Source organism: Arachis hypogaea, chromosome 12, assembly GCF_003086295.3.
Source record: "Arachis hypogaea cultivar Tifrunner chromosome 12, arahy.Tifrunner.gnm2.J5K5, whole genome shotgun sequence".
NCBI lineage: Eukaryota > Viridiplantae > Streptophyta > Magnoliopsida > Fabales > Fabaceae > Arachis > Arachis hypogaea.
Window position 1 is genome coordinate 96,358,395 of NC_092047.1, and position 72,089 is coordinate 96,430,483.

Sequence of the window (72,089 nt, forward strand, 5' to 3'; positions counted from 1 at the left end):
GAATTTTCATTAAAATACTATTTTAGTAAAATAATGAGTATTTTTTAGAAAGTTACAATATTTTTTGATAAAATTATTTTTTAATTACTTTTTATGCAAAATAAAATATTAATCGGGTGAAGGATACGCATGATAACTTTTTTTATTTAATTAAAAAATTTAAATTTTATAAATTTTAAAGAATATATAGTTTAATGAGAGTGATTGGCATATGTTCAAAGAATTTATAATATTTTTTATTAATCAAAAAATATTTTTTATATTGATTTCGGGATAAATATTAAATTATTTTGATGAGAAGAAAGTGTTAGGAAATTTTTTTGTTTCAATAATGAAAAATTATTTGTTCAATGATCTTTTGTCAAAATAATATTTTAGAAGAGTGATATGTTGTCATTTAGAAAGTTGAATTTTTTTTCTCTTTAACAAAAATTATTTTTTAATTTATGTTGGTGCAAACTTTTATTCTAATCGGGTGAAGGGAATGTGCTATCATTTTTTTTCTTATTTTAGCATTGGCAAAATTATTTTATATCTGAATTCTGGACAAAACATAATTCAAGTAGAGTGATAGGTATCTTTTAGAAATTTGTAATGTTTTTCTTTTATATAAAAATGTTTTTTTATATCAATTTTGACATAAAATATTTTTTTAAATGGGTCAATTGAATGAGTTAGAATTGTTTTATTTTTTGCTCAATGCAATTTTTTTATCAATTTTAACGTATATTTTCAAGAGAGTGATGGATGTAATAAGAGATTTTTTACATTTTAAAATAATAATAACATACCACTATTAGTTAATTTTACCCCAGCAGATCCTGCCGTATTCTTCTATAATCCCTTTTTGCCTGCATTTTTTTAAGATAGAGTAAGATGGTAACAATGATTCTTGGATATAGTAACAGATGGAAGACATGGCACATCATTCATTCACCATACAAATTTATTTTTTTTCTAACAAATATACCTTTGCTAGTATTCAGCTTCCTTCTATCATTGCTAGGTACTTCTTTTATTTGAGATACTAATAAATGAACAACAAAAAATCAGACTTGCAAGAGATTTTAAGTGTAGAAATTGGTGTAAAAAATTTGCACAATTGATTGTTTCCATCCTCACTGGAGACACTTGAACTGGTGTTGTTCTGCTTTGCCCCATTCAGAATGAGTCTCTGCTTTGTTCTAGCTTCCTTTGCTTGACCTGTATTATAACATAAAACCTCTTCTACAATCTTTTAATTACATATGAACATAAAATACTTGCACGATGTATAAAATACTCCTTATATAATAATTACCATGGGCAGTGTTGGTGGTCCCGGAATGACTGGCGACAAAGAAATCCCGCTTGAGGTCCCATTGGGGTCTATCTTTATAGTTCATAAGATCTCCAATTATGACATCGATTTGACCTGCGTCATGGAATTCACTCTCGGGTAAACTTTCAAGTCTGGCAAAAGATCATTGACACACAAACCTAATAAAACATATCAAGCCTATTCTAATAACATTTGATGCCGATTAATTTATACCTTTATAGCGTCCAATTATAGTTGCTTTCCTATTAAAACCAAGGGTCATCATCTGGTCTTTCGTGGCCTTCTTTTGGCGATTTGTGTTGTGAAGCATTTTACAACTTAGTACTTGAATGGTAGTTACTATCAATTAATCATATCATATGCTTTATGAAAATTGTATACTTTTGTACTCAGTGCTGAAATTTATCTATGCAAATCTCTGATTGTCTTGAATTGTTAACCTCATAATCATCAACTATAAGAGAATTTGACCTCAATGAAGTTGAGGTTGAATATGATTTCATGACTGATTCCATATGAATTGTGTCTAAATGGGCTGCATTGAATGTATGTTTCTATTAAATAATTGTACAACACATTAAAAGCATTCCTTTAACTATACATAATGTATACACTTGTCAAAAAGATTACCTCGAAAATTGTTTAGGTCAATAATATTTGCATTGTGTCTATGGTAGTTGCTGATCTTGCATCTACATTTTGAAGCATGCATATATCAATATTGTAGTTTATTGTAGCATGGTTTTTAACATTATCAGCTTCATATAATGATATTGGATAATACCAAAAGCTTTATCCTATTATTTATGGTGGCTTATCTCATATGCTACTTCCAAATATATTTATAACTAAACCTATTGGATTATGAAGTCGTTTGTATACCTTAGAAACAGCTTACCTTTATTGTTTGGTTTTGAAATCAATTGTCTCCTTCCTGCAATCTTGGATAATCTTTCTTTCCTAGCTAATGTGGCTTTTTTTATGAATACAAACATGTCATCAAATTAACCATAGTTCCCCTAAATAAGCTATTCAAATCAGTATATGGAGAAACGTACCACCATAGACATGATTTTGTGCACTCAAATTAGTAGCAATGTCATGAAGCGCCATTTGGGCCTGGTTAACTCCCTGGTTCGGGTTGGGTATTTTGGGTTTACATTGCATATCTGTCCTTGTAGGGTGTTTTCCTTTCCTTCTATTCACCTCTTGGGTGGATTACTGGTGGTGTTTACAATCCAACCTGCCAAATTTATTCTTTTAGAAACAGCAATACATCAACTTGAATAAAGTAATAATAAGTTTTAAAACTTGTTAGTTACTTGATGGTTAAGATGCTGAGTTATGTGATCCTTATGCAACAGCATCCATTTGGTTATCACCGGATAAGTTCTTTGCCATAGGCAAATCATTGTTGCCATAATATATGTTTGGCATCCATGATATTTCTTCTTTCCTTTCTGGCACATGAAGCTTAGAGATAATCTATGCACTTTCTATTTGAGCTCCTCACTAGGGTTTGAAGCATAGTCATTAAAATCGGACCGGATCGACTGGTTTGACCAGAAAACTGGTAAACCGAACCTATCATCGGTCCGGTCCGAGATTAGGACCGCTTAAGGTAAAGAACCAGATTGAACTGGACAAACCTGGAGTCAACCGGCATAAATCAGTCAAATTTGGTGACATTTGGACCGAACTGAACCGAACAGCTTGGTCTAGTTGAAGGCCAATCTACTGAACCCCTTAGCCCAGGGAAGCATGGGTGATGATCATATTATTACATATACAAATTAAGATATATATATATATATATATATATATATATATATATAGAGCAGTCTTTTATTTTACTTATATTCAATTTATTTTAATTTTAAAGTCACTCATTTTTAAATCAATTATATTTTATTTAACTATAAATTTTATTAAATATATACAAATTAAAAAGATAAATAAAAAAAATTTATTAATCACAATTTAATTTTTTCTTTTCATAATTATATGATATCTATTAATATTATTTTTTCAATAAATACTTGTAGTATATAACAATAGGTAAAGACACACATATAATTGTCTTTATATGAAGTTAATAATTGAAAATCATTAGATAATATTTAGTTAAACTTATCAAATCATCTAACAGTTCTTAAAAAACAATTTCACATGAAAATAACTGTATGTGAGTTTTCACTTATAATAATATAATAACACAATAAATATAAACTAATTAATAAAGTATTAAAATTTAAAAATAATAATTATTTTTATAAAAACAAAATAAAAGTGCTTATAAAAGTGCTTATAATAATTAAATTTTATATAATTATTTAATTATACCGGGTTAACCGGTTTGACCAGTGACCTACCGGTTGAACCAGTGACCTAACAACCTGATCGGTTCGATCACCGATTCGGTTCTGATAACTATGGTTTGAAGAAAATATAGCATAATTTTGGTTGAGGTGGTGAATTAGTTAGACTGAATAAGTTATCCAGGTCTCATTTTAGCTATCTTGTGGTGGTTTGACTATCGAATGGACATTGCTTTACTTAACACTAAATAATAGAGTAGTTCTGAATTTCTATAGTCATGTTGAACTTTTGTTAGGTATAACCTTGCAACAATGCTCATTCTCTCGCTTTGATATGTTATTTAGTGGCAAGTGTTTAAGAATTCTTTATTAAATTAATTGGGATACCTTATCTAGCTACTTTAGAGTTGAAAATAACATATTAGAAGACAGAGTGGTCAGCTGTTTTTAAGTACATATTAGTGTATAAGAAAATTCAGGTTTTGTGTGCTAATCGAAAATTATTGTGCATTTTGGGATCATGGTGATTTTTTAATGCTCTTTTATGTTAGTTTTGAGCTATACATTGATGTGAGATTCATATTTGATACTTAAATTTGATACTTAATTGTATACTATGAAGTCCAATATTTTAGCTATAATTTTTCTGACAGTTTGTTGTTTAGTCAAGTCCCATAGTTATACATGATCCCATGTCCCTTTTTAAATGTTTGTTTTGGATTTGTATTTTAATCTTATTGTCTAGTATTAATTATGATGGTTTTTCCAAACTTGACTACTGTTGAGAATAGGCAAATATTCAACTTAATATCACAAATACGTATCTCTACATGGGACGTTTTTAAAATTTCTATCATTTTAAAACATAAAGATAGGGTACATCATGTGTACAACCAAACTTCTTTCTCAACCACATTTTTATAAACATATTAGTGATATTAACTGACCCATGACTAATCCAGACATGAATTAAAAAGCCTCCAAAATGTAAAAGCTGGGCAAACTTCTCACGACATTAGTGCTTGAGAATACAACTACCATGAAAGTAAATACTTAACAGTTACCTAGAATCATGCATTAACTAAAACATAAAGACCCATACTTAAGACATAATGTACATGAAAATAAAGGAAAGCCTAGTTGACATATATGATAGCAGTTAATAGGAGTGCATGATTTGGCCTGAGTCAGCGCCTATAGTTTAGATAAAAATATAAACCATGAAGAGCCCATTCGAGTGCAAACTGACTGATTTGACACTAACAACTTCATTCCATGTGCGCTGGACCAAGTGTTTCCTTATCTGTTGCATATACTTCAACCTTGATAAAAGGATATCTATCATCTCACCATCGTTTGAAGTTCCAAATCCAGTCCTTGCCTCCATCAAAGTAACAACATGCTTGTCTACAAATAAAGTGGGGTTGTATGGCATTCCAAGACCAATTACCTTTACCATCTTCTCCCATATAAGTTTGTCATCAGCAGACCGTTTAAGTCCCCACACGGAAACTTGCCTTGTGAAACATAGGTTCTTGTAAGACATGAACCCAACATTGTCGTTAATTTGAATCAGGGCATGATACGAAGCTTTTACCTCCTCTGGAACTATTTCTCAGAAAACATCCTCTGTTGCAGTGAAAATGTAATGATTGCCGCAGGATCTGAATTGTTGAAACCTTCTCATCCTATCCAATAAACAACGTCTTCTTGCACAATTGGCTTTGGGCCCAGCTTATGAACGTTACTTTGGAATGTTCCAGAGTAAACCCAGTCTCTCTGGATGGAATTAAATAGTTTCCACTTCATATTCTTTTCAGCATAGTGTTGCTTATACACATGCACTATACGATACTCAGTCTGATTCTGCAAGTATCCGAAGGCATATAGTGACACTGCATGGCAGCAATGTTTGCTAGGTTCATCTGAAATGTATCTAATATCCCTAGTGAGGGGATTCCAGATAATGATCCTTGAGTTAAGGCCACCCTGGGATAACCTTATGCAACTACCAATGAATAGTAGCCAAAGTGATTAATCTGCATTGGTACACTGAAATGAAACTGGCGACCACTCTCAACACTAGCTCTCACAAACTAATGTGAGTTCTCATCCGTAAGTGGATACCCGATGCCAATAATAATACTCTTATCGTTGTCCTTGTTTCTTTAAAAATTTGCTTCACAAACAAAGGTGTTGATAACGGGTAACTCCAAAGTCGGTTTAAAGACCTGCATCTGCCAATAGTCTCAGGATTGACTTGGCAAATATCTTTCACAATAGTTCATCACCAAGATGTGGGAGGTCAAACTCCTTAGGAGATACATCACTCATTCTGAAAAGAAACTCAGCTAGTTTCTTTGTAGTATCAGAACTAGGATTTTGGTTGGTGTCCTCCATCTTCTATGTGATATCCTATTTATATGCATGAGTTTAGAGGTTTAGTCTGGAAGAACTTGCGTTTTATGTTGAACCCTTGATGAAGGTAATGGGCTTATTAATCCTAACCTAGTCTATGGTAAAAAATCAAGAGTGCTTTATTCTTTTCACAAGAGCTATAATTTGTTTGTTTACACGATTTAGTATAAGTTATGTGTTGTCAACTTTATCATAGTGGAACTATAACTTCTAAAGACCATTTGTTTCTGATTATATCAAAAACTTATTTGTCTATACATCCTGCATTTTAAATTTTATAATAAATAAAATAATTTGGCAACAGGAATATATGTTACTGTATGATAGCTTGATATGAATTTTCAGTATACACTATGCATTGTGATGTTATATAGTATGTATCTAAAGGCTTTCTGTTAATCTTTTATAGATATCCATTAGAAAGAATGGTTGTACTAATATAAATATAAGAGACATTAATGTATAACTTATAATATGCAACAATCATATATAACAGCTGGTGGAATCAGATTTAAGAGACTATTTTTAATGCCTTTACATACTCTCCTATTATAGAATCTTTGAACTACTCCTAATGGCGAATCATTAATATTTTTAGCCATAATTTATCTGCTTGTACACCTTTTGAAACTCTTTTCAATTAGTGGTGTTAAGTATATCCTCTTATTTTATTTTTCTCTGGATGACCTTTCTTTATTAGACCTCCTACAAAATTTATATTTTAATCTTGATAGAAACTGACATCCTTTTTTAATGTGTTATTTTCTAGCAACAATAAACTAAATAACGACAGCCCATAGGTGAGGAAAAGACAAAGATACCATTTTTTTGTAAGACATTTGATCTGTCTTCTTAATTTTATATGCTTTTCCGATGTATTACTAAGTTGACTATTTTTTGACAATCAAAGGTAATCCGTTGTTTTTAACTCGGCTTAAGTAAAACTATAAATCGAAATCTGCTTCCTGCTTAAATCTAAATAAACACGTTCTACATTAGGAGTACGTGGAGTAAATGTTTTGCTTTCCCAACGGGCACATCACTAAAGAGTAGTTACCACATAAATAGGCTAACATCCTCAATAACTCCACAATATTAGACCCACTGAGTAACCGTCTACAACACAATAATTCTATAAATACAAAAGTTTAACTACGCAAAGAGGTACGTTATTCATTATGAACAACTTCATATTCATCTTCTATTCTTACTGACTTGAACGTTAGAGTGCCTTTGCAGGTGCCATTCCGGCGCCCTTCTTGGAAGAGCCGACGTATAATTCATCTACTCCAAGGAGAAGCGAATTCAAGTACTAAGTAAAATGAGCTATATCTTGGAGCCGGCTACCACACAGGAACATTTGGCGCCCACCGTGGGACCGAATTTTTTTAAGTCAACTATCACTTTTTCTGCCTGGTTACCTACCCTCTTTTGTAGGTTTTAATTGATGGCAGAAGAACAAAATAATCAATATCCTCATATCCCCTAATATAGCTGAACTATTGGCAATCAAGAAATCACTGAAAGCAAAAAATCAAAGGTTAACCGACCTCCTAAACCAAAACAAACAACGTGATAAGAAGGATCAGAAAGGTCCTAACAACAACAACAGCGGTGATGACCATATCTCAGGAATAACAACCGTGGTAGTAGTCCCTCTAAACCCATCAATAAAGGAAACAAATTCTGCTAAATGCTTTGGCAAGAGTGTCTAATGGTATACAATTTTAGCTAAATATAAAATATTTTCATTTTCCATGTTTTCATTAGAAATTCTGAATTAGCACAATGATGCAAGCATTTGATCAAATAAATTGATTTTATTATTCCTGATATATAACCAAGAATCGAATCACATATGAATCTAAGCCAACTTGTAACAAATTTCTATAATTACTTTTTTTTTTTTACATTTTTGTTTACATTATTATTGCTATAATTACTATTTTGCCCTAATTACTCAGTGATAATCCATGTTATTTTATTCAAATTTTTCTTCAATTATTTTGCCCCTGGAATAAGGGGATTCAGTTTTAACTTTAGCCGACGAGTTCAAAACATGTGTTTACAATAGAAAAAGAAAAATTCAAAATTAATTTGGAAGACAATTATAAGGCGAATAATCTCAATATATCAAACTGACAAGTCTTATACCATGGAGAAACAATGTATACGCATAACCTAACCTGCTTATATAATTTCTTTACTTTAATTTTCAATACGACATGGCCTCTTATAAAGTAAACACCAACCACTTTAATTTTACGTATCGTACCATTTCATATAGCAATATGCTATATCTCATTTTTGATTGACTTTCCTTAAGCATATCTAATACTATTGTTTTTACTATACATTTCTGCACCTAGTTCTACTTAAGGACAACATAATCACAACGAGCAAAAGAAAACAAGGCAGTGCTATAGACCATCTCACCAAAATAACCCCACAGCAACACCGCTATACAAATTATAACTTGGACAACTTACACCTAGCATAAGCCCACTTTTCAAATCAACATATAAGACTAGCCTAAAAGTGCATTACAGATAAACTCATAAGTCGAAACACGGTGATGTTCTACTCTTCCATTAATAATTTTTATTCCTCTACTTCCAATCTTATCTATTAAACTTCATTCATTATTATTCATTGATCTATAAGTATCTTATGCATAATCGATCAAAATAAATTGCTCTGCCACGAATCTTCAAAATCACATACATTCGACTCACCGAATCTCCGATCGGGATATACTCCTTTATAAAGCGCTCAGATTACTAAGTCATTTACCATCAATTTTTTCCATACCAACACAAACTTACATTTCAAACGGTCAGATCCCAAAAGCAAAATACAAATCAATTAATATCAAGTCAAACTACATAGGGGATATATTAATCCAATATTCAAATCCAATTTTCCTTATTGAATTATAATTCGACTTTTAAGTAATCACGACTATTACTCCTCTTTTCTCTGATAAACAATTTTAGATACTATCCACAAATAAATATTCCAATAATCTAACAAATACTTACAATCGACTACTGATCTTGTACTCAATTAGTACCAACTTTTAGACCACGACAAGTGGCTCAATCAACTAATTAAAACCAAGCTATACTTCGGTTTTCAAGCTATTAAGCCATCTATCATTTCAAACAAACCTATATCTATAAGTCGGTATCGTTTTGAACAACCTGACATCTATAAGTCGAGGTTCAGATGATGACCGACCTATTAGCTCAGCAACATAATGCAATGAAAGGCAAATTACCAAAATTAAATTACTAAGTCATTTCAACCTTGGTAAAATCATGTATATGCATAATCTAATTTTCTTATATAATTTTTTTATGTCAAATTTTAATACATCATAGCTTCTTATGAGGTATTTACTGCTCTATCTACTCGAATTGCTTTATATTATTTATGTATCTTATCATTTCATAGATCAAAATCAATTAATTAACCAATCCAAAAAGAATAACTTTTTTCCAATCCAAAAATAAATTCAATTAGCAATTATTTCAACTTGCAATTATCGTTACTTGATATATGGGTGATTAGCCCATCCCTTTTATTTTTCTATTTTACAATAATTTATACATGTTTACTTTCAACACATTTTATTTTTGTTACAACATCTTTATTATTTACTCAATATTCAATAATTAATTGGGGCAATTTACGCATCTAAATTGTTTGACCCCCAATATTACGCAAATACATTGTTTCCAAATTTAATACGCAAATGCATTGTTTCACTATTTTATGTAAACCGCTACTGACAGTAGCGGTTTACAGATGTGCATAAACCGCTACAACCAGTCGCGGTTTATGTGTGTGAGTGTGTGAGTGTAAATCGCTGCTGCCAGCAGTGGTTTACGTGCGTGTGTATGTGAGTGTAAACCGCTACTGCCAGTAGCGGTTTACGTGTATGTGTGTATACTATTTAAATAATATTATAAATAAAAAATTTAATTTATCATTTCACAATATAATTTAAAAAATATAAATATGCATGTAATAAATTTTTTATTTGTATTTATTATTAAAATGAGATTAAATAGCAAATCAAAGAGTGAGTACTCACAGAGTACTAAAATATATAAACTAAGACTAAATTTTTTTTTATCTTCATCCCTTCTAAAACTCATGAATGATAAAATAATTTATTTTTAGTAAAAAATCCAATAAATCATACACTTTTTCTTTAAAAATTACTTCATTTTTTATCCATATAAATAATATGATTGCAAAAAATATATACTCCGTTTTCTTTCTCTCAATTTTTTTGTAACTTAATTTAGCATAAACAAACATTTTTTCTAATCAACGTAAACTGCTAGAGGAACACAGAAACCGCTAAATTAAGTTACAAAAAAATTGAGAGAAAGAAAACGGAGTATATATTTTTTGCAATCATATGATTTATATGGATAAAAAATGAAGTAATTTTTAAAGAAAAAGTGTATGCTTTAGTGGATTTTTTACTAAAAATAAATTATTTTATCATTCATGAGTTTTAGAAGGGATGAAGATAAAAAAAAATTTAGTCTTAGTTTATATATTTTAGTACTCTGTGAGTACTCACTCTTTGATTTGCTATTTAATCTCATTTTAATAATAAATACAAATAAAAAATTTATTACATGCATATTTATATTTTTTAAATTATATTGTGAAATGATAAATTAAATTTTTTATTTATAATATTATTTAAATAGTATACACACATGCACGTAAACCGCTACTGCCAGTAGCGGTTTACACTCACACACACGCACGTAAACCGCTGCTGGCAGCAGCAGTTTACACTCACACACTCACACACATAAACCGCGGCTGGTTGTAGCGGTTTATGCACACCAGTAAACCGCTACTGCCAGTAGCGGTTTACATAAAATAGTGAAACAATGCATTTGCGTATTAAATTTGGAAACAATGTATTTGCGTAATATTGAGGGTCAAACAATTTAGATGCGTAAATTGCCCAATTAATTGCTTTGAGCAAAAAATTCGTCAATAAATTGTTGTGGGTTAGAAAATTTCTCAAGACAATTGATTATTATATCCTCGAATCATACAATCGATTCCGTTAACAAATACATATTTTCGAACTTTTTAGTTCGCGTCAATCAATTACTATATACATGCCATAAAAAATTGTTCTCAGAAAAGTATCCCCACACAATTATATTGATCGAACAACTCTTACCATTCAAATGGTTTTTGAATAATGTCGACTAACTGGCTAAGTTTGGGGGCTACCACTCATTGCATAGCCAATTTATAGATAGACATGACTATCTCACTTTCTAATTTTTTTATCCATCTTTATTTATTTGTTTCATCTGTTCGATCATTCACAATCTTTCAATATAACTTTTTCACTACCAATTTTTTTCCTTTTTTCTTTCTTTTCAATCAAACAAGTTGAGCTTGATGGCTGCTATAATTATAATTCCGATTTATAGGTCGGAAGCTCAACCTATTTAATTGAAAACTTTCACAGGTCAAGCTTGGGGGGCTATGATCCATTAGCTATAATCCGGATTAGGTAAAACTATAAATCAGAATCTGCTTCCTGCTTAAAACTAAATAAACACGTGCTACATCAGAAATACGTGTAGTATGTGTTTTGCTCTCCTAACGGATACATCACTAAAGAGTAGTTACCACATAAATAGACTAACATCCTCAACAACTCCACAATATTAGTTCCACTGAGTAACCGTCTGCAACACAATAATTCTATAAATACAAAATTTTAACTAGGCAAAGAGGTACGTTATTCATTTTGAACAACTTCATATTCATATTCATCTTTTACTCTTACAAATTTGAGCATTGGAGTGCCTTTGCAGGTGCCCACCACACCGTTCTTGGAAGAGCCGACGTATAATTTATCTACTCCAAGGAAAAGCGAGTTCAAGCACTAAGTAGAACGAACTATATGTTGGAACCGGCTTCCACACAGGAACAAAAGGGTTATAGAATATCGGTAGTACATATCCCAATAATTTTAAAAAAGTAAATTTGTTTTCATCAGCAGCTCATTTTAAATATATGTTGTTCATGTTCCATCAAAATCAATTGCATAAATTTCGTAATATCCTCAGACAAATATCCTTATTTGTATTAAATTGGTTTGGAACCAAATTTCTCTCCTTTGATACTCTCAACATTTTGGATGGGGAATGAACGATGTATTCTGGATATAGTTTTGTTATTGCTAACTTTTATTTAAAAAATGCAGGTAATAAGGGATCACATAACAATATGGCAGGATCTGTTGAGTTAGAATCATGTAATAGTAGTATGTTACTTCATTATTTTAAAATGTTTAAAATTTCTTATTACACCCATCACTCTCTTGAAAATATACCTTAAAATTCATAATAGAATAATTTTTAACCCATTCATTTGATTCATCTGAAATTTTGCATCAACTTTGAGATAAAAAATTAATTTTTGACAAATAAAAATATTACAAATTACTAAAAGACTCCATCACTCTACTGAAATTATGTTTTGTCCATAAATCAGATAAAAATAAATTTTATTGACGCAAAAATAATAAATTTATAGTCAATTTTCTTCACCTAATTAAAATAATATCTTGAACTAAAATAAATTAAAAAAAGTTTTTTGTTAATTTATAAAAAATTAAATTTCTAAATCACACCCATCACTATTCTAAAAAAGTAATTTAATATTTTACACTGAAATGAGTATAACAAATACTTTTTGTTTGATGAAAACTATTATAAATTTTTTGAACATATCATTCACTCATAAAATTTTATATTTTTTAATATTCATATAATTAATCATTTTTAAATAAAAAAAATAAAAAATTTTCATGTATATCCTTCACTCAATTAAGATTTTGTTTTGCATCAAAATTAATTAAAAAGTATTTTTATCTAAGAAATGCTATAAATTTCTAAAAAGTATCCATCATTCTACGAAAATTTCATAATATACTTAGACAAATATCTTTTTTTGTATTTAAATTAGGTCGAAACCCAATTTATCATTTTTGAATAAATATTGCGTGGCTTTACATTTGGTTTAGGTATACTTCTTCGTACTCCACTTAATAAAGTCCCTTTTAGTCTTTTACCTTCTTTGTTCGTTTCATATTACTCTCAATATAGATTTTTTTTTGTTACCATCTCATTGTATATTTAAAAGTGTAGGAAATAAAGGATCACATAAGAATCTGGTAGGATATTTAAAAGTGTAGGAAATAAAGGATCACATAAGAATCTGGCAGGATCTGCTGCGTTAGTACCAACTAATAGTGGTATGTTACTTCATTATTTTAAAATTTTAAAAAGTTCTTACTACACATATCACTATCTCGAAATTATATTTTAAAATTTATCAAAAAAGTAAACTTTAAATAAAACAAAAATAAAATATTTTTAATACATTTATCTGACTCATTTAAAATAATATTTTGTACAAAACTTGATATAAAAAAATATCTTCTGTCAAAGAAAAATATTATATATTTTTAAAAGACACCCATCACTATATTGAAATTATGTTTTGTTGAAAATTCAGATAAAATAAATTTCATTAATGCAAAAATAAAAAATTTATGGCCCATTTGCTTAACCCGCACCAAGATAATTTAATAATTTTGTTTAATAAAAAATGTTATAAATTTCGGGAACATGCTCGCTCACATGAAATTATATATTTTTTCAAAATTCATATAATTCATAATTTTTAATTAAATAAAAAAAATAAAAAAATTCTCATGCATATCTTTCCCTAATTAAGATTTTATTTTTGTTCCAAAATTGATTAAGAAATAATTTTATCAAAGAAATATTATTATTTTTTAAAAGTCACCCATCATTCTACTAAAGTTATATAATATACTCTGACAAAAATATTCTTTTATAATTAAATTGATTCCAAACCTAATGTCTCCATTTTAAGTAAATATTACGTGACTTTAAATTTAGTTTAGATATATCTGTTCATATTCTACTGAATAAAGTCTCTTTTACCTTCTTTTTTTGTTTCATATTATTTTTCAACATTAAAATTATAGCAAATTCATGGGATTGTGTTTTTCAAACTTTTAGGATTTGATGGCTCTTAACAAAAATTTTTTTTATTCTGCAGTGATTAATAAATTTTAATAATCTTTTGTCCCTCATTCTTGATGTAACTATGTTGTATTACACTTAATAAATCTGTATTATCTAGTGATAATGAGTATGATTTGAAAATATTTATTATTTGAATATGTTGAAAACTCTGTGTTGCGAGATTAACAAACTTTAAAATGACCATAGTATGGTTTTAAATAATTATCCTTATGAATCCGAAAAGTATCTGATCTCATGTTTCTACGACTTTTAACTTATAGCTTATAATCCACTAGGTTCAGTTTGGTCTTGTGTTTGAATTATATAGACTGGCAAAATAGTTGGTTACCTGCAAATTTTATTACATGAATTTGTTAAACCTTATATGACATCAATCATGAAAGTATACTATGCAAAGTCATTTTGTTTTAGCAAATAGTTTATCACTTACTTTTTTATTAATACTCTTTCATGTTTACCCCGTTTGGGATGAATCATGTTCTAATAAAGTATTTTTTGAAAACTAAATATTGCAAAAGAAAATTAATGTTTGCATGAGTCAGGAAATTGTTTTGCTTGAATCATGACTATCTTATATTTTAATCATCTACACGATGCTGAAAAAGCAAGTGCATTTGTTAACCTTATTGGAAAGGATTGCTTTGTCTAGAGCCTAAAAACTCTGTTCAAAGATAGAGCATTGTATATTAACCTATTCTATGCTAGTGTAGTGATCTTTCCCATAGTGTATCTGGTTTTATGGGCTATACTGTAAATCGGAACATCTCTGCTTATAAGAATACATTAACAATACCAATGCTACTGATGACTTCTTTCTAGAAATTTCACCAATTTGATATGCACTTTGATATTACAATTTTGTTTCTAAGTCGATATTAGTCCATGCATAGAGCTATGGTCATCATGCACTTTATTAGTTGCAAGTCACATTTTTGTTAGATAACTTGCAATAATAAAATGTCAAAGTTTGACAAAAAAAATTACAATAATGTGAATCTAAAAAAAATCTTTTACAAATTTGATAATAGCTATTTGAATATATCCTGCTGCTTTTATATGTAGAATGTATTAATCCTCTTGCATAATTTTTGATATGTTAGCTGTTGTGTTTCTCCAAATGTAAAAGCAATAGCTTATGTAATTGTTTCTCACAATTAAGTGGGATGGTATCATCTGTGTTAAATCAATCCAATTTTTTTATAATCATTTTAAAGCACCAACCAATTTTAAAATGCATTGTCTATATTATTGGTAGAGAACTGTCCTTCCTTATCAAGTCGTTCAGTATCAGGGGGGAGACTTTAAACACCCATGAGTTCTTTTAGATGGAGTTTTGGATTTGATACTATTAACACACTCTTCCACCAAATCGTGCTTTAACATAGCTTCTTAATGCAAACATGATAACTCTAAAATAATAAACTCTTAACATAGATAGTTGAGGATTAGTATCAATGTTAAGGTTGACCACATTCGCTGAAATATCAATTGAGTTACTATACCCAGTTTCCTGAAAACACATCCACCGCGGTTCTACTTAGTAGTTATAGATCACAGTTCATATCTATCCATGCAACAAAAATTACGAGTTTCGGTAAATTAAAAAACATACAGTAATATTCGAACTCAGAATGCTTTGGACCCCCTTAGATTGTACTCTTTCAATCAAGTTGTTGTCATCACAAATTTTCATCACAGTATATACTTGGTCATATTGTTTTATGTTAGCAGCTTTGACATTAATCTTGAATAGTAGTTTTCTATCCATCATAGCATCAAGGGTTGCTGGATACTCATCCTCTCCAGACTCCTACAATATTATCCTACATTACTTGTAGACCTTGCTAGAAAATTTGTATAAATATTTCATCACTGCACCCAAATGAATACCTAGCACTTCAGGTACCCTGTCTAATCTACTTAAATTTTAACACTAACACCGATATTAAAATCTTTTAAATGTTTTCTTCATGTTTTTTACCGAGTATTAGTTTTATATCCATCATATCATCAAGGGCTACTGGATACGCATCATATCACTGCACCCAAATAATACATAGTACTTCAAGTACCACATTATAATATATTGCTATATTAACACTCTAACACCAATATTAAAAGCTTTTTTAGTAACCAAGTTTACTTAAATTCAACTACATGTTGTTGTTTACATAGTGTATATATAATTCAACAACAAGAACATCATTCATACCTCTATGGGGAGTAAGACATCCTCTATAGATTTCACTGCAACATCTCTTCTTTTCAATTTGTCTGCAGCAGACCAAGCGGTATGGGATGTAACCTGGCTTATTCTAACTGAAGTTAGTGGTGCACCACCTAACAATCTGAAAGACATTTCAAAATTCATTACTGTATTGTTGCTCAAAAACGAAATGCATATTAATTATTATACATAAAAAAATATTGGAGATACTCCAATAAATTATATGGTTACCAACCTATTTCGGAACCCCACGACATCTGCTAGCTGGTCATCTATGTGTAGTTTGGAAATATCGAAGTGACTTTGAACAGATGTCTTCTCTGTTATAAATTGTTAATCTCCTGTCAAATTAGCTCTTAATGTTGTTATTGATGGTGTTTTTATTTGTTTACAAAAAATGAAACCTTGCACATTAATAAACACATACCATTCTACCTGATTGCTCTGAAATACTGTAGCACAATAATAAGTGGTTCCAACATTCATTCCTCAAAATGTGGTAGTATTTGGTCCACCATGCCACCAAACAGCATGCAGTTAATCCTATTATTCCTGACTTATATTATAAAGGATATTTTCAGTTGTTCGTATCTATTAGTTAGGATCAAGATTAAAAAATGACTATCGATTAGTGAACGTACTCGAGATCTTGTAATTGTTGGGAAAAATTCAACAAAGGTTCAAAAGAAGAACCTGTCTAACAACGGAAGCACCAAAAATAATTTTTCCACAACCTGTGCGATTAAATAGACAATACCAAAGATACTCCAAACAGCAAATATAATGGCAGAAATTAAATAATCAGACACCAGAATTTTAACGTGGGAAAACTCCCAAAAGGGGGACAAAAAACCCACGGGACCTAGTCCAGTAAAATCTTCCACTATTAGAATAATGGGTACACAAACACTCTTCCTAGTGGCACTACGGCATCTCAACAATCAACAAAATACATCATCAAAACTGATGGAACCAACATAAATCCTCCACAAAGTGGGTATCTCAAATCAGGCAAAAGAGAAGGCAATACAACTAGCAAGTTATATCCTAATGTTCATCTCTACACCAAGAATAACATACTAAAATTTCATAAGAAATGGAGCAAGTTTACCAGTTTAATCGAATAAAAAATGGCTTGCCCTTTTCCCCTAATTTCTTCTTCTCCTTTGATGCCGAAACTCTCCTCTCTCTCCCTCACGATTTCTTTTTGTTTCTGTTTAAAAAAAGAGAGAGCCTTGCTCTCATTCTCCCTCCTTCGTGGATTAAAAGCCACTTTCTTTCTTTATTTATTTTATTTTTATTTTAAAGGTTCTGTGGCCCCACTTGAGATTAGGGACCCACCAACAAATCTTTCCCTCACCAACTCAAGTGGGGATAGGCTGCTCCACCAAGCCCGCCTTCTCTTTGCAAGAATCAAACTTCACTGTAGGTAAACTCTTAGTCATCATATCTGAACCATTATCATCAATATGGATCTTCTCAAGTGCATATGACTTCATCTCAAGCGCTTGACGTATCCAATGATACCTCACCTCTATGTGCTTTGATCTGGAATGAAACATTGAATTCTTGCTGAGATGGATAACACTCTGACTATCACAAAAAAACACAAACTTCTCTTGATTGATGCATAACTCTTGTAGGAATTTCTTCATCCACAAGAGTTCCTTAGAAGCTTCAACAACAGCGATGTATTCAGCCTCTATAGTAGACAAAGCAACACATTTCTGAAGTCGAGATTGCCACGACACATCTCCCACTTCAAAAGTCATCATATAACTAGAAGTAGACTTCCTTGAATCAAGATCCCCAGCCATATCCGCATCTGTGTAACCATCCAACACAGGTTGGCCACTCCCAAAGCATAAACAAACTCTGGAAGTACCATTAAGGTATCTGAGAATCAACTTTACTGCTTGCCAGTGTTCCTTGCCAGGATTAGAGAGAAATCGACTAACAACTCCAACGGCATGAGCAATATCTGACCTGGTACAAACCATAGCATACATCAAACTGCCAACTGCAAATGCATATAGAATCTTCTTCATTTCTGCTTTCTCTTTCTCACTTGTAGAACATTGTCGCGAACTCAGCTTAAAATGACTAGCAAGTGGAGTACTAACAGGTTTGGAATTACTCATGCTAAACCTCTCTAAAACATTCTCAATGTACTTCTGCTGCGACAACCACAATTTCCCATTCTTCCTGTCACGAGTGATACTCATGCCAAGGATTTTCTTTGTAGGACCCAAATCCTTCATAGCAAAGGATCTATTCAAGTCTTTCTTAAGATATTCAATCTTCTTAGTGTCATGACCAACAATCAACATGTCATCAACATAAAGCAAGAGAATTATAAAATTCCATCAGAGAATTTCTTAACATACATAAAATGATAAGAAGAAGTCTTACTATACCCATGATCTTCCATGAAGGAATCAAACTTCGTGTACGACTCTGCCTTGGCGCTTGCTTCAGCCCATATAAGCTCTTCTTCAACTTGCATACAAGATGCTCATTTTCTTTGACCTCGAAACTCTCTGGTTACTCCATATAAATTTCTTTATCTATGTCACTGTGAAGGAATGCAGACTTCACATTAAGCTGCTTAACCTCTAAAACAAGCTAGCTGCCAATCTAAGAACAACTCGAATAGAGGACATCCTTACAACTGGAGAGAAAATCTCCTCAAAATCAATACCTTTCTTTTGCTCAAAACTTTAACAACCAATCGAGCTTTGTACCTTGGCCATGAGACATTTTCATCCGCTTTTAATTTGAACACCCATTTATTCTTGAATGCTCTCTTACCCTTCGATAGCATCACCAATTCAAAAGTATGATTCTCATGTAAAGATTTCATTTCTTCTTGTATGGCCTTCAACCAATCTTCCTTATGCTCATCACACATAGCTTTCTAGTAGCTCTCTGGCTCCCCAGTATCAGTGTTCATCACATACTCATGAGGAGAGTATTTCTGAGAATGATGGCGCTCTCTAGTAGATCTTCTCAATTCAGGCTCAACTGGTTGTTCAGGTGGAACTTCAACATCTGGTAGAACTTCTGCATCTGGCACCTCAGGTTGAGGTGTAGGTTCATCATGCAAATCATCATCATCATTAACAACTTGTACATCTCCCCCATCAATAAGAGGTCTAGTGGAAGGACCAGGTTCATCATCAGCAGAACGTCTAACAGTTATTGTTGGCTTATCTGTCTTCTCAAGATCTTCAGTAGTTTGGTCTTCAAGAAAATTCACATCTCGGCTTCTAATTATCTTTGTTGCTCACCGAATCCTATAATATGTAACCAAAGTCTTCGTGACCATAACCCATGAAGATACACTGCTTTGACTTTCCATCCAATTTGGACCTTTCATCTCTTGGAATATGAATAAAAGCTCTGCAGCCAAACACTCTCAAGTGACTATAGGAGACATCTTTCCCTCTCCAAACTTTCTCTGGAACATCACCATTTAGTGGAACTGAAGGAGAAAGGTTGATCAAATCTACTGCAGTCCTCATCGCTTCACCCCAAAAGGATTTAGGCAACTTTGCATGAGAGAGCATACACATGACTCTATCATTGATAGTGCGATTCATTCTCTTTGCAACTCCATTATGTTGAGGAGTCTTAGGAAATGTCTTCTCAAGCTTGATCCCATGTCCTTTACAATACTCTTCAAACGGACCCTTGTATTCACCACCATTATCTGCTTGAACACATTTCAATTTCCTTCCTATTTCTCTTTCAACACTTGCATGAAAGTGTTTGAAGATACCGAGCACATGGTCTCTAGATTTCAAAACAAAAGCCCACACTTTTCGAGAATAATCATCAATAAAAGTAACAAAATATGATGCACCACTTAGTGTCTTAGCATCCATAGTGCAAACATCAGTGTGAACTAAATCTAGAATATGTGATCTCCTATGAGGTCCAAAATTATGAAATGATACTCTAGCATGCTTTCTAACAAAATAATGAGTACAAGTATTTAAAGTTGTACCTTTCACTGGAAGTGAGTGCTTCTTGGCTAAGACGCTTAGTCCTTTCTCGCTTAAGTGACCAAGACGTATATGCCACAAATCAGAAGAGGAATCATTAGCTACATTCACCTCTTCTTTGCACAACTTTGCTTGCAACCGATAGAGATTAGTGAGACTATTGTCTTCTTTAGCAACAATGAGAGCCCCTTTGGTAATCTTGCATTTTCCACTACCAAAGGAAGTGTAATACCCCTCTTGATCTAATGCCTTCACTGAAATAAGATTGAACTGCATATCTGGCGCATGCCTAACATTCTTCAACTGCAACTTGCATCCCATGTTGGTTTCAAGCCACAAATCATCCACACCAATAATATCACACACTCCTTTATCTCCCAATTTGATTTTGCCAAAATTTCCAACAGTATAAGAAGTAAAAAATTCACGCCTCAGAGTGACATGACATGAGGCACCAAAGTCCATAATCCAAATGGAATCATCACAAAAAAAATTCACATAATTTTCATCATATGTGGTAAAAACATCTTCATAAACAATAGCAGCAATTTCTTTATCACTATCTTTACCTTTGTCTTCGTTTCTTTCCTTTGATTGTTTTCTTTCCAAGAACCTACAATACCTCTTGATATGCCCCCGACTTGCCACAATGGTGACAAATGAACTCCTTTCTTGGCTTGTACTTTCCTCTTGACTTGCTTTGACTCTCTGACTTGTCGAAACTGTGAGATTTTCTACTTTGACTTCTCTCCCGTGACTCTGAAACAAGTGCTTCTGACTGGGAGGAGACATTAGTCAAACCTCGTGCTTTTCTTCTGGCTTCTTCATTCAACATGCTCTCTTTAACCATTGCTAACGTCAACTTTCCATTTGGAGCTGAGTTAGTCAGTTTCACAACCAGAACTTCTCAACTATCAGGCAAAGAGCTCAACAACAACAAGGCTTGCAACTCATCATTTAAAGTAATTTCATTATTTGTCAGTTGGTTCACCATCTTCTGAAAAATGCCTAAGTGCTCCGGTATTGATTTACCTTCAATATACTTCATATTGACAAGTTTCCTAATCAAGAATGCTTTATTTTGCAAATTCTTCCTCTCATATAACTCCTTCAATTTATTCCACATCTTCTCGGTATTCATTTCAGTGTCAACATGTAGATACACGCTAAGATCAAGCCATCCCCTAATCAGACCATATGCCTTCCGATTCAAATTCTTCCATTCAACATCGGATTTAGTACCTTTGGATTTATCCCCTTGCACAGAATCATACAAGTCCTTGCTATACAACATATCTTCCATGAGCGTCTTTCAAATTGAATAATTTTGGGAATTCAATTTGACCATATTCGATCCATGAGTATTTTTCTCCATTTAATCAGCACAGAGATAAACAACCAAAGCTCTAGATATCACTTTGTTGGGAAAAACTCAACAAATGTTCAAAACAAGAACCTGTCTAACAGCGGAAGCACCAAAAATAACTTTTTCAAAACCTGTGCAATTAAATAGATAATACCAAAGATACTCCAAGCAGTAAATATATTGACAGAAATTAAATAATCAGACACCAAAATTTTAACGTGAAAAAACCCCTAAAAGAGGGACAAAAGATCTAAGGGACCTAGTCCAGTAAAATCTTCCATTATCTAAATAATGGGTACACAAATAGTCTTCTTAGTGGCTCTAAGGCATATCAACAATCAACAAAATACATCATCAAAACTGACGGAATCAACATAAACTCTCCACAAAGTGGGTATCTCAAATAAGGCAAAAGAGAAGGCAATACAACTAGCAAGTTATATCTTAATGTTCATCGATCTCTACACCAGGAATAACATACTAAAATTTCATAAGAAATGGAGCAAGTTTATCAGTTCAATTGAATAAAAAATGGCTTGCCCTTTTGCCCCAATTTCTTCTTCTCCTTTGATGCCGAAACTCTCCTCTCTCTCCCTCACGGTTTCTTTTTGTTTCTATTTCAAAAAAGAGAGAGCCTTGCTCTCATTCTCCCTCCCTTGTGGCTTAAAAGCCACTTTCTTTCTTTCTATATTTTATTTTTATTTTAAAGGTTGTATGGGATCCACTTGAGATTGGAGACCCACTAACAGTGACACAAATGCCAAACATCTTGTCTCTTTTCCTTTATTAGTGATTAAATATCTTGGATCTTCCTTCCCAACAATCTCGCCAATGAGATCTATAAACCATAAAGACACCATAAAAAAACTAAAGAATGCTAAAACAAAATGACTTGCATATAGCATGAATATCATTAACTATATTAAGTTAACTTACCAAAAAGAACATTGTCGACCAAGCTTTCAGGATTGATGAGCCATGGAATCGTCCTAAAGCGAAAAAGCTCAAGTAGAAAATTTGGATTCACAACATGATCAACCCTAGTCCTATGTGAAAAAGTAAGGACCCATATCCCTAGTGGGACTCTCTTCATAGGATTGTTTTCTTTAATTACAATAAACTTGTTCATAGTGTACATCTGAAACTCAATAATGAATCCCCTCCACTTTTTCACCACGGATTTTGGAATGGAAGCTTGAATCCTACCACCCTGCACATTATTAAAAATGCACAATATAATCAAAATATTCATAACCAAAATATATTGATAACTGGTAGTCATTAGTTTGTATGTGCTTACCTTCTACCTTGAAGAACCATTTTAATGGAATTAAGATCCTTCAAGTTGAATCTGTTAGGACCTCCCAAATCCTAATAGCATAAACTTTGAAACTCCATGCAAGTTTGTTTGCATTAACATCTTCAATGAAATCATATGTTTCAACTATACTGTATTTTTCTCCAACTAACGAACCTAAGAAGGATCTTTCTTTCTCATAGATTCAAACTCAAAAGGATAGGCAAATGGGGAGTCAACACAAAGCCATTTGGCTATATTTGTCCTTGGAATAATTATCATCTAGTGTGTATTATCTACTAGACATTATTGACTCAATTTATCCATTTATCTGAAGGACAAAAATCTCTTTTTTATATTATAAAAAGTTTTTTTTGTTGGTGTTAAGTTAATAGGTTACTTGATCAAAGGGATAGAACACTACTTTAATACCAATCAAAGTACCCGATCCTTTAGCGAGAATCAACAAAAAGAGATGAGCGAGCCTTCATTAACTGACTTGCTCCTTTCTAAGGATCGAAATGACTTATTCTAGCATGCCCATTCAAGTCCCAGCAAATGCCCATGCTTCTTTTGGACTTATGCTTTGCCTGTGCTTTATCATTCATTCCCAAAAGCCCATCCAAAGGCAGGCCATGCTATTCAATGCTCGATATTTTACAGCGGAGGCCTAGACTAGGTGATAATCATATTGCCTCTTAATCAAGTTGCACCAAGTTCGAACCCCAACTGAAACTGGGATGAGGTTTGATAAAACCTCAAAGTGTGGGTGCGTGGGTGTGTGCCTAGTATAATGACAAAAAAAATGCTCGATATTTTTATTTGTTCGTATATGAACTCTTTTTTTCTTTCGTGGACATTAGGAAACAAAATCAACATTTTGTATTTATTATTGTATGATACTTCCTTGCTTTGAAAATTGCTAGGTGCCCAATTTTGAGAGCAAACACTTGTCAATCACACACAACTCCACGTGTCGGACATGGAAAGCTCCACTTGTCGATCATGGAGACCTCATTACCTTTCTCTTATTATATATTAATAGATTGAACCAAACTAATTTAATGATTTGGTTCGTAGTCTAAAAAAATCAAACCAAATTAATTCAATTAAATTTGATACAATTGGATCGAAAAACAAAATTTCTGATTTCTTTTAATGAAAATTGTTGGTGAAAAAAAAAGGTTGATAGTGTTAAACTGTTAATGTTAGTGATAGACGATGGTGGAGGCAGAGTGTGAAAAAAAATGAATACTTTTGTTCAAAAATAATTTTTTATGGGTATAATATTAGTTTTTTTTTATAAATAATTTTATCATCATTCTAAATCTTTGTGAGTAGAAATAGTAGTTTTTTCTTCTATTAAAACTGAATTCATCCGTACCACGAACACCCCTATCTTTTTACCCTTGTATATTTTAAGAATAAATATATTTTTGTATATTCTAAAATAATGAAAACGATAAATTTAACTAAAAGTGTCCTAAGGACATTAATCAAGGGAATACAAAAAATTTAGCATTTTAAATTTAATAAAAATTTTAATTTTGATATATTAACAATATAAAACGTTTTATATATTCGTTCAAGCATATCTATTTTTTTTAGATTATTATTTACACAGTTAATATGAAAAGGAACTACTTATGTTGACATGATGTTATCTAATTAAATACACATGTATTTTATGTAACAGTATATCAAAAACTTTTTTTTTAAATATATAAAAAGTTTACAAAATTAAAATTTATTTATATTTTTATTTTGTATAAAAATTTTCTATAAGTAATATACTTCATTAATTACTAGTATCTAAGGGGCATCCCAACGGCGTGTTGGAAAGGGGTACAATAGACATTAGACAATACACACACTCTTTCCGTTCTAGTTCTAACTTCCAAGTTCAGTTCAGTTCAGAGAGAGTAGTAGTTGTTCTTTTTCTCCATTGATCCGTTACTCCTCTGAACTCTCTCAGTACTACCTCGAACGCTCATCAATGGGAAATGAGAAGAAGAGAAAGAATATGGACCCTGTTAAAATCGGCCTCAACATGCTCAGCGTTTCCCTTCTTCAACCCATGGATATTATCAAGGTTCTAATCTGAATTCCTTCTGCCTTTCTTCTTTTTTTGGGTTGATTTAATGTATGATCCTCTGATTATGGTGTAGGTGAGGATGCAACTAGGTCAAGGATCAGGTGCGCAGATCGCATCCAACATTCTCAAAACAGAGGGGGGTTATGCCGCCTTTTATAGGGTATTTCTCATTTCTTTTCATCACAATCATTTTTATTCGAATGTGATGCAGTTCCCAATCTGCATTTGAACATGTGTGTTATATTATTACTATTATTAAGTGTTTCTTCTAGTTGTTGCTCATTTTGGTCAAACTTTTAATCGTTCATTTCTTATTATTATTGAAAATAATCACATTGAGCCTACTTTAACATTTTTCTTTTGGTTATACATATACAGTATCATCTCTCACACCAGTTTCTAACTTGATTCTTAACGTAGGGTCTATCTGCTGCACTACTTAGGCTGCCTCTGCATAAAGCTGTTCAAGCTGGATCATATTCGTGAGTTTTCGTCATTCTTAATACACGACACTTATATAACCTCTGTGTGTGATTCCTTTAGAATTTTCCATTAGTTGCTTTCTATCCCCTTGGTCTCACTACTTGTATGTTTATGATGGAATTGCACCGTGTTCTTTATCACAGTGATTTTTAATTGCTTTCTAGAGTCATAGCAACTACAGTAACCGAGGATAATCGCAAACCCTTGTCACTTGGCCAGAAAATTATGGTTAACTCAACTGCTCTAACAATGGGATGGGCTTTTAGTATCCCAACACAGTTGGCAGAAATTCGTATGCAGGCTGATGCAACTTTTCCTACCTCTAAGCGCCGAAATTACACGAATGTCTTCAATGCGCTTCATCGTATTGTTGCAGATGAAGGGGTTCGGGTGCTTTGGAGAGGTTCTGTGCCAGAAATAGCAAAACAGTATGCACTAACTACAGGGTGTTTGTCTGGTTACCCTCCGAGTTTTAGGTACTTGAAGGATTCCCTTGGTTTTGGATACACCACTAGTATGATCGGTAAGTAAAAATTTTATTGGCGTTGAATAATTTTATTTGACTAATGCTATTTCTCTCAACAAGACTCTTGAGTAGTTAAAATGGTGTTACTCATTTTATTTTAACATATTGGTGGCATTAGTTTTGTGGACTGTCATTTCATATCATGACAGTGAAATCAAAAGAAAACAAAAATCGTACAATATTTAGAGGGGCATTATGCAGAACAATTCTAGGTTTAATAACTAGGACCAAGATAACACAAGCCAACTTTGACTGTATTGAACTGAAATGATAAACCTATGCTCATATAAAGAGAAATTTTATCTTAGGGTAAACATTCGCATAATATCCTCAGCGGACAAATCAGTCCCAACAAATTTTTTTCTCTTTTTGATAAATTCACATCCAACAGGATATAATGTGTTTGGCTTAAACAGCTATGTGATATTACATGGAACTTTGGTAAAATTTTGCCCTTTTGTCATAAGCAGCAGTAGGCATGTGAAAAATTCTCTTTTGAAATGCCAAATATCTATCCCAACTCTTTTTGCTCTGAGTTATGTTAGACACTGTTGGATTGACAGTGTTGGTTACACTCCATTTGTTATTAGATAAGTGTAACTTGAGTCCACCTCTCTATCTAGGTATGGTTGAGAACTGAGTTGTCATATATCTCATAAGAAGTTAGTACATCAATTATTGTAATTTCTTTGCTACTATATCACTATTTTCTTTATATAGGTGCCTGTGCCATTTCTTCTTTCATCGGATGCGCTTTAAGTTTGCCATTTGACTATGTCAAGACCCAACTTCAGACTATGCAACCTGATGCTTATGGAAAATATCCTTATACTGGTAGTTTTGATTGTGTTCGCAAAACCTTGAAGACAGGAGGACTTCCTATGTTTTACTCCGGGTTCCGTTTCTATTATTTCAGAGTTGCTGCTCTGACGATGGTACTGCTTTTTATCTTATGTCCACTCTGCACTGATTATTTTAATTATTTTGCCGTGGGTAGCTTGTTAGTTTTTATTTATTTTCTTTTTAACTTCAAAGATTTTCTCAAAGTTCAATTTTAGGTGCTTTCTATGGTAAGGTATTGAAGGGGTTTAAAATCTTAGTTTTCTGTATTTTTGTATTAGTTTTATTTTCTTTAATTTTCTTCTCAAATTTAGAATATGGATGTTCGGACGAAGATGAAATGGCTAATAAGGTTCTTAATACTTTGATCTTTAGATGGGCTGTTTTGATTTTTTAAAATGGGGGACGATTATTGTAGGCAGATCTTCGTGTTAAATTTACAGAGAGGGAAGATTATACTTTTATTCCCCCTAAAACATTAGGTGTGTTCATTATTTATTTCATATTGTATATCGTCATTTTCGTTCATGATTTAAGGTAGCCTGATGCACAGTTGGCCAGTTTTAGTAGCTCATCAGTTTTATTATTAGATAAAGTGCATTGGATTAAAGTTAAATTCTTATTGTAGTGATAACTAATAGTTTATTGTCCGATTATCCAGATTTCATGGTTTATCACGAAACAGCTTCGTCGTTTGGATGCATCAATCAGTGAAAAAAAGATTACAATAAAAGCTCGTTGAAGCGACGCTTGAGTTTGAGGTGGTTGTTAGTTAATGCTGAGTTCATGCATTTTTAGCATTTGATAATTTGCTCAAGGAGCTCTGATCCTAATTGATTGACTTCCAATTCCAACCTTATTTTGATGGTGTGCACTCACACCTGATGCTAATAGTTCAACAACCAAGATTATAAACCAATTCATGTAGTGACTTTGTGAATCATAATTACTTACTAGAAATACTTAGCTCTATTTGGAACTAAGTTTTTTTACGAGTAAACAAACATGATACATGATAGGCCGTAATGACATTATTTGAAGTATTTTCTGTTTAACATGAAAATGAATTTATTCCTTTACCAATTATTCTTTATAATTGTTAACGTAACAAAATCATACTAATACTAAAAAAAAAAAAACACTAGGGATCAGAATTTATTATTTTTAATTATTATTTAGTTATTAATTCAATTTTTTTAATGTAGTTTTTTTAGTCTAATAATCTAATAATGTATTTTATCCCATATTTTTAAACATTAATAATTAAATGATGACAAAAAATAATATATTTTAATGACTCTCTAATATTTTGCGTACTGAAATGTTCTCTTAATACGTGATTGGATCTAATGATAATAATAGGTGGAGACAAAACGCGAAGGATGATGACAAACAATTTTTTTTATTAAATACTTTTCAAAGTATTGAAAATTTTTGGGGTATTTAACAAAAATCAAATTTTATATACATAATAAATTTTCTTTATATTATTATTGTTATTATATATACTAAATTAGTAATTTTGTCTGTAACATTATAGAAATATAAATATTTTAAAATTACGTTGATTTTATCCTGACATTATAAAGTATAGCACAATATATTTATAAAATTAAACTACTTTTATAAAAAGATTATAATCTTAGATAAAAAAAATCAAATTAATAAGCGTTTTAATTATTATTTTCATGTGAAAGAGTTCAATATTTATCTAATAACTATTTTAAAATTTATAAAAATTTAATATATACTTTTATATTTGGTTAAATATTAAGTCTGTTGTACAAATAAAAATAATTAATTTTAATGTTTATTATTTAAAAATAATATTTTTTTATGTATATAAAAATATAATTATATTTTTTCTAGAGATGCAGTGAGAGATTATATCTTTAAAATTGAGTTTTAATAATATTTTTAAAGATATACTTTTTAGCAAAACAGATTGAGTCTAATATATATACTTTTATATTTGGTTAAATATTAAGTCTGCTGTACAAATAAAAATAATTAATTTTAATGTTTGTTATTTAAAAATAATATTTTTTCTAAAGATGCGATGAGAGATTATATCTTTAAAATTGAATTTTAGTAATATTTTTAAAGATATATTTTTTAGCAAAATAGATTGAGCCTATCCTAACCATTGAAGAAATTAAAGATGCAGTGTGGAATTGTGAGGCAAGCCGAGCAGCCGGTCCGGACAGATATAACTTCAAGTTTATTAGGAAACTTTGGAAAGTAACTGGGCTGGATTTTTTGCAAGTTAGTGAAAGAAATTTTTTTCCGATTGTGGTCTTTCTAAAAAAGCCAACTTGACATGGGTTACGCTCGCCCACAAGGAGGGTGGTTCGAATGATCGTAAGGACTACCAGCCTATAAACATAGTTGGATGCTTATAAAAAGTAGGAAGATGAGATAAAAATACATCTAAAAATTTGCACGTTAAACACAATTATACTTCAATCATTTAATGAGTCATGCGTGCATATTATTTATACATTCTAGTGGACACAATATTTTTAGTGTTTATTTTGTTTAGGAAAAAAGGACAAAAATACATCTGAAAGTTTACATGCTGGATACAATTACACTTCGATCATTTAACGCCGCCACACGCCGATGATCGGAAGGGTAAATGTGTCCGTCGGAATGTATAAATAATGTGCACGCGTGATTCATTAAATGATTGAAGTGTAATCGAATATTTTTGTCCATTTTTTCTAAAATTTTAAAGATAATGACTAGGAGGTTACAACCACTAATGCCGAGGTTAGTGAGTGAGATATACGAAGACGAATTTATGATGGAACTCTAATAACATACAAGACGATTCATTGACTGAAAAGGTCTAAAAAAAAAGCTTGGTTGATCAAATTGGACTTTCAGAAGACGTACGACAGAGTCAGATGGGATTTTATTGACAAGGTGCTTCATGGTATGGGTTTTGGGAGTAAATGGCCACATTGGGTTCATCAGTTGTGTCTCACAACAGCGTCAATGTCCATAATCATCAACGTAACGGTGGCAAAGTCTTTTGATTCGCAGCGGAGTCTACGCCAAGCTGATCCGATATCCCCTTTTCTCTTTGTACTTGTTGGGAAAGTACTGAATAAAATGCTTGCAAGGTTGGGTAAAAAAGGTCTATTAAAGTCTCTTGAAGTGGGTAAAAACAAAGTAGAATTGTCTCACCTATAATTTGCAGACAATACAATTCTATTTTGTCCTTGCGATGAGAATACTGTCTATAATAGGAGATTTTTACCTGGCTTTGAGTTTTTGCCGGGCCTAAAAATTAACTATGATAAATCTATTCTTATTGGTTTGAATGGGGGATTGGAGGAGGTTAGGAAGGCATGCAGTATCATAAGGTGTAAGGAAGCAAGCTTGCCTATTAAATACTTAGGTGTTCGATTCCTCTAGGTGCTAACTTCAAGCGAATTCATACTTGGGATCCGGTGATTAGGAAGATAGAGGAGAGATTGAAGGGGTGGAAGGGTAAACTAGTGTTGATTAAATCAGTTTTAAATAGTTTACCAATGTAATACTTAAGTATTTTTAAGATGCCAAAGTCTGTGCCAAAAAAAATTACTTTTCTTTAATCAAGATTTCTTTAGAGTAATGCAGAGGGAGGTAGGGGCTTAGCAACTGTTAGTTGGGAGGTAGAGCAATGACTGAAAAATTTAGGAGAGTTGGGAGTGGGATGTGGTTTTTGTTCAAATGGTGGTGGTGGTTTGACAAAGAAGGACGTCCTTTATGGAAGCGAGTAATTTGTTCATGCAATAATCTCAAACAAGACTTGAGATTAGAGGGACAGATAAGCAAGGATTATGGAGCGTGTGGGGATTATTGGAGGTCTAAAGGAGAGGGAAAGAAGATTGGGGGAGATATTTGAAGATGGGATGCAGCTTGTGGTTGAAGATGGCACTAAAACGAATATTTGGCAACATCTTTGGCTCAAAGAAGGCAGGTTGAGGGAGGTGTTCCCGCGGCTGTACCGAGTCTCAAGTAGTGCGGACTGCATGGTCAGTGAGTGTGGGGTGTGGGACGGATATTGTTGGGTTTGGAGCTTGTCTTAGCGGAGAGAGATGCGGAATTAGGAGATGGAGGATCGGTGCTATGATTCAAGTGCTTTCTAAAGTAGTTATAAAAGCTGACGAAGTTGATTCACTGGTTTGGAAACATGATAAGCTGAATGAGTACTTGGTAAATTCCTTCCTAAGTGTGATACATAATTACCGGTGTAGGCATCTTGAACTAAATATGAACAACTTTTCATCGAAACTGTGGATCGGGCTTGTTCCTCCAAGGGTGGAGCTTCTTACATTGTTCATTATTTTGGGAAGGTTAAATACAATGGATAGATGTTGTCTGAGGATGAGGCGTTATGCATTCTTTGCGGTACAAATAAAGAATCGGTGCACCATATTTTCTTTGCTTGCGAGTGGTCTTGGGGCATATGGAGTCCAATTCTCAGAAATTGGAATGTAGCTCGGGTTTGGCCACAAGCGCCTAAGGATTGCTTCCATTGCTGGATGGATCAGCCTATTAACAAAGTGTGCAAACGAGAATGGATGGTCTGTTTTTTTGCAGCTATTTGGGCGATATAGATGGAGCGTAACTCCAGAATCTTTAGGAAGAAGGAAGGAACCTATGATAAGTGCATCATGGATGTGCAGTTCTATGCAAACCTTTGGATGGAGGACAAGTTGGATGATCTAACGTGATGCTCTGCTGGTTTGTTGATCATCTATGTCACAAGGGATGCTTATATAGAGGTTGAGGTGATGGAACTGGAAGGGGGTTTTTCTTACTTACATTTTGGTTATCTTGTATTTATAGTTTTTATGTCCTGGTAGTAGTTTATTTTTTATTGATTGTTTCCTGTGTAAGCTTAGCTCTTCTTGTGTTTGGACTACTCTCACTTCCCTTCTCGGGAGTCAGTGAGTTACTGGGTTTTAAAAGTTATAAAAAAAAAAAAAAAGACATTAGTGTAAAAAAAATTATATTTATAGTTATAAAATTAGCTCAAAATAAACTAATTTTTTTAAAACAATTGAATTGTAATTTTAATTATTAATCACAACATTAGTATTCTTTTCAAATTATATGTAATAAATATTTGAAGAAAAAAAATAAAAATATAAATTAAAAAAATAAGCGGTAAAAATTTAAAACTAAATAAAAAATTAAAACGTATGCATATAATAATACTAATAATAATAATAATAATAATAATAATATCTTTTTTTATATGAATAATATTATGGGATATTTTTAATTATATTTAATTATAAATTTAATGTATTCTTTATAATTTTATGATTTTTTTTGAATTATATTATTTTATTAAATTTATTTTTTATAGAATAAAAATATAGAGAGATGGAAAAAGATAAAGGAGAGAAGGTTTGTTAATTTTGAAAGAAAGATTTTATTTTAAACGTAGAATTTAATTTTGATGCACTCTCAGTGTAAAGTAGTTTTATATATATATCCAATTATGTAATAAATAAACAGAAAAGTATTTTTATATTGTTATATCCAAACATAATTGATAAATAAAAAAATCTTTTTGCATGAGATACCTAAACATGAAATTACTTTTACTTTTTCATAAGATCTTTAAAAAAAAGATAACTCGAAAAAAGGTATTTTCTTAGAAATTCATCTAAACAAGCTCTTAATTATTTCAAAAAAATTGATTTTGAATAAATTTATAACTATCAATATGAATTTTTATATGAATATCTAATTATATATATGGAGAGAAAAAATATTATTTTTAAAAAAGAAGCATGAAAATTAATTATTTTTATTTGTACAGCAAAATTAACACCTAATTAAATATAAAAATATACATATTAAATTATTTCAAAATTTGAATAATGAATATTAAAATTAATTATTAGTAAAAAAATAAATTCTTTCACATAAAAATATTAACTAAAAAACTTATTATTTAATCCTTTTTATCTGTAGAGATCCTGATTTGTTTAGCCAATAGAGATTTTCGTCTCCTATAATCGTTTGTAAAAGTAGTTTGATTCTATTAATTTTTTATGTTATAATTTGTAATGTTATGACAAAACCGACGTAACTTTAAAAAATTTATATTTTTATAATGTTATTACGGACAAAAACACTAGCATGATTATAATTCACAATTGAAATTTGACAAATATAAAAAAGTAATGAAAAATAAAACATGAGAGAAATAGACAAGAATAAATATAAAACGCGCATCTTTATATTTAAAATTACTTCTCTTTTTTTTCTTACTTTTTTATTGCTTTTTTATTCTATGTTTACTTTGAAAAAATGCTTATTTAGTTATTTATTTGAGAATATAATTTAGTAGCTAATTTTTTATATACAATTAGCATGATTGAAAATAATAATATGAGTGAAAAATTTAGATCTTTCTTAAAAATATATTTAAGATTTAGAATACTCATTTTTCTTTCATTAGAGCTTTCTACACCTAATATTCTTAATCGATTCATTTAGATAATAGAACACACTGAGAAATTAAAACTCATAATTTATAGCAAGAAACTTAGTATTCATGCTGAGGAGAAGACTTTGAGGTTGCCTTTTTAAAGACAACATAAGCCAACCAAACAATTCTGTATTCTGAGAAGGATATGGGAAAGTTCGAACTTGCTTCCATATCTCATACCAAATAAATTAATTCATTATCAAATAACAGTTTTGTGAGAGGGATCTAATGTGTTTATCTTAAACAGCTATGTGACATTACATGGAACTTTGGTAAGTTTTGCCCGTTTGTGTGAAAAATTCTCTTTTAAAATGCCAAATATTTATCCCACTGTTTTTGCTATGAGTTATGTTAGACACTGTTGGATTGACATAGTGTTGGTTACACTCCATGTGTTATTAGATAAGTGTAACTTGAGTCCACCTCTCTATCTAGGTATGGTTGAGATCTGAGTTATATTATATAGGGTATTTTAATAAGTGTTATATTATTTAGAGATTGATTAGATAATATATAAACTAATATTGAATTTAAATTGTATTATATTAAAAATAATTTGTAGAATATTTATTTGATAATTTGTATATAATTAGTATTTTTATCCGTAATTATATTATAGGAATATAAATCTTTTAAAATTATGTTGGTTTTATTCTAATATTATAGATTATAGCACAAAAAATTTATAGAATCAAACTATTTTTACAAAAAAATTATAGGGGACAAAAGTCTCCGTCGACTAAGAAGACCAAGATCTTCGTAGATAAAAAATCAAATAATAAGATTTTTAGTTATTATTTTCATGTGAAAGAGTTTGATTTATTACTAATAATTAATTTTAATATTCGTTATTTAAAAATTTCAAATGATTTAACTTGTATACTTTTGATTAGGTGTTAAGTCTGTTGCACAAGTAGAAATAATTAATTTTTATATTTGTTATTTAAAAATAATATTTTTTCTCTCTATGTATATAAAAATATAATTAGATAGTAGCATGAAAAAAATTATATTGATAGTTATAAAATTAACTCAAAATTAATTTTTTTTAAACAATTGAATCTTGATTTTAACTTTAATCATAACATTAGTATTCTCTCTAAATTATATTTAATAAATATTTAAAAGAAGAAAAATAAAAATATAGATTAAAAAGATAAACAGTAAAAATTAAAAACTAAATAAAAAACTAAAAAATATGTATATAATAATAATAATAATAATAATAATAATAATAATAATAATAATAATAATAATAATAATAATAATAATAATAATAATAATAATAATTTTTATTTGAATTATGTTATTTTGTTAATTTTATTTTTTATAGAACAAAAAGATAGAAAAAATAGAGAATGAGAGAAAAGAGAGAGAAAAATAAAGATGAAGACTGAGAGAGGAAATTTATTAATTTTAAAAGAAAAAAATTTATTTTAATTATAATAAAAAATATCTGATGACACATTTTGATTTGTCAAATTACTAATATAAAATATAAATTACAAATTATATATAGAGTGGGAAGAGTAGAGAGAAATAGAAGAAGAGAGAGAGATATATGAGAGAATTTAAAAAAGGAGTTTATTAATTTTGGAAGGAAATATTTTTTTCTTAATTTGAATAAGAGAATGTCATGTGACACATTTGGTTATTAAATTAGATAATAATATATAAATAGATCATAATTATATATAGAGTGAGAAGGGTAAAAAGAGATAGAAAAAAGGGAGAGGTAGATGAGAGAATTCAGAAAGGGAGTTTATTAATTTTAGAGAGAAAATATATCTCAAATTTAATAAGAGTGTCATGTGACACATTTTGTTATTAAATTAGATAATAATATATAATATAATATATACTATAGCTATATTTTAATTTTAATTTTAATATTTCAATTTTAATATAATTAAAAAATATCATGTTGAACATTTTGATTGTCAAATTTATAATTATTTATTGATAATGATATATAAAAAATTAGATGGAGTGGTTGAAGGAATGAGAGGGATAGATAAAGGGAGAGAGAGGAGGGGAGAACTCTTTAATTTTGGAGGAAAAGATTTGATTTCAATTGCAATGAGGGAATGACATGTGACACATTTTGGTTGTAAAATTAGTAGGGATGAGGGAAGAACTTTTTTAATTTTGAAGAGAAAGATTTTATTTTAATTGTAACGATGGAGTGCATGTGGCACATTTTGGTTGTAAAATTAGTAGGAAGGAGGATAGAACTTTTTAATTTTGGAGAAAAAAATTTAATTTCAATTGCAATGAGAAAGTGACATGTGGCACATTTTGATGGTAAAATTAAATATATATAATAGATTTCATGTAATTATTCAACTAAAATATAATATAAATTAAAATATAATTTATTATTTTAAAATTTGAATTTATTTATTTTTAAAAAAGACATAGATCTTTTATATTAAAATTGTACAAAACTACATATTCATTTGTTGCTTTCATTTTTATATTTGTTTTAGTAGTCATATTATTTCTTCTTATATGGTGTTATTTGGGTTGCAAATAATTAAAGAAAAAATTTTAAAAAATGAATGAGAATGAGAAGCACCAAAGATATAAATTAGCTTTATAATAATGATATATCTAAATATACATAGTAAAGAGATGTGCCAAATTTAAACTTATTTGGATTTAGAAAAACGAGTGAGAATGAAAAATATAAAAAATATTATAATTTTATAATCATGATATATTTGAATATATTTAATAAGAAAATATGACAAATTTAAACTTATTTGAAGAAATTTTCGTTAATTAGTACGAGAGATTAAGAAATAAAGAGCAGTAGAGTTTTATGTAATATGTATAAATAGATCAAATAATATAATAGTAAGAATATTAACATGTATAAATTGTAGAATTTTAATATTTATAACTGAAAATTTTTATAATACTTTTAATGAATATTTATTGTATTTAATTAGTATTTTATATTTTAATTGAATAATAATAGATAAAAAATTTTTTAAAATTTTTTACTAGAAGATGATTAATTTCCAACTTTTGTCAAGTAAACAAAATTATTGACATAACATTATTAGAAAAGAAAATATGAATAGAAGAATTTAACTATTTAAATATTAACTTTTATATAATAAAACTTGATTGCATCGGATTAAAGTTAAATTCTTATTGTAGTGATAACTAATAGTTTATTATCCGATTATTCAGATTGCATGGTTTATCACGAAACAACTTGGTCGTTTGGATGCATCAATCAGTGGAAAAAAGATTGTGGTAAAAACCCATTGAAGCCACGTTTCAGTTCAGATGGTGATTAATTTATGATTGATTTTCAATTCTAACCTTATTTTGATGGTGTGCATTCACATCCGATGCCAGTCACCAAAAAAAAAAAAACATCCGATGCCAATAGTTCAACAACCAAGATTATAAAAAGTATCAAGCAGGAAATGTTACCAACTCATGCAGTGGCTTTGTGAATCATAATTATTTACTAGAAATACTTACTCTATTTGGAATTAAATTTCTTTACGTGTAAACAGTCAGATAATATACTAAATGTATCGCTGGATAAGCATAATACTAAGATCATAGTAATTTGTGTTTTATATATTAAAAATAAATCACTTTATTTCTTCTCCTTTTGCAAATTATTGAGATCATACAAAATAAGAAATATTACACACTAGTGTATACATATTATTATTATTATTCTTATACAATGTTTTTTATATTTCTTTGCTCAAAAGAGTACAAATATTCGGGAGAAAGAATTGCTGTCATGACTTCTCAACCCATGAATACAAATCAGCAGTTGTTGAATCTACTCTAAAGAGCAGTAATTGAGTCTTTAAAATAACATAAATAAATAGCTTATAATGTTTTATTCTATATGGTGTTGTCCAAAGCCTCCACCTAAGAAAAAAAACAACATAATCTCAAACTTTATGTGGCAAAAATGCAATATACCAATTTTTTGTACTGACATGCAAAAGCTAGTTCAGACCAAGATAATAATATCTCAGATGTTTTAGAATCATGAAAAAAAATCTATCAACTTTAAATCCACCAAACAAGTTGATTTTCATTCTTCTTTTTTAAGGGTTGTGTATAAAGAAATTGAAAAAGAAAATGTTAATTTTGACAAATCTTGCTTGTCTACTTTGTGCTTACCATCATCTAGATGATTTAATTTTATTTTAATGAGATGTATAAAAAACAAAAATTACCATCAATCACTAAACATGTTTCCCCAGAAGCTATGCATCAAAATTCTTTGATAAATATTTTTCAACTTGCAATTTTAATACTTGGCAACTTTAAATGGCATGGTATTAATCCTTGACCTCCCAAGAAAAAATTGAAAAATGAAATGAATGGTAGTTAGGAAGTTTACCAGCATAAATAGATATCGAAGACGCTAACCGAATCAGTTGATGGAGCTCATTTACAATCTACTTTTTGTCTGAGAGGCAAGTCAAGTTTGAGCAACTTGGTGAACTACAAAACATGTCAGCAACAATTGATGCAATCAATTTTTGTCATCATAACATTATATCAATTTTAGATCAATCTCATGCTCTCTCTTAGTCTATTATTTTTCTCTATCTATATAATGCTAACCTGTCTCGACTCGCTATATTAGTATTTACTAAGCATAGAGACGAAACCAAACATTTTAAATAATGATTTACACAAAACTAAAAACAAATCTTTAATTCTTTTCGAGTTGTCAAAATAGCAAAATCAGCCATAAAAGATTCCACCTACAGAATGAGATGGATTTTTTTTTTCACAAATTCACCTGAGATGTCTTGAGTTCTAGTTCATCCCACTCCAAGTAAGGATTGCTTCCTTCCACTATCCCTGTTCCAGCATATATCAATGCACCGTGATCCTAAAAAGAGATTGAATAAACTCGTATGATTTGCTTGCTTTTAAAGATTTAAATATTATTGCTAATACTAATAATGGTCTTCTTGAAATTATAGGGATTTCTTGAAACAGATTTTCTATTTCACAATTTTGCCGGGTTTTGCAAAAATCATTCCTACCAGTTTCAACAGAAAAACAGAAAAATTTTGCACACAACAATAATAATAATAAAAATAGTAGTGAATAGTGATATTATACCATATTAAAGGTACTTACTGCTACTTAAGCAATAGAATTATCACGTTTTCCCTTACTTTATATACATGTTACAAACACTAATCACTCATCAAAATCTGATAATAATATCAATCTATGCAAACTATATGTGGCAGTGTGGCACCTCTTTTTTCTCCACTAAGGAGGAAAAAATCCTCAAAATTGCAGCTAACCTTTTCCACCAATGCTGACCTGATGCCAACAGCAAACTCGCTCTCTCCGCCGCCGAACCAACCAACAGGTCCGGCATACATCCCTCTATCAAATACTTCTGAACATCAATGTAAAAAATGAAAAAATTAACATAAGTTTATTCAAGAGAATAGAAATCATAACTTGGTCAAACCAAACTTGAAACATCAACCACATTTTCTTCTTTATCACCTTATTAACCAGCATGCTCTAAAATGATTAATACCAATCTAATCATATCACATGTTTCATAAATGAGTGAAGGTTCATTTGGTCCTTGACTTTGCTGATCATTTCCGTCCCATCTTTATACCAAAATGCTCTTTTTGAAATTTCATAGACTAAAATGTATTGCCTTATAAAATCAAGGACCGAAATGAACCTTAGAAAAACTAACACTCAATTGGAAGGCAGGTATAAGCTTGTCTACCAAGGCATGATTTATTTCCCAGAAAATCAAGAAATTCCATTTTCAAGTATTGAAACAAAATTCCTCAACAACAAAAAGATTTTTTTTAATAAAGAGGGTTCTAGGATTGTAAGTCAAGAAAATTCATCCAACAGAAATTGACATATTTGCAGTAACAAAATTTACACTGATTCATAATAATCAACTCCTCTGATTTCTCTAATAATCACTGTGCCAAATCACAACATTTTCTACTTGCATAAAATATGCAGTCATATTAGAGTGAAATGAATGACCACCAATCACCATTGTCAACAAGCTAGCTTGCATGGATTTTCAGGCCCCACTAAAATTTATGTTCCTCTTTTAAGTTAAGTAAAGAATATTATATAAAAAAATCTATAAGAAAATGTAACTACTGCTAAAATTACCCTAAAAGAAAAAAAAGGATTAAACATCAGAAATAATAATGATGTAGAGAAAATGGATGCACCTGTTTTTGCAATTAAAAGTTGTGCCTCTTCTGTTGGAAACCCACAAACTGCTGGACTTGGGTGAAGAGATGACAAAATTTTAAACTATTAAAAGGAAAAAAAACAAAAAAAGAAAAAAGAAAGGAAAGCAAGAAAGATTCACAAACTTGTTGTATGGTGGGTACTAATAAAATTACTTCATTTGGAGAACCAAAAATTCGAACCTTTAAAGGAGTAAAAGTAGGGTACATAGCACTCAAATTTTACTATGATTACCTCGTCTTCTTCGCTTCTTAACCTGCCGGCTAATTGAGCAAATAAATGTTGGATCCTGGGGAGCTTTCTTATCATTTTCTTTGGCTTAATTACAACCTTTTCACACACTCCCTGTTGAAAAAAACAACAACCAGATGCAAGTTTTATCCTTATCATAATCATAACCATGGAAGGTCCAACATAACTACAAGAAGATGGAAAAGGTAATATGGTAAATTAAACTGTACATTGAGTTCAGCATTACACAAAAACAAAATACAGCCATTGTCAATGACAATTTGTTTTGTATTTAACTTAGCGAATGCTAATGCGCTCGGAAGAAAGTAAGGAGTGTAGCCCTCTTTGAACTCCATAAATCTTAAATCCTAAAACCTAAATTATGAACTCTAAATATCTGAACCTAAATTCTAAATTCTAAACTTTAAATCCTAAATCATAAATTCTAAATTTTAAATTTGAGTCATTGATATAAAATATAATAAATAAAGAACTAAGATTTGTCAAGTTAACAAGGAGTGCAGCACTCCTTACCTACAAAAAGTGAAATTAACCGAGAAAAAAAAGTCAAAGAAACTCACCTCTAATTTTCTTCTTATGGTATCTCTTACTATGGTGAACTCAATATCATCCTTTGGACTGTAAATATGTGAAGAAACTTATACAACAAATTTGGGGAGCTAGACACAATGAAAATAGTGGTAACCACAGGCATCAAGGAATATAAGTTAACCTTGTAAGCAAGTCAAGTTCTATTTGACGATCCAGTGCCATCGACACTCCTCTAGCTCGAGTTCCAGCCAAAGCCTCACTAGTAATGTGGAGCCATTTTCTGTGAAATAGTTGCTCTGGCTATTCATCAAGTTCATAGAAATTAAAATGGCAACAGAGCAGAAGAATTCATCATTGTTGATATTCACCGAATATTTCTTGAACAGGTTATCCATTGGATGACTCTCAAATTAAGAAAACTAACAACAAAGTGAAATTCATCTTCTGATATATAAATTCTGGAATTTTCAGCATGTAGAATGCAATGAAATAAGTTATAGACTTACTGTATTTCCGATAAATGCAGGTGCATTTGGCGGCTGAAGGAGAAACTGGTATGCATTTTCGCTCTCAACCTACACACATTTGAAATTCATTACTTCTTGATGCCAAGACACCATTTTAAGTGTCAAAATTCAAAGAAGATTTCAATACCGTTAAGCAAGCTAACCACGTAAGCGGATCAATGTTAGTAGTAGGCACTACTCTTGTACTACGAGCCAGCACAACCTGAATTTCCAATATAACAAAGATGAATTTTTTTTTATTTGACCAAGGAAAATAGTACTCATATATATATAAGATAAGAGGTAAAAAAAATAAATTTGTAATGTAGTACAATTCTTAGAATCCTATCTTGAACTACCTAGTTGATTATAAAAACAGTAATCGACATAGCACGCATATAAGACAGAATGATTACACATGGTTAAAGAGAGTGTTTTCAAATGAATTCTTGTGACGCAAGTTATGATATCAATGTAAGAAATCAAAACATGGTCGGAAAAATTATAGGTTTACCTTGGTTAGTAAGGAGTTGTTTTTCTTTATCATCTCCAAAGCTCTGTTAACAGCAATATCCCAATATATTTTACTTGGAATATCATGGCTACTTAGTATTAATGTTGGAGGAGCTTGTTTCGGAAACCTCACAATCGAAGCAGAAACCTGCAGCCCAAAATTTTAGTTTGAACTCTGAACTAAATCTCTGCCTAATAATAAGTAAAGTAACAGAATCAATTTGGAATCACCTTGCTAAGGGTTTCTTGGAGAGCATTGATTGCATCTTCCCAGGACCAAGAAATTGTATTGTCCCACGCAATGGTCGTAGTGAGCATCGATCCTCCTTCAAGCTCATTAAACTCAACCTGTCAATTTTTTTGGGCTTGGTATATCTAGCTGCTGATGCTATAAATACTATCAACAATGGAATAAGTAATTAGTGGTTTTTTGAAAGAATGCAATGTATGCACCTGAGGAATCACGAAGTAGAAAGAACCGAAAGGCAGCCACTCTGATGACACCTTAGCTTTTGCGTTGAATCGGATGGCTCCGTATGCACGAATCAATGGGCAGCTCTCAGAAAGAAACCTTGAAAGTAAGTTGTTTTATCAGGAACTAAACACAAGCAAAACAATAATAAGCATTCAATGGAGCAATGGTGCCGGGGGATATTAGAGTCATGAAAATTTATTATTTTTTATTATTACTTAATAATTAACTTATAATATATTTTATTTTATATTTTAAAAAATTAATAATTAATTAATAAATAAAATTAATAAATTTTAATAATTATCTAATATTTAAAAAAAAACAAAAAAAGTTGTGAGGTCACATGGCGTGTTAAGGGACACGGAAACAACCAAATAAAAAAAATAAGAGGAATGCTAGAAACCAGCAATTTTTATGATTTGTAGCCATCAAATAGTCATCAATGATAGTTTTAATGGTGTGAGATGAATGTTCATCTAATGACTCACTTTTCTTTGTTAGTTACATGTTGATTAGAATTTAACAAAGTTGCTGTTCTCTAGACTTTTTCAAAAAATAAATAATAGAAGTTTGTTTGTTGAAGGAAAAAAAAATGACTTACCTCCTAATGGATATCCAATCCCAATAGGAAAAGGGGTGTGGCTGGCAAAAAGAAACGGCAGAGCCAACACCGGCAACGCTAACCAAGCTTCTGCCATTAGAGTCAAAAGAATTGTGTTCCCTGCCGGAGAAGAAGCAGCGAGGAAGGAGCAGGTGGTTCTGTGAGTGGAGCCAATCAATGGCCTCAACCTCTTCCTCCTCAATGGGGACCTGCAGCCTCACTATGCCCGAAGAGCTCCGATATGGAGGCTCTGATTTCATCTTAGAAATCGTCATTTTCAGGCTGTACAAAGCCATTGAAGTTGTTGCAACCGGTTCCAACGTTTGTGTCTCTATTGTCCCAACAGGCCCTCTTGACTGTCCTTTTCTGCAGCCATTCATTGAAAGATAGCATCCATGGCACAATGGTCTCTGAACAATCACCAATAACAAAATAAAAACATATGACTAGTGTAAATATTAAAGATAGCGACATAATTAAGAGGAATTTTGGAAGACAAAGAAAGAATTAAAAGTGAGAGAGGAGTATTACTTGGTGAAAATGAAGAGTGTAAATAGAGTGTTGCTTCTTGGAGAGAGGAAATAAGAGGAAGGTGTTTGTGCATTTTGTGAGAGACTTGTGAGCAGAAGCTGTTGCCATAAGTGAGTTTTAGTATGTGTGAGGGAGCATAAGAGAGAGAGGGTGTGTGTGTGTGTGTGTGATGAAATGGTGGCTAGCTTGTGTTGTAAGAAAATGTGAGAGGATATGATATGATATCGAACGAAATTATATGGATTTTATAGGTGGGACTCGACATTCATTTGACTCTAGAGTCTGGAGGATGACCTTTTAATCTTTTATATATTCCCTCCATGATTTCAATTGGATTAGAGTGTTTTTATTTTCCTATTGAACTATTGAAGATTACACGTGTATGTTACTCCCTTTGTTTATACTTGATAGTTTTATCTATATTCTCAAAATCGAACCGAAGATGAAAGAGATTTAAAAATTCAACTTAAAATAATATATTTATTTATGAAATATATAATTAAAAAAAATGGCTTTTTAAATAATTATTTAAATCAATTCAACCGATTAATTAATTTTTTCAGTTTTTGGCTTATTTTGTTAAACAATTTTACCAAAGTTACAAGAACCAAACCGTCAATAAATTGATCAAGTTACTAATTTAACGGTTTAATCATCCAACCAAAATCAAAATATAATTGAATCGGTTTAATTAAATATAAAATAAAATTATTAAAAATTTAGTATATAATTTTAAATATTCAAATTACAATTTTTAAGTTAATAAAATTTAAAATTTTCTAATTTTACATAATAACTTATCTATATTTTATCATTAAAAATTCATAAACAAACTCAAACATTAAAGTTCATGAAAAATATCAAAACATAATTTATAATCAGCAACCCTACAACAAATAAGAAACTAATTTAGAATAAGAATAATAGTACAAAGTTAACTCTAAAATTTGACAACAATCAATAATAATTAACTCAACAAAACCAACAATTAACATTAACAATAATTAAAAATTAAAAAAATTAATTAACTTAAAAACACAACCATTAACTCAGAAAGAAAAACAATCAACAATAAAAAAAATTAACTCAAAAAACCAATTAACTCACAAATATAAAATTGAAGAAGCGAGGGAGAGCTTGAAGAGAACCTCAATGACACAAGAAGAGAACCGCGACTGTGTGAATGCCGGCAGTAACGTGAGTTTTCGACAATAAAAAAGGCAGTGGGAGTGAGTGTGGATATTGGGTAGGAATATGAACTCTTATTTTGATTCCTCAACATATGCGGCTTGGGTGAGGGTGAGAGAGAGTGCGGTCAGAAAGAGAGAGAGAACGATGGGAAACCAAAAAGCGCCGGGAAGAAAATGAACGTGTCCGTAGGTTCTATGCATGTGAGTGATGCCGACGGGAGAAGTGGGAGGCTCAGTTGAGACTAGTCCGGTGATGGCGACGGCACCCTCTGACTGACGAAGTGTAGCTCGGCAGTAGAGAAGGTGGGGGTGAGTGGTTGTAGGCTTCTCTGATGTATGAGAGACTAATGAGGTGAGACATGAGATGTTGTATTGTCTTACTGGGTTTGCAAATTTTTTATTTTTTTAAGGGTAGAGTATTATTTTAGTATCAATCTTAGGGTCAAATCTTAATTTGATCCCTAACGTTTTAACCTAAGGTTTTAAACGTTTTATTTTTGTTTTAAAAAGTTTGAAACAAGTTTAATGTTGTCTTACCATTAAATTTGATATTAATAGTTAACGGAATGAGTAATGTAAATATTAATAACGTTACTAGTTAAGTTATATATTCTTTCATGCGCTAGAAAAACATAATCAAAATCTTCTTGTAATACTTCTTCTCCTCAATATTCATTTTATACAAAACTTCAAATTCTAACAATCAATTATCAACGCTCCAAAATAAAAAGAAAAACTCTTATATTAGTGATTGTTGGTTGATCGATTTTACTTAGATACTAAAATCGAATGATATTGCCTCTTTAATATGCGAATTGTTTACGTCAAATTTAATGGTGGGACAAAATAATACTTTACCCTTCTTTTATTAGTAAAATGACCTTACATTGCATATTTTTAGTGAACCGAACAAACTCCAAAAAATTAGATCGGTTCATATAATTCATCGATTAACCGTTGATTCGACCATTTTTTACTGATTTTTTGCTAGATAATTTTTCACCTTAATCGAATTGATCAAAAAATTGATTTTCGATTAATCCAGTTGAATTGGACGGTCCGATTTGATTTTCATAACCGTAATTTTTACTACAAACTAGTGTATGTTTTTCGTACCTTGAACGGGATATATAATACATAAAATTATATAAAAAAATTATTAAAAAATTAAATAAAATATATGTAGTAATTATTATTATAAATATTTTACAAAGTTATAATTAAAATCAAATTCTCAAGACTTTTAATATTAAAATATTAAAAATAATTAATATTTGTCTTAATCAATTTAAGTTTGTTGAGTGATCATCTCACTCGTCCACTTAAACAACTATTAAGAGTTAGAATCTCGTCTTGTGTGTGTAGCAATCCATTGGCTAGCAATAAATCCTTAATAAATGGAGCATCAATACGTGGTTAGATTTGACAGGAGTACCCAAATACGTGGGTACCCAACCCGTCTATACCCGGTTGGGGAGGATAATAACTTGATCTGAGTCGGGGCTGATTTTGCTCAGGACAGGGTATGGTTGGGTTTAGGGTGTACCCGCCCCAGATATATACATATAAACGCTTTTTAGGAATTAGGATTTGCCTCACATCACAAATTCAGTGATTCACAACTTCAGTCTATACTCTATCGCCATGCAAGAGAAACCTAGTCATCCTCACTCAGAGTCTTCTTCTTCTCGGCTTCTTCACAAAAATCCTCATAGCTCCCGTCATCGTCGTTGCTGAGCCCATTGCTGCCTACCCCTTTACAGCTCTCATCTTCCTTCACAACTCATGTTGCCATCACTGGTTATTATGAGCCTAAGCATTGTCCTTGCAGTTTCATCTCAGTCTATCACCGAATAAAATAGAATTTTTATTCAAGTTGGACCAGTTGAAAATAGGCATGCATGAGATTGTTTTTTCATGTCAGAATTTTCTCATCCAAATTTGATCTATGTGGTTGAGTATTTTAGTATGGTGATCATCGTGGTTTCGTTACGACACTAATGTGATAAAAACTGCGGTAATTTCATAAAATTTATAGAATGTGATTATCTCAGAAAAATATATATGTATAGCCTAAATGAAAGATTGTTAGAAAATTATTATTTCTTAATATATTTATGGGCAATTCATATGTTAATTATAATCGCAAATTAAGTAATTTCACATTAAATGGCTTATATAACGGTGATCTCATTTATTGTCATAAATATTGAATTAAATAAGTCATTATTACTTTTGATTTGGATAAATGAGATTAAAACTATAGATACTATTTTATTTGAGTTTTAGGGTTTAATGAGTGTCACATTCAAATATAAATAATGACTTCAGGATTTTGGTCTCCAACACATCAAACTCGCCTCCGTAGCTCTTTTTTCATAGTGAAGTTGTGATTTAGCTCTATCAAAAATACAGAAAGTTTTGGTTGACGAAGATCAAATAATCACAAGAGCCAAGCTCCCTGATCTCAATCATGCTCTCGAATGAAAGGACGCTTCCGCTTTCTCAATTATATTTCTTAATGATTTAACATGGATGATCTTGAGGTTGAGAAATCATAAAATTTTCAGATAAAATAGAATTTTTATTCAATCAAATGATGATAAATAAATTTATTGAATTAAATTATATTAATGTGATCATTGGATGATAAAGAATGTTAGAAAAATAAATAAATAATATTTTAAGAGTATAGAAAGATTAAATTGTCATTTCAATTTACTTTTTTAATCAACAACAATAAATACCTTAAATTAATTAATTTTTTACAAAAAATTATATACTTAAAATTATTTCATTTCTTCAAAAATCTTTTGAACATACAATGGTTCAATGAGAGGTTGACTATTGAGAATTGAATATAATATTTTTAAATTCATATTTTCAATAAAAAGATGTACTTAGTTCTATCCATCCTAAATAATTCTATATTCACCATTACTTATCCATCTAAATAATTCTAACATTGATAGAATATTGTTTTTAGATGCAAAAAATTTAAAATATATTTATTCTATTTCAAAAATTAATATTCATATTTAACTTAGAAATTCAACAACAAATATGGCAAAAAATATTACATTTTTAGTTAAAAAAGTAAAATATCTACAAATATATTTTTGTGCTTTAGCTTTAAATTTTTCAAAAAAATTTAGCAAGTTAATGGAATCAAATCATATTTCTATAACGTATGTAAGAATGTATATTACACATAAATAAAAATGTTAGGTGTAAAAAGAACAAATACATAAATTAAAGTAAAATAGAGAAAAATAAGAACTAATAAAATATTGAAGGAAAGAAATATAAATAGAAGAGAAACAAAATTATTAAACGGAAGAGAAATAATTTAATAAATTTTATGTGTATATAACAGAGGAATAAAAAGAAGATATAAAGTACCTTATTTAATTTAACAAGATTTATGGGAATAAACATATAGAATAAGAGAATAAAAATTAATAATAAAAAATCAAATATCTGAATTAATATAAAAAATAAAAAGTAATAAAATAATAATAATCTATCGTAATCTTAATCTTTTAATATAATTAATTAATAACAATATAATTAGTCTACCATAATCTTAATCTAATCTAATCATATAAAGAAATAGTAGATTTTCTACCATTATATATTATATATATATATTAGGGATAAAATGTCATTTTAAAATGAGATTATTATTATTAATGATATATAAATATTAAAATTATATTAATACATTAATTAAAATATATTATTAGAATAAAAAGTTGTAAGAACTAAAATAACTAAAATTTATTAACTTTAATTAGTTAAATTAGCATAAAATAAGAAAGAGATAATTAATCAGATTAAATAAATTAAAAAATATTATTGAGCAAAGTAAATATCATAATAATTATATTACTAATTGAAAAAAAATTATTTCAATCAATTCAAAATTTTATTTAAAATAGACAATTAAAGATCGCCAATGAATAAAAATAAATGGGATAGAATAAAGAATAATTTTAGTAGTATAAATAATTAAATTAAACTATTATATACAATTTTTACTTTTTACTTTGTTATAATTTAAGTTAACATTAATGGTAAAAAAATAATTTTAAACAGCCCAATCTGTATTTTACAACATAATTAAAGCACAATTCATAATTTTTTATTTTGTGATTAATTAATATTTTTAAAATTTTTTAGTTAAGTCTTTTATATTTTATGATTGATAAATTTTCTCTACAAAACATAAATTTGTGATGAATTATTACAATCATAATTAATTAAGAAAATCAAGAAAAAATTATAAAAAAATCAAATAAAAGATAAAAAAATAGAGTACAAATTTATTTTGAAACTAAAAATTTGTTAATTGTGCTAGAAATTCTAAAAATTTGTATCTTATTATATAATCAAATTTGTTACTCAGTTCAACTTCATTATCCCTTTGTATCCAAAAAAGTATATAATGTCACACTTTTTTCAAAAAAGATGAAGCTCTTCAAATACATGGTATTATAATGTATAATTTAAGAACAATAAGATAAAAAAATATCTAAAATTTTATAATAGTATTTGAAATTTTCAATGACGATAATATAAAGAGTTTAAATCTACCAAATGAATTCAATAGTTACCCTTTGCACATCTTATTGAAATTTGAATTTTAACATTTAATTTGTATCTTTTTTTTCTTCTAATATAAATTATTTTTGACAAAAAATAAGAAAAATATCTATTAGACCAAAAAAATTCTATCAAAGAATTATTATAAGGATATTTATAATTAGAGAAGAAAATAATAAAAGTATTAATAATAATGAAAAAAAGAAATGAAGCTCATATTAAAGAATTTTATAAAAGAAATAATAAAGTTCATATTAATAATAATAATGTTGAGGAATGATGTTGCTGCTTTAGGCTTCTAGCCTCCGCCTTTGGGCATCAATTTTTATTTCTTTCTTTGCTTTTTTATTTAAATTATCAAGTTATAAAAAAATAAAGAACAATTCAAGAAAACAAAAATATCAAGATCAATAGTAACTATACAAACCAAAATACATAGGAGAAAAAAAACTATTATATGATAGAATTAACATGAGTATATTTCATCATTAAATAAACAAAATTAACGCAAAATAAAATTATACGTAAAGAGAAAAAAAAAAGAGTTAAAATATCCAAAGTGATAAAAAGATTATTTTTACAATTTTATTCTGTTATGTATATATATATATATATATAGAAGAATATAAAATAATGAACTTCTAACTAAACTAAATTGTATTTATTATTTTTAGAAAGGGTAAGAGAGAGCAGTAGAGAAAAGGTTTGTGCGTATTCAAGTTGTGTAGAATGATATAATATAGAAGGGTATTTATAGATACTAAGAGAATCGAAATAATAAAGACGTAATATCCTATAATAAATATTCAGATATGTTAAATAATGCTACTTGATCCTAATTATACTCTAACATACCCTCTCAAACTCAAGTGGCAACTTGAGTTTGAAACTTATTTGAAATAACTAAATAAATAAAAAAAATACATAAACTGATAGAACGGGTGCAGATAGAACTGCCTGAAGAAAGCGCAGACAGAACTGTCGGAAGGAAGCGTAGATGGAACTACCAGAAAGAAGCACAGATGGAATTGCTAGAAGGAAGCATAGACGGAACTGGCACAAGAAAATGTGGACGGAACTTCCCGAAGGAAGCGCAGATGAAACTGCCGGAAGAGAATTCAGACGGAACTGCCGAAAAAGAACGTAGATGGAACTGCCGCAATAGTAGTGGCCAACTGCCGAAAAATTGTTGAAAAGATGGTGAACTGCCGAAAAACTACTGAAAAGTGACAAAGTGCGAAGAGATGACAAACTATTGGAAGGTGATGAAAAGTATATGGTTTCTCTATGAGAATAAGTAAGTAGTAGATGAGCTAATCGGTGGGGATCAAAAAAGCATCAAAGCATTGACCAAACAGAGGGAAAAAAATGCTGCAGAAGAAAAGTATGAAAAGTACAGTGATTTCACCAAAAAAATCAACTTATCCTTCCCAAAGAGGATACCATGACTCTGATACTATGTTAGAAAGGGGGGAGGGAGTGACGGAAAAAAATGTCAGTGAAGAATTTCTCAATAAAATCGCGTTGCAATTATAGATCTAAACCGACAATTAAACTTCAATCAATGTTTAATTGTTTGTCACTTAAGCAAACTCAATAAAATTAACTGAATTATTTAAACCTTGGGTCGTCTCTCAAAGGAATCGCATGAAAGTGTAATTTATTATTCGCTATGGGGTATATTTTGAGGTTTTTGTAATAAGAAACAAGAAAGTAAAATGGCAAAAAAATAAACTAATAACTAAGAAAGCTCTTAGCAAGGAAAGAGAATTAGAAGTCCTATCCTTATTATCGTCATCAATTGTGATGGTAAATGTAAATTGCCTTCACTTAATTAACCTCTAACCAATGAAGAAAAGTCAAGTGCATACAATCTACTTGAGTTCACAAGTCCTAGTCAACTCATAGTGAAAGACTAGATTTAGTGAAGTTCAAGTTAACCGGCAATCTTCAATTACCAATCAACAAGAGACTTTGACAATTCAAGAGTCTCCAAATCATCAACCCAAGCTAAGAACACAAGAATATATTTTAAAATTCGACCAAGAATTTTATCAAACACTTGAAAAGCACAAAATAAAAACATGAAAAACTAATAAGAAATAATAAAATCCAAGACTAACAATTGCAAGAAAACAATAACACAAATTAAAGAAAGCATTAATAACATGAAAATATAAATTACATTAATAAAGATCAAGAATAGCAAGAGTGCATATCATAAAGGCAACAAAGTGAAGGAAATAACAAGTAGAATTAAAGGACAAAGGTGCAGGAACAATAGGTTGCAAGGAAATGTAAATGAAAACAAGAATTGAATCTAAATCTAAGAAAAAATTGAAAGAAGAAACCCTAAAACCTAGAGAGAGGAGAGAGGCCTCTCTAGAATTCTACATTTAAAACCTAAAAATGTGTAAAAGTGAATGAATGATTCGAATGATTGAATGATGCCTCCGAGCTCCACTCTGCAGCCTCTTGTCTTCATTTTCGGGCCTGAAACTGGGTCAAAAGCATCCCAGAAATCACCCCCAGCGAATTCACTTTACTGAGGCACGTGACGCTCGTCATGTGTACGCTTCAGTCACGCATACGCGTCGTTTGAAGCCTGCACTATTCACGCGTAGGCGTCAGCCACGCGTGCGCTGATGGGTGAAAATTAGATTTCCACACAAACTCATCGGCAAGTGTACCGGGTCGCATCAAGTAGTAAAACTCACAGGAGTGAGGTCGATCCCACAGGGATTGATGGATCAAGCAACTTTAGTGAGGTGATTAGATTAGTTAAGCTAACAGTGGTGAATTGGGTGAAATTGAACTAGCAGAAAGTGAATTGCAGGAATTATAAATTGCAGAAGGTAAATTGGCAGAAGCTTAAAGAGCAAGAAAAGTAAATTGCATCAAATGTAAAGGGAATTGGGTGCTGCAAAATTAAAGAAAGCAGTAAATCAGAACTCAGAACAATTGCAGAAGAATTAAATTGCATGAAAAGTAAATTCAGATCACAGCAAACTCAAATGTAAAGTTACAGAAAGTAAAATTGCAAAAAAGGAAATTATAGCTGAGGATTGTAGAAACTGAAATTTCATAAACTGAATTCGATACTGAAATGTAGAAAGTGCAGAAAAATAAAAGTGTATCAAAGAGAGCCTTCTATTATACTCCTACTCCTACTCCTACTGCTGCCTACTACTATTGCAGCCTAACAGATCTTCCTCCTTCTGAAATGAAACTGATGCCTTTATATAGGCTTTACAAAATGAAAATAAAATTGAAATTGAAAGAAAATACAATTCAAATGAAATTCCTATTCTAACTGTTTCTTGTGCCTTTGAGTGATGAAAATAGGCTCTGCTTGCTTTGAATTTCACTTGGGCTTGGAATCAGATAAATTGAGTAGAAGTGATGCTTCCAGGAGAGCGTAGCGTTCATTTAGAGAACGGAGCGTTCGGGCACCCATGCGTACGCGTCCTTCACGCTTGCGCGTGCTTTTGCATTTTCGCCCATCGACGCGTACGCGTCACTTACGCGTACCCGTGACCTTCAGAAATTGGACTTCTAACGCGTACGCTTTCCATAAGCCTGCGCGTCCATACAGCGTTCAATTTGTGAACGTAGCGCTCGCTTTGACAGCGCTGCGCCACGCGTACGCATCACCCACGCTTGCGCGTCCTTCTTCAGGTAAGTCACACCCACGCGTACGCGTGGTCTTCCAAAGTTGCAATTTCGATGCGTGCGCGTCATCTACACGTGCGCGTCGATATATATTCTTCAATCCCAAATTCAGAATTGCCCGAAAACGCTCCTTTAGTTAACTTGGCGGTCTTTTTGCAAATGAGCGCTGATGGTGAAATAGAGCACGCTTCCTTGAATTAGTCATGAGCCACGCTTTTAAAGGCGTGGCCTAAGGCTCCAAAGCGTGCCTAAACTCCAAAATGTGCCCCAAAATTCTCTTTTCTCCTATTTTTGCTTATTTTGTGCTTTTTTGCTTCTTTTTCTTCTTATTTTCTACAAAGTTTATAAAATCAAAAGATCAAAGAAATATACCATTTAAACACAAAAGCATTCAATATTTAAGCACTAATCATCACTTTCTTGTATGAAAAAGCATAGAAAAACATGACATGATGACATGTCATCACAACACCAAACTTAAACCTTGCTTGTCCCCAAGCAAGAAAAGAATCATGCAATACAAGTTGACAATCCAAGGTAAGAAGAATAGCAACTTAATGTTCATGGTTGGCTAGTCTTTTATGCATGCTACAATCACAAAAGAAATGTAAATGATTAATGCTTCTATCTGGCTTATTTTATGAAATCTTTTCCTTATATTTCTTCCTTGAAACAAGCCTTTGATTTTCTTATTAGCTTCTCCTTTTGGGTGCCTTGCCCCATGAGTTGATAACAAAGCTACGACTTCTAAATGCTTTGTTTTCAAGTATTACCACTTGATACATAAGCACCACAAGCATTTAATTAGAGGACTTCTTTAAGCTCATTTATTTCTTTTCCTTACTCTCTAATCATTGATGCTCAGAGCCTTGAGATTTGAGGGAGTGCTTTTGCACTTGAGCCTAGCCTTGACTCTAAGTGTTTTGTTTTGAAGCTTTTTGCCTGATATATAAACACCACAAGTACTTAACAATTAAATTGTTATTGGTACTCAGAGCCTTCAGCTTTCTCATTCTTTCCCTTTTGCTTTTCTTGCCTTAATTTGCAATTGCTTTTTCAAGGTTTTCATGATTTCAAAAATTTCATAAAATGTCCTAGATGAAAACTTCAATTAAATAAAATCTAATGCAATTGAGCAACAATTAACCATACTAGCCTTCCAATATTTATATGCCCATGCTAAGTTCTTCTTTAATGATCTTGTTTGTTTATGATCATGATACTTTATTGCTTTTGAACTCACAAAATTCAAGTTGGTAGTCATAATGTCACAGCAAGATGTTAAAAATAATTAATCAAACTATGGTTATTCATAATACACATGCATACAGAGAAGATAAAGACAATCATGCAATTTATAGTGCTGGAAGTAAGTAGGAAGACAAAGGAGCGTTACCACCTTGCAGTTCATCTTCCTTGTTGTTGTCCTTTTCCTTCTATTCTTCCCCTTCCCATGCCAAACTCAGAATGCTTGCTCATCCTCAAGAAATAATTATAACAATGGTGATGGGGTCTAAAATGGACCATGAATGTCTTACACAATAAAAATGTTAGTAGTACATGTGTTTTAAGCAAGAAAAATTAAAGATAACAATCAAGGCACAGGAAATAGAGACATTGTGATTGCAAAAATAAGAGGGTGTGCATGATACATTGTATAAAAAATAAGTGGCACACCAAACTTAGTGTGACACTTTTACTTGGAATTGATGCAAGTATCCAGTATGGATTGGGAACAAATTTTGTTGCATAGCAACACCAAACTTAGAATGCAACCATATGTCAATTTATTTGAACTAAAACTAAACAAAAGAAACTGTTTTATGTTAAATACAATCACCAAGCGAAGAATCTGTCATGAATAGGGAATTCTTGGTGAGGTATTAATAAAAACAGTTAATAAAAGGAAGCATTAAAAATAGGAAAATGACTAAAACAAAGAGAAAACTAAAATGGTCTAACTAAAAGAAAGATAACACTGCAAAGGCATTATGATTATGCAGACAAGTGGTTGCTAAATAAAATGAATAGAAAATAAGTGGCACACCAAACTTAGAATCTTAGTGTGACACTTTCGTTTTTGATTTGATGCAATCATCCAGAAGGATTGAAAACAAATTGTTGTAGGGCAACACCAAACTTAGAATGTAATCATATGCCAATTTATTGAAATTAAACAAAGCAGACAGAGAAAGTAAACAAAGCAAAGAGATGAAATGTTACCTACGGTTGGGTTACCTCCCAACAAGTGCTCTTTTAGTGTCATTAGCTTGACATGTTGTTCTTCACTTTCTTCCTCTTCTTCCAGTTTGTTAAGAGGAATGACCTCAAGGGGGGAGAAGATTCAGCTATTGTCTCCTGTTTTGGTGTCTCCTCAGCAAGCTTCCTTTTGTAAGTTGCTTGTTTGAGCTTGCTTGCTGGATCAGGGGTAGGATTGTTTGCAGTTGACCTTTTCTTGAATGTTGTCATTGGTATCTTGGTCACAATCCTCTTCTCGGCGCTCTTGTTAGTTGCCTTTACTCCTTGGATATCAAGACATGGTTGCTGTGTGATTGTTGGAGCTTTATCTTCATCAAAAGCCTTTTGAATTGGTGGTTCAATGAGCCTTTCTTCTGTGCAACTTTCTGTCTCACTTGAGTATGGTCTTCCTTGATTGCCTTCCTCACTTTCTTGTTCTTCCACTTCCTCTTTTATACTCAACATTTGATTTAATAGAACTTTCATGGAGGAGGTTTGTTGTTCTTCCCAAGATTTCTTCATCTCCTCTTCATATCTTTCAATCACAGATTCAAGTGTTGAGAGTTTTTGGTTCAGGGAGGCTTGTGGGGGTTGTGAGTTTTCATGTTCTTTCGTCATCTCAAGTGGCTTTTGTAGATATGCAGTCTCAGGTTCAAATATCTCCACCACCTCATTAATCCTTGAAATTTTGCTTGACACAGATGTCTCTTCTTCTTGCTCTTCCACTTCCTCCTTCACATCCACCAATTAGTCTTCATCTTCCTTGCTCAACAGTTCTAAGTTTCTCCTCATTTTCTCTAAGTGCTCATCCATCTTCTTGAAGAGGATCTCTTGCTCTTTCTAGGATTGTTCTTGTCTTTCCAAGGATTCTCTAGTTCTCTCCCTAGAGTCTATGGCACTTTGCAGGCATTGTTCTGCTTGTAGCAAGAGAGAAGCAGATTGGGGTGGATTTTGTGGGTTTGTAGGTATTGTGGTGAAATTTTGTTGAGGGATATGAAATGAATTTTGTGAGTAATCAGGTGTGTCTTATGGTTGGTGAAATGAATTGTATGGATATTGGAGGAAACTTTGTGTTGAGGTATAGTCAAGTGATTAAAGATTTTCAAACGAAAAATGGAGAAGTGGGGTTTGACAACTTTCCATGAATGAATTGAAGGTTTACTCAAGTGATGATGGCTTTTGATTAATGGAGTATGACACATTGGGTGCTCTCTGATTTTTATCCTCCCAAGCATAATTTGAAGAATTGTTGAATTCATCACAGTATGGATCATCTTGTGGCACTGGGGGACAATCTTGCATGAATTTATTGAAAGCACACTCCAGTGATGATGTCTCTTGATGAGTGGAGTATGAACTATTGAATGTTGTTTGGTTTTGATCCTCCCACCCACAACTTGAGTGATTGTTGAATTCATTACTGTGTGGATTATTTTGTGGCATAAAGGAATAATCTTCCATGTATGTACTGACAGCATAATCAAGTGATAATGTCTTTGGATGATTAGAATGTGAATCATTGCAATTCCTTTCCCAGCCATCATTTGTGTGCGTGTCATAACAGTATGAGTCACTTTGTGGCTCTGGGAAGTAGTTCATTTCACTTGATTGTTCATACTCTCTCATTTCTTGTTGATATTCCCAATCACCATGAGGATAATGACCTAAATCATCTTGTGGTGGTGGGCAATATCTCATGAAATTGTCTTGATCATTTTGTGAAGCATATCCCCATTAGTTGGGTTGCTCAGAATTTGTTAATTCTTGGTGATACTCCTAGCCACCATTAGAATAATGACTTGAATCATTTTATGGTGGTGGAAAGTATCCCATATGATTTCCTTGCTCATCTTGTGGTTTTGAAGCATATCACAATGGATTGGAGTGCTCAGAATTTGTAATTTCTTGGTGATATTCCCAGCCACCATTAGAATAGTCAATTGGTGATGGTGGGTAATATCCCATAAAATTTGTTTGATCACAAGATGAGTTGAACTCCATTTAAATTTTGTAAAACACAATACCAGTGAAAATTGAAACTCATGTCACAGATGAAAATTTTTTAGTGAGGCAATAACTCAAACACCTTAGTATCAGTTTAAAACAGAAAGAAAAAACAAAGAAAATGCTTAATCTAGACTTCTCACCCACTTAATCATGTCGATCTATATCAATCCCCGGCAACGGCGCCAAAAAATTGATGGGTGAAAATTAGATTTTCACACAAACTCACCGGCAGGTGTACCGGGTCGCATCAAGTAGTAAAACTCACCGGAGTGAGATCGATCCCACAGGGATTGATGGATCAAGCAACTTTAGTGAGGTGATTAGTTTAGTTAAGCTAACAGTGGTGAATTGGGTGAAATTGAACTAGCAGAAAGTGAATTGCAGGAATTATAAATTACAGAAGGTAAATTGGCAGAAGCTTAAAGAGCAAGAAAAGTAAATTGCATCAAATATAAAGGGAATTGGGTGCTGGAAAATTAAAGAAAGCAGTAAATCAGAACTCAGAACAATTGCAGAAGAATTAAATTGCATGAAAAGTAAATTCAGATCACAGCAAACTCAAATGTAAAGTTGCAGAAAGTAAAATTGCAGGAAAGGAAATTGTACTAGAGGATTGCAGAAACTGAAATTTCATAAACTGAATTCGATACTAAAATGTAGAAGGTGCAGAAAAATAAAAGTGTATCAAAGAGAGCCTTCTATTCTACTCCTACTTCTACTCCTACTACTGCCTACTACTATTGCAGCCTAACAGATCTCCCTCCTTCTGAAATGAAACTGACGCCTTTATATAGGCTTTACAAAATGAAAATGAAATTGAAATTGAAACAAATTGCAATTCAAACAAAATTCCTATTCTAACTGTTTCTTGTTCCTTTGAGTGATGAAAATGGGCTCTGCTTATTTTGAATTTTACTTGGGCTTGGAATAAGATAAATTGAGCAGAAGTGATGCTTCCAGGAGAGCGTAGCGTTCATTTAGAGAACGGAGCGTTTGGGAACCCATGCGTACGCGTCCTTCACGCTTGCGCGTGCTTTTGCATTTTCACCCATCGACGCGTACGCGTGACCTTCAGAAATTGGACTTCTGACGTGTACGCGTGCCATAAGCCTGCGCGTCCATACATCGTTCAATTTGTGAACGTAGCGCTCGCTTTGACAACGCTGCACCACACGTACGCATCACCCACGCTTGTGCGTCCTTCTTCAGATAAGTGACACCCACGCGTACTCGTGGTCTTCCAAAGTTGCAATTTTGACGCGTGCACGTCGATATCTATTCTTCAATCCCAAATTCAGAATTGCCCGAAAACGCTTCTTTAGTTAACTTGGCGTTCTTTTTGCAAATGAGCGCTGATGGTGAAATAGAGCACGCTTCCTTGAATTAGTCATGGGCCATGCTTTTAAAGGCGTGGCCTAAGGCTCCAAAGCATGCCTACACTCCAAAATATGCCCTAAAATTCTCTTTTCTTCTTTTTTTGCTTATTTTGTGTTTTTTTGCTTCTTTTTCTTCTTATTTTCTACAAAGTTTCTAAAATCAAAAGATCAAAGAAATATACCATTTAAACACAAAAGCATTCAATATTTAAGCACTAATCATCACTTTCTTGTATGAAAAAGCATAGAAAAATATGACATGATGACATGTCATCATAATACCAAACTTAAACCTTGCTTGTCCCCAAGCAAGAAAAGAATCATGCAATACAGGTTGACAATCCAAGGTAAGAAGAATAGCAACTTAATTTTCATGGTTGGCTAGTCTTTTATGCATGCTACAATCACAAAAGAAATGTAAATGATTTATGCTTCTATCTAGCTCATTTTATGAAATCTTTTCCTTATATTTCTTCCTTGAAACAAGCCTTTGATTTTCTTATTAGCTTCTCCTTTTGGGTGCCTTGCCCTATGAGTTGATAATAAAGCTACGACTTCTAAATGTTTTCTTTTCAAGTATTACCACTTGATACATAAGCACCACAAGCATTTAATTAGAGGACTTCTTTAAGCTCATTTATTTCTTTTCCTTACTCTCTAATCATTGATGCTCAGAGCCTTGAGTTTTGAGGGAGTGCTTTTGCACTTGAGCCTAGCCTTGACTCTAAGTGTTTTGTTTTCAAGCTTTTTTCCTGATACATAAACACCACAAGTACTTAACAATTGAATTGTTATTGGTACTCAGAGCCTTCAGCTTTCTCATTCTTTCCCTTTTGCTTTTCTTGCCTTAATTTGCAATTGTTTTTTCAAGGTTTTCATGATTTCATAAAATGTTCTAGATGAAAACTTTAATTAAATAAAATCTAATGCAATTGAGAAACAATTAACCATACTAGCCTTCCAATATTTATATGCCCATGCTAAGTTCTTCTTTAAAGACCTTGTTTGTTTATGATCATGATACTTTATTGCTTTTGAACTCACAAAATTCAAGTTGGTAGTCATAATGTCACAGCAAGATGTTAAAAATCAGTAATCAAACTATGCTTATTCATAACACACATGCATACAGAGAAGATAAAGACAATCATGTAATTTATAATGCTGGAAGTAAGTAGGAAGAGAAAGGAGAGTTACCACCTTGTAGTTTATCTTCCTTGTTGTTGTCCTTTTCCTTCTATTCTTCCCCTTCCCATGCCAAACTCAGAATGCTTGCTCATCCTCAAGCAACAATTAGAACAATGGTGATGGGGTCTAAAATGGATCATGAATGTCTTACACAATAAAAATGTTAGTAGTACATGTGTTTTAAGCAAGAAAAATTAAAGATAACAATCAAGGCACATGAAACAGAGACAGTGTGATTGCAAAAATAAGAGGGTGTGCATGATACATTGCATAAAAAATAAGTGGCATACCAAACTTAGTGTGACACTTTCACTTGGAATTGATGCAAGTATCCAGTATGGATTGGGAATAAATTTTGTTGCATAGCAACACCAAACTTAGAATGCAACCATATGTCAATTTATTTGAACTAAAACTAAACAAAAGGAACTATTTTATGTTAAATACAATCACTAAGCGAAGAATCTGTCATGAATAGGGAATTCTTGGTGAGGTATTAACAAAAACAATTAATAAAAGAAAGCATTAAAAATAGGGAAATGACTAAAACAAAGAGAAAACTAAAATTGTCTAACTAAAAGAAAGATAACACTGCAAAGGCATTATGATTATGCAGACAAGTGGTTGCTGAATAAAATGCATAGAAAATAAGTGGTACACCAAACTTAGAATCTTAGTGTGACACTTTCGTTTTTAATTTGATGCAATCATCCAGAAGGATTGAAAACAAATTATTGCAGCGCAACACCAAACTTAGAATGTAATCATATGCCAATTTATTGAAATAAACAAAGCAGACAGAGAAAGTAAACAAAGCAAAGAACTGAAATGTTACCTACGGTTGGGTTGCCTCCCAACAAGCTCTCTTTTAGTGTCATTAGCTTGACATGTTGTTCTTTACTTTCTTCCTCTTCTTCCAGTTTGTTAAGAGGAGTGACCTCAAGGGGGGAGAAGATTCAGCTATTGTCCCTTGTTTTGGTCTCTCCTCAGCAAGCTTCCTTTTGTAAGTTGCTTGTTTGAGTTTGCTTGCTGGATCAGGGGTAGGATTGTTTGCAGTTGACCTTTTCTTGAATGTTGTCATTGGTATCTTGGTCACAATCCTCTTCTCAGTGCTCTTGTTAGTTGCCTTCACTCCTTGGATATCAAGACATGTTTGCTGTGTGATTGTTGGAGCTTTATCTTCATCAAAAGCCTTTTGAATTGGTGGTTCAATGAGCCCTTCTTCTGTGCAACTTTCTGCCTCACTTGAGTATGGTCTTCCTTGATTGTCTTCCTCACTTTCTTGTTCTTCCACTTCCTCTTTTATACTCAACATTTGATTTAATAGCACTTTCATGGAGGAGGTTTATCGTTCTTCCCAAGATTTCTTCATCTCCTCTTCATATCTTTCAATCATAGATTCAAGTGTTGAGAGTTTTTGGTTCAGGGAGGTTTGTGAGGGTTATGAGTTTTCATGTTCTTCCGTCATCTCAAGTGGCTTCTGTAGATATGCAGTCTCAGGTTCAAATATCTCCACCAGCTCATTCTTCATTGAAATTTTGCTTGACACAGGTGCCTCTTCTTCTTGCTCTTCCACTTCCTCCTTCACATCCACCAATTGGTCTTCATCTTCCTTGCTCAGCAGTACTAAGTTTCTCCTCATTTGCTCTAAGTGTCCATCCATCTTCTTGAAGAGGATCTCTTGCTCTTTCTAGGATTGTTCTTGTCTTTCCAAGGATTCTCTAGTTCTCTCCCTAGAGTCTATGGCACTTTGCAGGCATTGTTCTGCTTGTAGCAAGAGAGAAGCAGATTGGGGTGGATTTTGTGGGTTTGTGGGTATTGTGGTGAAATTGTGTTGAGGGATATGAAATGAATTTTGTGAGTAATCAGGTGTGTCTTGTGGTTAGTGAAATGAATTGTATGGATCTTGGAAGAAACTTTGTGTTGAGGTATAGTCAAGTGATGAAGGATTTTCAAATGAAAAACGGGGAAGTGGGGTTTGACAACTTTCCATGAATGAATTGAAGGTTTGCTCAAGTGACGATGGCTTTTGATTAATGGAGTATGACACATTGGGTGCTCTCTGATTTTTATCCTTCCAAGCATAACTTAAAGAATTGTTGAATTCATCACAGTATGGATCATCTTGTGGCATTGGGGTACAATCCTGCATGAATTTATTGAAAGCACACTCCAGTGATGATGTCTCTTGATGAATGGAGTATGAACTATTGAAAACAAAGAAAATACTTAATCTAGACTTCTCACCTACTTAATCATTGTCGATCTATATCAATCCCCGGCAACGGCGCCAAAAACTTGATGGATGAAAATTAAATTTCCACACAAACTCACCGGCAAGTGTACCGGGTCGCATCAAGTAGTAAAACTCATAGGAGTGAGGTCGATCCCACAGGGATTGATGGATCAAGCAACTTTAGTGAGGTGATTAGTTTAGTTAAGCTAACAGTGGTGAATTGGGTAAAATTGAACTAGCAGAAAGTGAATTGCAGGATTTATAAATTGCAAAAGGTAAATTGGCAGATGATTAAAGAGCAAGAAAAGTAAATTGCATCAAATATAAAGGGAATTGGGTGCTGGAAAATTAAAGAAAGTAGTAAATCAGAACTCAGAACAATTGCAGAAGAATTAAATTGCATGAAAAGTAAATTCAGATCACAGCAAACTCAAATGTAACGTTGTAGAAAGTAAAATTGCAGAAAAAGAAATTGTAGTAGAGGATTGCAGAAACTGAAATTTCATAAACTGAATTCAATACTAAAATGTAGAAAGTGCAGAAAAATAAAAGTGTATCAAAGAGAGCCTTCTATTCTACTCCTACTCCTACTCCTACTGCTGCCTACTACTATTGCAGCCTAACAGATCTCCCTCCTTCTGAAATGAAACTGATGCCTTTATATACTCTTTACGAAATGAAAATGAAATTGAAATTGAAACAAATTACAATTCAAAGAAAATTCCTATTCTAACTGTTTCTTGTGCCTTTGAGTGATAAAAATGGGCTCTGCTTGCTTTGAATTTTACTTGGGCTTGGAATCAGATAAATTGAGCAGAAGTGATGCTTCCAGGAGAGCGTAGCATTCATTTAGAGAATGGAGCGTTCGGGCACCCACGCATACGCATCCTTCACGCTTGCGCGTGCTTTTGCATTTTTTCCCATCGACGCGTATGCGTCACTTACGCGTACACGTGACCTTCAGAAATTGGACTTCTGACGCGTACGCGTGCCATAAGCCTGTGCGTCCATACAGCGTTCAATTTGTGAACATAGCACTCGCTTTGACAACGTTGCGCCACGCGTACGCATCACCGACGCTTGCGCGTCCTTCTTCAAATAAGTCACACCCACACGTACGCGTCATGCACGCGTATGCGTGGTCTTCCAAAGTTGCAATTTCGACGCGTGCGCATTGATATCTATTCTTCAATCCTAAATTTAGAATTGCCCGAAAACGCTCCTTTAGTCAACTTGGCGCTCTTTTTGCAAATGAGCGCTGATGGTGAAATAGAGCCCGCTTCCTTGAATTAGTCATGGGTCACGCTTTTAAAGGCGTGGCCTAAGGCTCCAAAGCGTGCCTACACTCCAAAATGTGCCCTAAAATTCTCTTTTCTCCTTGTTTTGCTTATTTTGTGCTTTTTTGCTTCTTTTTCTTCTTATTTCCTACAAAGTTTATAAAATCAAAAGATCAAAGAAATATACCATTTAAACACAAAAGTATTCAATATTTAAGCACTAATAATCACTTTCTTGTATGAAAAAGTATAGAAAAACATGACATGATGACATGTCATCATGCGTGTTGATGAGCGAATAATTTATATGCTTTTTGGTATTATTTTTAAGTAATTTTTAGTATGATTTAATTAGTTTTTACTATATTTTTATTAGTTTTTAAATAAAAATCACATTTCTGGACTTTACTATGAGTTTGTGTGTTTTTCTGTGATTTCAGGTATTTTCTGGCTAAAATTGAGGGACTTGAGCAAAAACCTGATTTAGAGGCTGAAGAAGGACTGCAGATGCTGTCGGATTCTGACCCCCCTGCACTCGAAATAGATTTTCTGGAGCTACAGAAGCCCAATTGGTGTGCTCTCAATTGCGTTGGAAAGTAGACATCCAGAACTTTTCAGCAATATATAATAGTCCATACTTTGCCCGAGTTTTGATGATGCAAACGGGCGTTCAAACGCCAACTTCCTGCCCTATTCTGAAGTTAAACGCCAGAAACAGGTTGCAAACCAGAGTTAAACGCCAGAAACAGGCTACAACCTGGCGTTTAACTCCAAAAAGAGTCTCTACACATGAAAGCTCAATGCTCAGCCCAAGCACACACCAAGTGGGCCCGGAAGTGGATTTCTACATCATTTACTTATCTTATGTAACCCTAGCTACTAGTTTAGTATAAAAACTACTTTTAGTGATTTATTTGATATCTCTGGTTAGTCTTTGAATAATTTTACATTCAGAGATCACGTTTAGGGGGCTGGCCACTCGGCCATGCCTGGACCTTCAGCACTTATGTATTTTCAACGGTAGAGTTTCTACACACCATAGATTAAGGTGTGGAGCTCTACTGTTCCTCATGAATTAATGCAAAGTACTATTGTTTTCTTATTCAATTCAAGCTTATTCCAATTCTAAGATATTCGCTTGCACTTCAACATGATGAATATGATGATCCGTGACACTCATCACTATTCTCAACCTATGAACGCGTGCATGACAACCACTTCCGTTCTACCTTGGATTGAGCATTTATCTCTTAGCCTCCATTCCGAAGTCTTCGTGGTATAAGCTAGAATTATTGGCGGCCATTCTTGAGATCCGGAAAGTCTAAACCTTGTCTGTGGTATTCCGAGTAGGATCTGGGATGGGATGACTGTGACGAGCTTCAAACTCACGAGTGTTGGGCGTAGTGACAGACGCAAAAGAATCACTGGATCCTATTCCAGCATGAGTGAGAACCGACAGATGATTAGTCGTGCGGTGACAGCGCATTTGGACCATTTTCACTGAGAGGACGGGAAGTAGCCATTGACAACGGTGATGCCCAACATACAGCTTACCATGAAAAGGAGTATGAATGATTGGATGAAAGCAGTAGGAAAACAGAGGTTCAGAAGGAACAAAAGCATCTCCATACACTTATTTGAAATTCTCACAAATGAATTGCATAAGTATCTCTATCCTATTTTATATTTTATATTTTAATTATCAAAATCTCATAACCATTTGAATCCGCCTGACTGAGATTTACAAGGATGACCATAGCTTGCTTCAAGCCGACAATCTCTGTGGGATCGACCCTTATTCACGTAAGGTTTATTACTTGGACGACCTAGTGCACTTGCTGGTTAGTTGTATCGGAGTTGTGAAAAAGAATTTGAGATTATAAACGTGCGTACCAAGTTTTTGGCGCCGTTGCTAGAGATCACAATTTCGTGCACCAAGTTTTTGGCACCGTTGCCGGGGATTGTTCGAGTTTGGACAACTGACGATTCATCTTGTTGCTCAGATTAGGTAATTTTATTTTAATTTTAAGTTTTTGTTTTAATTATTTTTATTTTCGAAAATACAAAAAAATTATAAAATCATAAAACCAAAAATAATTTGATGTTTCTTGTTTGAGTCTAGTGTCAATTTTTAAGTTTGGTGTCAATTGCATATTTTTAATTTTTATTAAAATTTTCGAAAACTCATGCATGTGTTCTTCATAATCTTCAAGTTGTTCTTGATGATTTTTCTTATTTGATCTTTGTATTTTCTTGTTTTGTGTCTTTTCTTATTTTTCATATGCATTTTCAATTTGTTAGTGTCTAAACATTGAAAATTTCTAAGTTTGGTGTCTTGCATGTGTGTCTTTTCTTAAAAATTTTCAAAAAATAAGTTCTTGGTGTTCATCTTGACATTCAAAATGTTCTTGCATGCATAATGTGTTTTGATATTGAATTTTCATGTTTTGCATCATTTTTATGTTTCTCTCTCTCCTTATTAAAAATCATAAATAAAAAAAATTATCTTTTCCTTATTTTGCTCATAATTTTCGAAAATTTGGATTGACTTAATCAAAATTTTTTAAAAATTTAGTTACTTCTTCTGAGTCAAGTCAAATTTTTAATTTAAAAATCCTATCTTTTCAAAACCTTTTCAAAAATAAAATCTTTTTCATTTTGTCTTTATATTTTCGAAAACTTTTAAAATTTGATTTTCAAAATCTTTTTCTTATTTTTTTATTTCATGATTTTCGAATTAACATTAACAATTAATGTTTTGAGTCAAAAATTTTAAGTTGTTACTTGCCTATTAAGAAAGGTTCAGTCCTTAAATTTTAAAATCATATCTTTTAGTTTCTTGTTAGTCAAGTAATCAACTTTAATTTCAAAATCAAATCTTTTTAAATTTCCTTTTCAAATCTTTTTCAAAATGATTTTCAATCATATCTTTTTCAAAACTTAATTTCAAAATCTTTTCTAACCTCCTATCCTTTCAAAAATTGATTTTTAAATCTTTTTCAATTAACTACTTGACTTTTTGTTTGATTTTAAAAGTTTTCTATCTCAATCATATCTTTTTCAAAACCACCTAACTAATTTTCTCTCTCTAATTTTCGAAAACTCCTACCCACCTTTTCAAAATTCTTTTTAATTAACTAATTGTTTCAAATTTTAATTTTAATTTTAATTCTCTTTTTAATTTTTGAATACTAACTAATATTTAAAATAAAAACAAAAAATATTTTTATTTTATTTTATTTAATTTTCGAATTCTTCCCCCTCTCATCTCTTTCTATTTATCTGTTTATCTACTAACACTCTTCTTCCACTCAAATTCGAACCCCCTCTTCTTCTTTGTGTTCGAATTTTTCTCTTCTCCTTCTTTTATTCTTCTCTTCTTCTACTCACATAAAGAAATCTCTATACTGTGACATAGAGGATTCCTCTTCTTTTCTGTTCTCTTCTTTTTCATATGAGCAGGAACAGGGATAAAGGCATTCTTATTGAAGCTGATCCTGAACCTGAAAGGACTCTTAAGAGGAAACTAAGAGAAGCCAAAGCACAACCCTCTGGAGAGGACCTGACAGAAATTTTCAAAAAAGAAGGAGACATGGCCGAACCCAATAACAATGGTGGAGATGCAAGGAAGATGCTTGGTGACTTTATTGCACCCTCTTCTAACTTCTATGGAAGAAGCATCTCAATTCCTGCCATTGGAGCAAACAACTTTGAGCTTAAGCCTCAATTAGTTTCTCTAATGCAACAGAATTGCAAGTTTCATGGAATTCCATTGGAGGATCCTCATCAGTTCTTAGCTGAATTCTTGTAAATCTATGACACTGTCAAGACCAATGGAGTTGATCCTGAGGTCTACAGGCTTATGCTTTTCCCTTTTGCTGTAAGAGACAGAGCTAGAACATGGTTGGATTCATAACCTAAGAAAAGCCTGAACTCTTGGGAAAAGCTGGTCAGTGCTTTTCTAGCCAAATTCTTTCCACCTCAAAAGATGAGCAAGCTTAGAGTGGAAATCCAAACCTTCAGACAGAAGGAAAGAGAGTCCCTCTATGAAGCTTGGGAAAGATATAAGCATTTGATCAAAAGGTGTCCTACTGACATGCTTCCAGAATGGAGCATCATATGTATATTCTATGATGGTCTGTCTGAGTTGTCAAAAATGTCATTGGATCATTCTGTAGGAGGATCTCTTCATCTAAAAACCCCTGCAGAAGCTCAGGAACTCATTGAAATGGTTGCAAATAACCAGTTCATGTACACCTCTGAGAGGAGCCCTGTGAACAATGGGACGCCTCAGAAGAAGGGAGTTCTTGAAATTGATACTTTGAATGCCATATTGGCTCAGAACAAAATATTGACTCAGCAAGTCAATATGATTTTTCAGAGTCTGAATGGATTGCAAGCTGTATCCAACAGTACTAAAGAAGCATCTTCTGAAGAAGAAGCTTATGATCCTGAGAACCCTGCAATGGTAGAGGTGAATTACATGGGAGAACCCTATAGAAACACCTATAATTCTTCATGGAGAAATCATCCAAATTTTCATGGAAGGATCAATAGAAGCCTCAACAAAGCTTCAATAATAATAGTGGAAGAAATAGGTTTAGCAATAGCAAGCCTTTTCCATCATCTTCTCAGCAACAGACAGAGAATTCTGAACAGAGCCATTCTAGCCTGGCAACCATACCCTCTGATCTATCCAAGACCACACTAAGTTTCATGAATGAAACAAGGTCCTCCATTAGAAATTTGGAGGCACAAGTGGGTCAGCTGAGTAAGAAGATTACTGAAACACCTCCCAGTACTCTCCCAAGCAATACAGAAGAAAATCCCAAGAGAGAGTGCAAGGCCATAACCATGAACAACATGGCCGAACCTAGAGAGAGTAAGGAGGACGTGAGTCCCAGTGAGAAAAGCCTCATGGGACGTCCTTCGGACAGAAACGAGTTTTCCTTTAAGGAACCAAAGGAATCTGAGGCTCATATAGAAACCATAGAGATTCCATTGAACTTCCTTCTGCCATTCATGAGCTCTGATGAATATTCTTCTTCTGAAGAGGATGAAGACATCACTGAAGAGCAAGTTGCTAAATATCTAGGAGCAATAATGAAGCTGAATGCCAAGTTGTTTGATAATGAGACTTGGGAGGATGAACCCCCATTGCTCATCAATGAACTAAGTGATCTGGTTCAATTGAAATTACCTCAGAAGAAACAAGATCCTGGAAAGTTCTTCATACCTTGTACCATAGGCACCATGACCTTTGAGAAGGCTCTATGTGACCTGGGGTCAGGGATAAACCTCATGCCACTCACTGTAATAGAGAAACTGGGAATCTTTGAGGTATAAGCTGCAAGAATCTCACTAGAGATGGCAGACAAATCAATGAAACAGGCTTATGGACTAGTAAAGGACGTGCTAGTAAAGGTTGAAGGCCTTTACATCCCTGCTGATTTTATAATCCTAGACACTGGGAAGGATGAGGATGAATCCATCATCCTTGGTAGACCCTTCCTAGCCACAGCAAAAGCTGTGATTGATGTTGACAGAGGAGAGTTGGTCCTTCAATTGAATGAGGACTACCTTGTATTCAGAACTCAAGATTCTTCTTCTGTAACCATAGAGAGGAAGCATGAAAAGCTTCTCTCAGTACAGAGTCAAACAAAACCCCCACATTCAAACTCTAAGTTTGGCGTTGGGAGGCCCCAACATTGCTCTGATTATCTGTGAAGCTCCATGAGAGCTCACTGTCAAGCTATTGACATTAAAGAAGCGCTTATTGGGAGGCAACCCAATGTTATTTAATTATATCTATTTCTTTTCCATTGCTATTTTATGTTTTCTTTAGGTTGATGATCATGTGAAGTCACAAAAACAACTGAAAAATAAAAAATAGAATGAAAAACAAAATGAAAAATAGCTCACCCTGGAGGAAGAGCTTACTGGCGTTTAAACGCCAGTAAGAAGCAGCCGACTGGCGTTTAACGCCAGAAGGAAGCACCAAGCTGGCGTTTAACGCCAGAAACAAGCACCAAACTGGCGTTTAATGCCAGAAGTGCAATCTAAGGGCGTTTTGCACACCCTAAATGGAGCAGGGATGCTAAGTCCTTGACCCCTCAGGATCTGTGGACCCCACAGGATCCCCACCTATCCCACCTCTTCTTCTCTCTTCTTCACACCTTTTCATAATACCCTTCACCAATCATCTTCAACACCCTTCACCAATCACCTCTATTACTCCTCCAAAACCATCATACAATCCACCTACACCCACCCACTCAAATTCAAACCATCACTCCTTCCTTTTCACACATCATAACCACCTAAAACCCCCTTGGCCGAACCATTCACACACCTCCATCTCCTCCATTTTCTTCTTCTTCTACTCACTTCTTTCTTCTTTTGCTTGAGGACGAGCAAACCTTCTAAGTTTTGTGTGGTAAAAGCATTGATTTTTGATCTTCCATAACCATTTATGGCACCTAAGGCCAGAGAAACCTCTAGAAAGAGGAAAGGGAAGGCAAAAGCTTTCACCTCTGAATCATGAGAGATGGAGAGATTCATCTCAAAAGCTCATCACTAAGAAAAGGATGGAGCAAGCAAGAGAGCCTACTCATGGACCTCAACAAGAGCATGAGGAAGTTCCTCATCATGAAATCCCTGAGATGCCTCAAGAGATACACTTTTCTCCATAAAACTATTGGGAGCAAATTAACACCTTCCTAGGAGAATTAAGTTCCAACATGGGACAACTAAGGGTGGAGCACCAAGAGCACTCCATCCTCCTCCATGAAATTAGAGAAGATCAAAGAGCTATGAGGGAGGAGCAATGAAGGCAAGAAAGAGACATAGAGGAGCTCAAGCGTTCCATTGGATCTTCAAGAGGAAGAACTAGCCGCCATCACTAAGGTGGACCCGTTCCTTAATCTCCTTGCTCTTATTTTTCTATTTTTCAAAAATTATGCCTTATGTTTTATCTATGTTTGTGTCTTATTACATGATCACTAGTGTCTAAGTGTCTATGTCTTAAACCTATGAATGTCCTATGAATCCATCACCTCTCTTAAATGAAAAATATTTTTAATCACAAAAGAACAAGAAGTACATGATTTCAAATTCATCCTTGAAATTAGTTTAATTATTTTGATGTGGTGACAATACTTTTTGTTTTCTGAATGAATGCTTGAATAGTACATATTTTTGAATTTGTTGTTTATGAATATTAAATTGTTGGCTCTTGAAAGAATGATGAAAAAGGAGAAATGCTATTTGATAATCTGAAAAATCATAAAAATGATTCTTGAAGCAAGAAAAAGCAGTGAAAAACAAGGCTTGTGAAAAAAAAAACTTGGCAAAAATAAAAGAAAAAGAAAGAAAAAGAAAAAGTAAGTAGAAAAAGCCAATAGCTCTTTAAACCAAAAGGCAAGAGCAAAAAGCCAATAGCCCTTAAAACCAAAAGACAAGGGTAATAAAAAGGATCCAAGGCTTTGAGCATTAATGGATAGGAGGGCCCCAAGGAATAAAATTCTGGCCTAAGCGGCTAAACCAAGCTGTCCCTAACCATGTGCAGATGTGCTTGTGGCGTGAAGGTGTCAAGTGAAAAGCTTGAGACTGAGCGGTTAAAGTCGTGATCCAAAGCAAAAAGAGTGTGCTTAAGAACCCTGGACACCTCTAATTGGGAACTCTAGCAAAGCTGAGTCACAATCTGAAAAGGTTCACCCAGTTATGTGTCTGTGGCATTTATGTATCCGGTGGTAATACTGGAAAATAAAGTGCTTAGGGCCACGACCAAGACTCATAAAGTAGCTGTGTTCAAGAATCAACATACTGAACTAGGATAATCAATAACACTATCTAAATTCTGAGTTCCTATAGATGCCAATCATTCTGAACTTCAAAGGATAAAGTGAGATGCCAAAACTGTTCAGAGGCAAAAAGCTACTAGCCCCGCTCATCTAATTGGAACTAAGTTTCATTGATATTTTGGGATTTATAGTATATTCTCTTCTTTTTATCTTATTTGATTTTCAGTTGCTTGAGGACAAGCAACAATTTAAGTTTGGTGTTGTGATGAGCGGATAATTTATACGCTTTTTGGCTTTTTTAAGTAGTTTTTAGTATGATTTAGTTAGTTTTTACTATATTTTTATTAGTTTTTAAATAAAAATCACATTTCTGGACTTTACTATGAGTTTGTGTATTTTTCTGTGATTTCAGGTATTTTCTGGCTGAAATTGAGGGACTTGAGCAAAAATCTGATTTAGAAGCTGAAGAAGGACTGCAGATGTTGTTGGATTCTGATCTCCCTGCACTCGAAATAGATTTTCTGGAGCTACAGAAGCCCAATTGGCGCGCTCTCAATTCTGTTGGAAAGTAGACATCTAGGGCTTTTCAGCAATATATAATAGTACATACTTTGCCCGAGTTTTGATGACGCAAACGGGCGTTCAAACACCAACTTCCTGCCCTATTCTGAAGTTAAACGCCAGAAACAGGTTGCAAACTAGAGTTAAACGCCAGAAACAGGCTACAACCTGGCGTTTAACTCCAAAAAGAGTCTCTACATAGGAAATCTCAATGTTCAGCCCAAGCACACACCAAGTGGGCCCAGAAGTGGATTTCTACATCATTTACTTATCTTATGTAACCCTAGCTACTAGTTTAGTATTAAAATTACTTTTAGTGATTTATTTGATATTTCTGGTTAGTTTTTGAATAATTTTATGTTTAGAGATCATGTTTAGGGGGCTGGCCACTTGGCCATGCCTGGACCTTCAGCACTTATGTATTTTCAATGGTAGAGTTTCTACACACCATAGATTAAGGTGTGGAGCTCTGCTGTTCCTCATGAATTAATGCAAAGTACTATTATTTTCTTATTCAATTCAAGCTTATTCCTATTCTAAGATATTCGCTTGCACTTCAACATGATGAATATGATGATCTGTGACACTCATCACTATTCTCAACCTATGAACGCGTGCCTGGCAACCACTTCCGTTCAACCTCTTAGCCTCCATTCCAAAAGATCGGAGTCTTCGTGATATAAGCTAGAATTATTGGCGGCCATTCTTGAGATCCGGAAAGTCTAA

General features: G+C 32.3%; 2 protein-coding genes and 1 non-coding gene across 8 annotated transcripts; 1 reads left to right on the forward strand and 2 right to left on the reverse strand.

Annotated features, from left to right (window-relative positions):
* The first annotated feature begins 24,939 nt into the window (after positions 1–24,939).
* On the forward strand, positions 24,940–28,043 carry LOC112727779 (mitochondrial dicarboxylate/tricarboxylate transporter DTC). The gene is made up of 6 exons (XM_025777678.2): positions 24,940–25,187; positions 25,264–25,350; positions 25,611–25,672; positions 25,838–26,196; positions 26,920–27,134; positions 27,701–28,043. Exons 1-6 carry the CDS (start codon positions 25,092–25,094, stop codon positions 27,779–27,781), a joined length of 900 nt encoding a protein of 299 aa, XP_025633463.1. The 5' UTR covers positions 24,940–25,091; the 3' UTR covers positions 27,782–28,043.
* A 9,161-nt stretch (positions 28,044–37,204) lies between these two features.
* LOC112727780 (isochorismate synthase, chloroplastic) lies at positions 37,205–43,488 on the reverse strand. Of its 6 annotated transcripts, none has more exons than XR_011868759.1 (15): positions 43,212–43,461; positions 42,681–43,090; positions 42,058–42,175; positions 41,836–41,952; positions 41,606–41,752; positions 41,240–41,314; positions 41,092–41,160; positions 40,767–40,885; positions 40,615–40,672; positions 40,037–40,147; positions 39,781–39,865; positions 38,811–38,954; positions 38,340–38,432; positions 37,932–38,035; positions 37,205–37,450 (listed from the first exon to the last, which is right to left on the reverse strand). XR_011868759.1 is itself a non-coding variant. In XM_025777679.2 (15 exons), exons 1-14 carry the CDS (start codon positions 43,317–43,319, stop codon positions 37,979–37,981), a joined length of 1,665 nt encoding a protein of 554 aa, XP_025633464.1. In that variant the 5' UTR covers positions 43,320–43,488; the 3' UTR covers positions 37,205–37,450; positions 37,932–37,978. The 6 variants fall into 6 exon arrangements, 3 of the variants coding, with proteins under 3 accessions (XP_025633464.1, XP_029146614.1, XP_072065628.1); XR_003165989.3 differs by having other exon boundaries at positions 38,811–38,957; XM_025777679.2 differs by having other exon boundaries at positions 38,860–38,957; positions 43,212–43,488.
* A 23,506-nt stretch (positions 43,489–66,994) lies between these two features.
* LOC112731691 (small nucleolar RNA R71) lies at positions 66,995–67,102 on the reverse strand. Its single transcript, XR_003167459.1, has one exon. It is a non-coding gene; the product is annotated as a small nucleolar RNA R71 (small nucleolar RNA).
* Between the last annotated feature and the right edge of the window lie 4,987 nt (positions 67,103–72,089).

Excerpts from the sequence above, each read along its gene's own strand:
- LOC112727779 (XM_025777678.2), top strand. The coding sequence starts at position 25,092 with ATGGGAAATGAGAAGAAGAGAAAGAATATGGACCCTGTTAAAATCGGC. Across the intron at positions 25,673-25,837 it reads GTTCAAGCTGGATCATATTC|AGTCATAGCAACTACAGTAA; the intron begins GTGAGTTTTCGT and ends ATTGCTTTCTAG. Across the intron at positions 27,135-27,700 it reads GAGTTGCTGCTCTGACGATG|ATTTCATGGTTTATCACGAA; the intron begins GTACTGCTTTTT and ends CCGATTATCCAG.
- LOC112727780 (XM_025777679.2), bottom strand. The coding sequence starts at position 43,319 with ATGGCAACAGCTTCTGCTCACAAGTCTCTCACAAAATGCACAAACACC. Across the intron at positions 41,753-41,835 it reads TCCAAGAAACCCTTAGCAAG|GTTTCTGCTTCGATTGTGAG; the intron begins GTGATTCCAAAT and ends TTTGGGCTGCAG. Across the intron at positions 40,148-40,614 it reads CCATAAGAAGAAAATTAGAG|GGAGTGTGTGAAAAGGTTGT; the intron begins GTGAGTTTCTTT and ends TTTTTTCAACAG.